General features: G+C 45.7%; 2 protein-coding genes and 1 long non-coding RNA gene across 5 annotated transcripts; 1 reads left to right on the forward strand and 2 right to left on the reverse strand.

Annotated features, from left to right (window-relative positions):
• Window positions 1-14,257: 14,257 nt before the first annotated feature.
• LOC120986127 lies at window positions 14,258-27,871 on the reverse strand. Its single transcript, XR_005775643.1, has 3 exons — window positions 27,861-27,871; window positions 23,618-23,627; window positions 14,258-15,933 (listed from the first exon to the last, which is right to left on the reverse strand). It is a non-coding gene; the product is annotated as an uncharacterized LOC120986127 (long non-coding RNA).
• Window positions 16,721-23,774, reverse strand: TMEM127 (transmembrane protein 127). Its single transcript, XM_040414492.1, has 4 exons — window positions 23,696-23,774; window positions 20,132-20,394; window positions 19,442-19,606; window positions 16,721-19,090 (listed from the first exon to the last, which is right to left on the reverse strand). The coding sequence occupies exons 2-4, from the start codon at window positions 20,373-20,375 to the stop codon at window positions 18,786-18,788; spliced, it is 714 nt and encodes a 237-aa protein (XP_040270426.1). The 5' UTR covers window positions 20,376-20,394; window positions 23,696-23,774; the 3' UTR covers window positions 16,721-18,785.
• On the forward strand, window positions 23,976-36,148 carry CIAO1 (cytosolic iron-sulfur assembly component 1). Of its 3 annotated transcripts, none has more exons than XM_040414485.1 (8): window positions 23,976-24,054; window positions 25,366-25,516; window positions 31,055-31,203; window positions 31,309-31,420; window positions 33,058-33,146; window positions 33,726-33,927; window positions 35,072-35,147; window positions 35,666-36,148. In XM_040414485.1, exons 2-8 carry the CDS (start codon window positions 25,378-25,380, stop codon window positions 35,898-35,900), a joined length of 1,002 nt encoding a protein of 333 aa, XP_040270419.1. In that variant the 5' UTR covers window positions 23,976-24,054; window positions 25,366-25,377; the 3' UTR covers window positions 35,901-36,148. The 3 variants fall into 3 exon arrangements, with proteins under 3 accessions (XP_040270419.1, XP_040270420.1, XP_040270421.1); XM_040414486.1 differs by lacking the exon at window positions 23,976-24,054 and adding an exon at window positions 24,079-24,219; XM_040414487.1 differs by lacking the exon at window positions 23,976-24,054 and adding an exon at window positions 24,113-24,255.
• Window positions 36,149-71,708: the final 35,560 nt, after the last annotated feature.

Consider the following 71,708-nt stretch of genomic DNA (forward strand, 5'->3'; position numbering starts at 1 on the left):
TATGGCCGTGTCCTTAAGGGGTTAAAGAGGTGCTACATCCTATTACTCTCTCAAGTTGCTTTGTTATCGAGAGAGCGCACAGGGTCCCTACCAAGCCTTTATCTCCGGGAGCCCCTGCCAGACCGTTTATTATGAAGATATTGAATTATAGAGACATGCTATATTGTTAGCTGCCAGACAGAAGGGCAACATCACCTGTGAAAATGTCCGATTGTCAGTTTATCCAGACTTCACAGCGGAGGTCCAAAAGAAAAGGAAGCAGTTTAATGAGGTCCGGGCAAAAGATGGTGACACTGTCCATTTCTTTGAAACCCCGGAAGCAGAGGCAGATTGGATTGACAGGAGTCTAGATGCGAGACCTCATGGCCGATAAGTTACGGATTGTGGAGTCCGTAAATACAGTTCCTGGTTTCTGTTCTTGATTATTAGCAAAGTAAGCAGTTTAATGAAGGGCGGGCATCGCTAAAGGAGCGGACTATCCAATAGGCAAGGTTCTATCCCGCTCGGCTACAGATGCAAGATGGTGATGTTGTCCATTTCTGTATAGCCCTGGAAGCAGCAGCAGAGTAGATCGTCAGTCGCTTGAATATGAGACCACATTGCTGACAGGGAGAATTGTGGAGTAAATATGAAGAACTTTATTGCAATAATGTCTTTCATACTACAGTCCCTAGTTTTTGTTCCTGTTTATTAATGGAGTTGGAACTTACATATGGTTTCTGGGTGGAAGTGCCCTAATAGGCACGCACTGTTTGTTGGGGAACTGTTTACTTAAATTTTCTAACCGTTGTACCTGTATTGTGTGAATGTTCACCTGATTGGCTAGGGTAGTGTTCTTGTACCCGAGTGTTTTTATGGTTAAGGGTTGAGGCTCAACCATGTTGGGATGGATTGGGCGGGGAAGGATGGGATAAGTGTTTATTCTAGGGCTGTCTATGTCGGTGTGTGTGGGTGTGAATGATTGCTCCTTCATGGGACCTAGGGACTTGATATATTTATTTTGGTGGATATATGGCGTTAGTTAAGTTAATATCCTGGAACGTTAGGGGTCTTAATGATAAGATTAAAAGATCTTTGGTCTTCAATTACCTGAAAAATAATAATCCTGATATAGTTATATTACAAGAAACGCACCTACGGTACCAGAAAGTGCTGGCTCTTAAACGCCCCTGGGTGGGATCCACATACCATGCAGTATACTCGAATCATGTTAGAGGGGTTTCTATTCTAGTTACTAAAAACCTTCCTTTTCAGGTTATCTCAGTTCAAATACACTCACCTAAAGAATTATTAGGAACACCTGTTCTATTTCTCATTAATGCAATTATCTAGTCAACCAATCACATTGCAGTTGCTTCAATGCATTTAGGGGTGTGGTCCTGGTCAAGACAATCTCCTGAACTCCAAACTGAATGTCAGAATGGGAAAGAAAGGTGATTTAAGCAATTTTGAGCATGGCATGGTTGTTGGTGCCAGACGGGCCGGTCTGAGTATTTCACAATCTGCTCAGTTACTGGGATTTTCACGCACAACCATTTCTAGGGTTTACAAAGAATGGTGTGAAAAGAGAAAAACATCCAGTATGCGGCAGTCCTGTGGGCAAAAATGCCTTGTGGATGCTAGAGGTCAGAGGAGAATGGGCCGACTGATTTAAGCTGATAGAAGAGCAACGTTGACTGAAATAACCACTTGTTACAACCGAGGTATGCAGCAAAGCATTTGTGAAGCCAAAACACGCACAACCTTGAGGTGGATGGGCTACAACAGCAGAAGACCCCACTCATCTCCACTACAAATAGGAAAAAGAGGCTACAATTTGCACGAGCTCACCAAAATTGGACTGTTGAAGACTGGAAAAATGTTGCCTGGTCTGATGAGTCTCGATTTCTGTTGAGACTTTCAAATGGTAGAGTCCGAATTTGGCGTAAACAGAATGAGAACATGTATCCATCCTCTGATGGCTACTTCCAGCAGGATAATGCACCATGTCACAAAGCTTGAATCATTTCAAATTGGTTTCTTGAACATGACAATGAGTTCACTGTACTAAAATGGCCCCCACAGTCACCAGATCTCAACCCAATAGAGCATCTTTGGGATGTGGTGGAACGGGAGCTTCGTGCCCTGGATGTGCATCTCTCAAATCTCCATCAACTGCCAGATGCTATCCTATCAATATGGGCCAACATTTCTAAAGAATGCTATCAGCACCTTGTTGAATCAATGCCACGTTGAATTAAGGCAGTTCTGAAGGCAAAAGGAGGTCCAACACCGTATTAGTATGGTGTTCCTAATAATTCTTTAGGTGAGTGTAGATGTCTCGGGAAGATATGTGATCTTGCACACCAGTATTAGAGGGTTGCAATATTTGGTTATAGGTCTATATATACCACCTCCATTTTGCAGGGAAATTCTTGACTCCATAATGAGCAAAGTTGCAATGTTTCCAGCATTGTAATGCCACCTTAGACCCACTGAAGGACAGATTGGTTCCCCAGGCCTAACATAATAAATCGCTTTTACATTGGGTGGAATCCCATGGTCTACAGATACGCAATTCTCATGCTACTCGGCCTCCACAGGTTCTTTATCCCGTATAGATCTAGCCTTTGTCTGCAGAGACTTATTACCTTACATCAGAACTAGTGATTATCTACTTTGGGGCATTTCAGATCATGCCCCCCTCCTCCTGATTTTGTCCCAACCATTGGCTGCACTCGATAGGCGGTGGTGGTTAAATCCGATGTGGCTTGATGTCTTACCAGTGGTGAGTAGCAGTCATGAAGCTATGGAACACTACTGGGATGAGGATGAGGGTTCCATGAACCCCCTGATAGAATGGGATACCTTCAAGTCAGTGATGAGGGGGGTATTAATCCGCGCGATAGCAACACATAGGAAGGAATTAGGCATAAAACGGACTAAACTGAAATACTAGATAGAGAGCGTGCATTTTCAATGGACCCGAGCAGTGAGAAGTAAAGTAAGTGGCTAGAAGCACAACGCCTATTTAACTTACACTTAAATAAATATACTCAAAAGAAACTCCTGGCCCAGAAGCAAGCTGTTTTTTCAGACGGAGATAAGAACGGTAGGGCTTTAGCATACTTGACTCGCTCCGAGACCCCCCAAACGGTGGTTGCTGGAGTCATGAATGACCAGGGTGTACTATTGAGAGAGCCTCGAAATGTGTGCCGCCAATTTGCCTCTTATTAGTCTAATATCCTCCAAAACTACATGTACCCAAGGGGATATAGCCCGTTTTTTGGTGGGAATTAAACTCCCTACACTTGCATGTGAAGATAGGGAGGCCTTGGCGGCGAACATAACAGAATCTGAAATAGAACTCGCTATTAGTTTCTTAGCAGCAAGAAAGTCCCCGGGACCAGATGGTTTTCTGGCTAAATGGTACAAGCGATTCTCTAAGGAGCATACAACCAGAATTGGGAAGCTGTTTGGGTATGCGTTGGAGCAGGGTTCCTTACCTCCCTCCTTTTCAGAGGCAACAATTGTGGTGATCCACAAACCAGGGAAACTTCCAGACCAATGTAGCTCCTACCGACCTATCGCACTTCTAAATCTGATCCCTGACCCGCTCTTACTTTTCTTCCCGCTCCGAACTCTGACAGGAATAAGCCGGTTGTAGAGACAGAGTTGGAGCAGGGAGTGCGCTAGTGGCAGGGGCAGACTGGGCATGCGCTGCTCTTAGTAGGAAAAGTAGCGCATGTGCTGTTAGAACAAAGCCATGGACGTGCTTTCTCTAAAGCTCCTCCATGTCGCGTGCAGCCATGGACGAACTGGCTGCACACAGAGCGGGGCTCATTATAAAAACATTACAATTTGCATTTTTTTAATAAAGTACCGGTATATTAGGAAACTCCTTTTTACCCTACCTCCCACTATATAGTGGAAAGTACTTATATAGTGGCCAACCCCTTTAATTGATGAATTTGAATCAATTCACATTTCATTACAATCCAAGCTTCAAGTAGAAGAGCAGTTTAAATATTTAGGGATTACTATCCACAGAGAAGTTGCAAAATTTTATCACCTAAATGTTGTTTCTACTATGCAATATATCACTAGAAACATAGAATGTGTCGGCAGATAAGAACCATTTGGCCCATCTAGTCTGCTTAATATACTGAATCCTATAAATAGCCCCTGGCCCTATCTTATATGAAGGATAGCCTTATGCCTATTCCATGCATGCTTAAACTCCTTCACTGTATTTGCAGCTACCACTTCTGCAGGAAGGCTATTCCATGCATCCACTACTCTCTCAGTAAAGTAATACTTCCTTATATTACTTTTAAACCTTTGCCCCTCTAATTTAAAACTGTGTCCTCTTGTGGTAGTTTTTCTTCTTTTAAATATGCTCTCCTCCTTTACCGAGTTGATTCCCTTTATGTATTTAAAAGTTTCTATCATATCCCCTCTGTCTCTTCTTTCTTCCAAGCTATACATATTAAGGTCCTTTAACCTTTCCTGGTAAGTTTTATCCTGCAATCCATGTACTAGTTTAGTAGCTCTTCTCTGAACTCTCTCTAGAGTATCTATATCCTTCTGGAGATATGGCCTCCAGTACTGCGCACAATACTCCAAGTGAGGTCTCACCAGTGTTCTGTACAGCGGCATAAGCACTTCACTCTTTCTACTGCTTATACCTCTCCCTATACATCCAAGCATTCTGCTGGCATTTCGTGCTGTTCTATTACATTGTCTTCCCACCTTTAAGTCTTCTGAAATAATTACTCCTAAATCCCTTTCCTCAGATACTGAGGTCAGGACTGTGTCAAATATTCTATATTCTGCCCTTGGGTTTTTACGCCCCAGGTGCATTATCTTGCACTTATCCACATTAAATTTCAGTTGCCAGAGTTCTGACCATTCTTCTAGTTTTCCTAAATCCTTTTCCATTTGGCGTTTCCCTCCAGGAACATCAACCCTGTTACATATCTTTGTGTCATCAGCAAAAAGACAAACCTTACCATCGAGGCCTTTTGCAATATCACTTATGAAGATATTAAACAAAATTGGTCCCAGTACAGATCCCTGTGGAACCCCACTGGTAACATGACCTTGTTTTGAATGTTCTCCATTGACTACAACCCTCTGTTGTCTGTCACTCAGCCACTGCCTAATCCACTCAACAATATGGGAGTCCATGCTCAATGACTGCAGTTTATTGATAAGTCTTCTATGTGGGACAGTGTCAAAAGCCTTACTAAAATCTAGATATGCGATGTCTACTGCACCTCCACCGTCTATTATTTTAGTCACCCAGTCAAAAAAATCTATAAGATTTGTTTGACATGATCTCCCTGAAGTAAACCCATGTTGTTTTTCATCTTGCATCCATGGGATTGCGCCTCCATGCTCTGGACACTACGCTGACAGACACAGCAAACCTTCTTGCCACAGCTCGCATTGATGTGCCATCCTGGATAAGCTGCACTACCTAATGCACCTGGGGCACTAGGAAAATAGAAGCGTGGAGAACTTGCCATTAAACCTGATAGGTTGTATCAATGTTATAAAAATGATTCTCTTGCCTAAATTACTTTGTCTTTATAGAGAAGCTCCTATAACGCTACCTAAGAAACACTTTGTTAATATGGATAGGGTGCTCACTCCCTTTTTGTGGAATAAATCATGTCCCAGAATAGCGAGAAGAACCCTTCAGGCATCCTACTCGCGGGGAGGTCTGGCTCTGCCTAACCTTTATACACTGCTCAAAAAAATAAAGGGAACACTTAAACAACACAATGTAACTCCAAGTCAATCACACTTCTGTGAAATCAAACTGTCCACTTAGGAAGCAACACTGAGTGACAATCAATTTCACATGCTGTTGTGCAAATGGGATAGACAACAGGTGGAAATTATAGGCAATTAGCAAAACACCCCCAATAAAGGAGTGGTTCTGCAAGTGGTGACCACAGATCACTTCTCAGTTCCTATGCTTCCTGGCTGATGTTTTGGTCACTTTTGAATGCTGGCGGTGCTTTCACTCTAGTAGTAGCATGAGACGGAGTCTACAACCCACACAAGTTGCTCAGGTAGTGCAGCTTATCCAGGATGGCACATCAATGCGAGCTGTGGCAAGAAGGTTTGCTGTGTCTGTCAGCGTAGTGTCCAGAGCATGGAGGCGCTACCAGGAGACAGGCCAGTACATCAGGAGACGTGGAGGAGGCCGTAGGAGGGCAACAACCCAGCAGCAGGACCGCTACCTCCGCCTTTGTGCAAGGAGGAACAGGAGGAGCACTGCCAGAGCCCTGCAAAATGACCTCCAGCAGGCCACAAATGTGCATGTGTCTGCTCAAACGGTCAGAAACAGACTCCATGAGGGTGATATGAGGGCCCGACGTCCACAGGCGCGGGTTGTGCTTACAGCCCAACACCGTGCAGGACGTTTGGCATTTTCCAGAGAACACCAATATTGGCAAATTCGCCACTGGCGCCCTGTGCTCTTCACAGATGAAAGCAGGTTCCCACTGAGCACATGTGACAGACGTGACAGAGTCTTGAGATGCCGTGGAGAACGTTCTGCTGCCTGCAACATCCTCCAGCATGACCGGTTTGGCATTGGGTCAGTAATGGTGTGGGGTGGCATTTCTTTGGAGGGCCGCACAGCCCTCCATGTGCTCGCCAGAGGTAGCCTGACTGCCATTAGGTACCAAGATGAGATCCTCAGACCCCTTGTGAGACCATATGCTGGTGCGGTTGGCCCTGGGTTCCTCCTAATGCAAGACAATGCTAGACCTCATGTGGCTGGAGTGTCTCAGCAGTTCCTGCAAGACGAAGGCATTGATGCTATGGACAGGCCCGCCCGTTCCCCAGACCTGAATCCAATTGAGCACATCTGGGACATCATGTCTCGCTCTATCCACCAACGTCACGTTGCACCACAGACTGTCCAGGAGTTGGCAGATGCTTTAGTCCAGGTCTGGGAAGAGATCCCTCAGGAGACTGCCTGCCACCTCATCAGGAGCATGCACAGGCGTTGTAGGGAGGTCATACAGGCACGTGGAGGCCACACACTACTGAGCCTCATTTTGACTTGTTTTAAGGACATTACATCAAAGTTGGATCAGCCTGTAGTGTGTTTTTCCACTTTAATTTTGAGGGCGACTCCAAATCCAGACCTCCATGGGTTGAAAAATTTGATTTCCATTTTTTAATTGTTGTGTGATTTTGTTGTCAGCACATTCAACTATGTAAAGAACAAAGTATTTCAGAAGAATATTTAATTAATTCAGATCTAGGATGTGTTATTTTTGTGTTCCCTTTATTTTTTTGAGCAGTGTATGTACTATGCGGCTGTACAGATAAATTATGTGGCGTGGTGGATTAGAGCGGATGCGAGTAATCCAACAGTGGTGTTGGAGGCGGCTTTAGTAGGGTCCTATGAGGCCCTTACAAACCTAGTGTATAGGAGAGGGGCTGTTTCCACAAAACACTATACCCAGGCGATGGCTGACACAGTGGCAATTTGGGTTAAATGGGTGCAGGTACACACATCCAAAGAGAATGGGGAAAGCTGGTCGCCATATGTACCGTTATGGAAAAATAGAGGCTTGCCGGAATTGTTTTCATTAACAGACTTTGAATTTTGGCCCCAGAGAGGTATGCGACATCTCACACAACTGTATGACAAAGGTCTATTTAAGTCTAAAAAGCCTAAAACAGGAATTTAAATTACCTCAACAATGCTTATATAGGTATTTTCAGTTAAAGGGATTCTGTCACCTCGTATAACACAAATTCAGATTTTAAACCAGTCATGCTCCACAGCTTACCTTGAATCGGCTGTGCTGTTCTATATTGTAATCCGTCCAGTAGTTTTGCAGAAAAACGACTTTTATAAAACCCTGAAGGTGCCCAGAGGGGCGTTATGTTCCCCTTTGTGTGCCCAGTAACGCCCTTCTTACAGTGCCCAAAACGCCTTCCTCCAGAATCCCTAACCGCCCACAGCGTCTCATCCCTCTCCTCCCCCTCCCTGATGGCCGAGCGAAGTCTCGCGCGAGCATCGGACGTCACTGGGCTCGGCGCATGCCCAGTGACGACGATGAAGCTCCTGCCCTCAGTCTCCAGCAAATCGCACTGGCGCAGCCCTCAGTGGGTACTGCGTCTGCAATGAAGACCAGATCCCTGTATAGGAGTTAAAGGGTGAAAACCAAGGCACTGCCAGGATAACATCCTTAGGAATAGCCCAAAGTTAAACCATTTGGCTGGCACAGTGGGTCCACATCTGTAACAAGCGTTGCTCATATTGAATTGCATGAGAGCAGTGCTGCAGTAACCAGCTTCTGCTACACACGAACAGCTGATTGGTGAGGTTGTGGGGTGTCGGACCCACGCCGATCTGATATTGATGACCTATCTTAGGGATAGGTCATCAATTGTAAATCCTGGAAAACCCCTTTAAAATATGTCTCCCTATAGACTTTCCAACATCGTGGACAAACCCTTCAATAGAATGTCTGTGAACAGAGGAGAGGGGCCTTACAAAGGGAGAGCATCTCTTAATCTTCATGGTGGCAACAAATTACAGGCATTGTACACACACTACAATCTCTTAAAGGGATTGGTCATTTGTACCAGGGTGCAGGCCTGTCCACATTCATTGTAGACATAGGCACACAAGGTCCAAACTTCTAGACTGGAGCAGATAAACTGGTGAAGGGGCAGACAAATATCATTAAATGAAGTTGCAATTTAATAACATCCTTTAAACCAGTGGTTGTCAAACGGCAGCAGGTGTAGTCCAAGGGGTATATTCCACAACCTCGAAGGTTATATCCCACGGTGGGAGACTAAGGGCTCTTTCACACTTGCGTTGTTCTGTTCCAGCATAGAGTTCCGTCGTCGGGGCTCTATGCCGGAAGAATCCTGATCAGGATTATCCCCATGCATTCTGAATAGAGAGAAATCCGTTCAGGATGCATCAGGATGTCTTCAGTTCCGGACCGGAACGTTTTTTTGGCCGGAGAAAATACCGCAGCATGCTGCGCTTTTTGCTCTGGCCAAAAATCCTGAACACTTGCCGCAAGGCCGGATCCGGAATTAATGCCCATTGAAAGGCATTAATCCGGATCCGGCTTTAAGCTAAACGTCGTTTCGGCGCATTGCCGGATCCGACGTTTAGCTTTTTCTGAATGGTTACCATGGCTGCCGGGACGCTAAAGTCTTGTTTGCCATGGTAAAGTGTAGTGGGGAGCGGTATACTTACCGTCCGTGCGGCTCCCGGGGCGCTTCAGAGTGACGTCAGGGCCCCCTACGCGCATGGATGACGTGATCGCATGGATCACGTCATCCATGCGCATGGGGCGCCCTGACGTCATTCTGGAGCGCCCCGGGAGCCGCACGGACTGTAAGTATACTGCTCCCCCGCTCCCCACTACTACTACGGCAACCAGGACTTTAATAGCGTCCTGGCTGCCATAGTAACACTGAACGCATTTTGAAGACGGATCCGTCTTCAAATGCTTTCAGTTCACTTGCGGTGTTACGGATCCGGCGGGCACCTCCGGCAAATGGAGTACACGCCGGATCTGGACAACGCAAGTGTGAAAGAGGCCTTAGAGGTTGCATTAACATATGCACTGAAAAGGAGCGTAATGAGTATGGAGATTTCTGATGTTCAGCAGAGATTAGACAGTTTGAGTGGGCTGCTGAAGTACAGCACAGCCTGGGCAGTAGTGTGGGCTTTGAGCAGCATACCAGGGGGTAGAGGCTCTGCCAGTGACAGCAGTAGGAAGTTGAGAAACACTGTGCCCTAAACAAGGAGCCCATCAAGTACTGGGAGCTGGAAGTACTAGGATAAGCAGGGACAGATTTGGCATTTCTGAGGCCCCAAGCAAAGTCATGTTTGGAAGACCCCTGTCACACTGCTAAGGCTTCATCTTATTTTTAGCTTAGCAGTGCAACCTAGGCACTTCTGCTATTGCTCTACAGCTGAGAAGGACCCCCCTTTCCCCCTAAGCCCTTGTGCTGCTGAACTGGCATCATAGGAAGTACAAACCGGATTCCAAAAAAGTTGGGACACTATACAAATCGTGAATAAAAACTGAATGCATTGATGTGGAGGTGCCAACTTCTAATATTTTATTCAGAATAGAACATAAATCACGGAACAAAAGTTTAAACTGAGAAAATGTACCATTTTAAGGGAAAAATATGTTGAATCAGAATTTCATGGTGTCAACAAATCCCCAAAAAGTTGGGACAAGGCCATTTTCACCACTGTGTGGCATCTCCCCTTCTTCTTACAACACTCAACAGACGTCTGGGGATCGAGGAGACCAGTTTCTCAAGTTTAGAAATAGGAATGCTCTCCCATTCTTGTCTAATACAGGCCTCTAACTGTTCAATCGTCTTGGGCCTTCTTTGTTGCACCTTCCTCTTTATGATGCGCCAAATGTTCTCTATAGGTGAAAGATCTGGACTGCAGACTGGCCATTTCAGTACCCAGATCCTTCTCCTACGCAGCCATGATGTTGTGATTGATGCAGAATGTGGTCTGGCATTATCTTGTTGAAAAATGCAGGGTCTTCCCTGAAAGAGATGACGTCTGGATGGGAGCATATGTTGTTCTAGAACCTGAATATATTTTTCTGCATTGATGGTGCCTTTCCAGACATGCAAGCTGTCCATGCCACACGCACTCATGCAACCTCATACCATCAGAGATGCAGGCTTCTGAACTGAGCGTTGATAACAACTTGGGTTGTCCTTGTCCTCTTTGGTCCGGATGACATGGCGTCCCAGATTTCCAAAAAGAACTTCGATTCGTGACTCGTCTGACCACAGAACAGTCTTCCATTTTGCCACACTCCATTTTAAATGATCCCTGGCCCAGTGAAAATGCCTGAGCTTGTGGATCTTGCTTAGAAATGGCTTCTTCTTTGCACTGTAGAGTTTCAGCTGGCAACGGTGGATGGCACGGTGGATTGTGTTCACTGACAATGGTTTCTGGAAGTATTCCTGAGCCCATTCTGTGATTTCCTTTACAGTAGCATTCCTGTTTGTGGTGCAGTGTCGTTTAAGGGCCCGGAGATCACGGGCATCCAGTATGGTTTTACGGCCTTGACCCTTACGCACAGAGATTGTTCCAGAATCTCTGAATCTTCGGATGATGTTATGCACAGTTGATGATGATAGATGCAAAGTCTTTGCAATTTTTCGCTGGGTAACACCTTTCTGATATTGCTCCACTATCTTTCTGCGCAACATTGTGGGAATTGGTGATCCTCTACTCATCTTGGCTTCTGAGAGACACTGCCACTCTGAGAAGCTCTTTTTATACCCAATCATGTTGCCAATTGACCTAATTAGTGTTAATTGGTCTTCCAGCTCTTCGTTATGCTCAAATTTACTTTTTCCATCCTCTTATTGCTACTTGTCCCAACTTTTTGGGGATTTGTTGACACCGTGAAAATTGGAATCAACGTATTTTTCCTTTAAAATGATACATTTACTCGGATTAAACGTTTGATCTGTCATCTACGTTCTTTTAGAAATAAAATATTGACATTTGCCATCTCCACATCATTGCATTCAGTTTTTATTCACAATTTGTTTAGTGTCCCAACTTTTTTGGAATCCGGTTTGTATGTCGGGCCCTTTTATCATTTTTTGTGTTTATGTGCATGGTTCCCCAGGGGCTCACATGTTCTCACGACCCAATGGAGCCTTCTGTACAGCAGTGTGTATGTACTTGGATGACCATATGGAGTTTAATACAACTAGTGGTGCACCATTATGTGACCTTTATGTGGTATGAGATGTACCATATTATTGTTCTCTTTTAGAGTTGTGAGTGACTTCTATGGAGTGTGTTAATAGATAATAAAGCTAGCCAATATACCCTTAAGTTGCTGCCAGACATCTCTTATCTCAAGTTAGATATAAAAAGGAGCGGCATGCAGAAATCCAACAAGCCTGACCTCGGGGCAGAGTTGGGACATTCCTATAGCTCAGTGTTCCTCAACTCCAGTCCTCAGGGCCCACCTGCCGGTCATGTTTTTGGGATTTCCTTAGTATTTATCAGATGATAGAATTAGTGTCAGTGCATCACGACTTTTCACAGGTATTCATTCTGTGGGATATTCTTAAATCATGACCGGCAGGTGGGCCCTGAAGACTGGAGTTGGGGACCACTGTCATAGATGGAAATTGAAGACCTCAGACAATCTGAGCTGTCGTATATCCACTGCTATCTGCCTGGTACTGAGCACTGGACACTTCCTTCAGTGTGGCCTCTTCATACACCTGACCTCTGATTCTTCTGACACAGACATCCAAATTCCAAAAGTAGTATCAGATTTTTTTATTGATTTTCCTATAAAATAAAAAACACACAGAGCAGTCTGAACGAAGTGAATATAAAAAAAATCAATAGCATTTGTATCATTCAACAGATTAGTATGGGACATTTCCTCAAACCGGAGCCTAAAATGAAAACATCCAGATATATTCACGGCTGATTGTGTGGCATTGGTTCTGCCTTACAAACGTCACAAGTATAAGCGAAATCTAAAACAGAAGCCAATTTTACTATAGACATCCTGTAACATACACAAAAATGCCTACAAGGTCGTCATACCAAAAACATATGGTAATCAAAGTGAGAGATTACGGAATCGTCTGTGTGCACCCTGTATGACACGGTGTACCCCCAATTCAAGTATGCAGAAAGATGCTCAGCTCGATGGATGTGAACTGGGTGACTATTTAAAAAGGGTCTGAATGATAGAACCACTGCCTGAAAAAAAGGAAAAAATACTAGTAAATGTAAGTACCAATGTCAAAAAACTGCATTCAACTATTGCCAGGAAGCTGGGTGCCAGCCAACAGAGCCTGCAGTCCCAAATTTTGGCAGATGTCATTTTTGTGCAAAAATTTGAGACTTGCCAGTTTTGAAAAATACATATGAAAGCAGGCGTAGTTTGCCAGAAGAAGCATGGTCAATTGATTTCTGACACATTTATTCACTGTAATGCTAGAAAATCTACAACTACTCCTAACAGGCGTACATTTTATTTTCTGACTTTGCTTTGAGGAAGCAATGGTCTCCAGCAAAGAGGTAACGGTATCTCCAAGAAAAAGAGAACCTTCTCGCTAGCTCCACCGATTGGAAGAGGCTTCCTATGAGTTTGACTTTTAAAACCCAAAGGAAAATTGTCATGTTCCAAGGCTTGGTAAAGGGATCGTCTTGTTGTCTGGTTTCTGTGGGGGTAAGTACTTACCTGACAGATCCCGCATCACTGCTCCAGTTCTCACGGCTGGGCTCTATTTACCAGGCTGCAGCGGTTATGTCAGGTCGACAACACATGACTGCTGAAGCCTATGGAGGCCAGTGACTGGCTGCAGTGGTCACGTTTTGTCCACGTGACATCGCCACTTTAGCCAGGTAAAGCCTGTCAGGCAAGTACCTACCACTTCTTTATTGCAGGTCAATCCCAAGGGTTGTCTAGTTTCCGTTTAGGAAGTCAAACATTGACTCATAGGGAGGTCCTTCCAACAGTCAGCACCAGCTAACTCATTCTCTAGGGGATACCTCTTTGTTTAGTTTCTAACTTTAGAACAGACTGAAATGCGCCGGTTGTACAAACTTTGCTCAAGAATGCACATATAAAAAGCCAGTCTTGGGCTTCGTTCACATCACCGTTCAGCCTTTTCGTTCTCGGAGCAGGAGAACGGGAAGGACGGAGAAGGCACATAACTGAGCCAAACAAAGCCCTTAGGACCCCATAGACTATAATGGGATCTGTTATGTTTCCGCTCAGAATATGATTTTGAAGCGGAGACAAAAGTCCTGCATGCACAACTTTTGTCTCCGCTCCAAAATCATCTTCTGAGTGGAAACATAACGGACTCTATTATAGTCTATGGGGTCCGTAGGCTCCGTTCGGCTCAGTTATGTACCTTCTCCGTCCTTTCCTAAACGGAGCAGGAGAACGGAAAGGCTGAACGGTGATGTGAACGAAGTATTAAAGTAGCACTCTTTATTCTTTGACCTGTTAGAAAGGTACATGATGTAAACTTTAGTGAAGGTAATCTTTATCAGTGACTAAGTTATAACCTCCCTTCTGATACTCAACTGTGTAAAGTGACCAATATTCTCCAACTGACACAGGACAGGAAGTCAGTTACTTCTCTATTCATTCCTATGAGACTGACATTGAGACTTCCATAGGAATACATGGAGAAACTGACTTCCTGTCCACACATAAGATGCTGTGTTATTTGGAGAGTCAGAGTGTTGGTCACATGACACAGCTGAGGATCAGAAGGGAGGGGATAACTCACAAATACAGTCGCTGGTTAGAAAATGACCTTTACTACAGGTCAGAGAATGGATTTGTAAAGTGGGCCAATGTCTCTATATGCCAACCAGAGCAGCTTCCTTAGGGGTTTTGAGCCCAGTTTTTCAACACCCTTCCACAGAAAAGCTGAGTGTCAAACTATATAGCTACATTTAACGTTTCCACAGGGACTGACACCTAACTTTCAGAAGGACTGTCACACAGCCTTCCCAGTTTCACGTTTTGTTATACATCTACTTGCTGCTGCATAACTTGTCGTTCAGGACTCTGGGTGTCTTCTGAGAACGCAGATATAAGAAGCTTAAAGGGGTTGTCCAGCCATTAATATTGATGACCTGTCGTCAGGATAGGTCATCAATATCCGATCATTGGCGGTCTGACACATGGCACCCCCGCTGATCAGCTGTTTGACAATGCGGCGGCGCTCATCACACTAGGCCTCATCTCCTGTGAAGGGTGGTGTAGTGTGATTACAAGCACTGGTACTTGTATTACACTGCACTTCCAAGACGAAGTGCGGGATAATGAACAGGAAGGGGTGCTCGCATGGAGCTGATCGGCAGGGGAGGTCATCAATATTAACGACTGGACAACCCCTTTAACTCAGACTTACATTTACTAGTGAATACACATATGCATATACTGGATAGGGATTACAGGGGGAGATGATCCTAGGGAGAAAGGCGATGATGTGTCGGAATAAATAAGAATATTCAGGTATACCGAAGGCCCTAGGTCAACATTAGAAATGAGCTGAAGATTATTCATGTGCACAGCTATACAAGGCAGAACCCTGCCTTATTGATCAGAGACAGATATGAAATTAAACCAGCTACGTCAAAGCTTCATCTAGAAACCAGTGTGGACCCATATCACAATTACAAACACCAACAGTCCATAGAAGAACCTACATAATACAATAAACCAAGGTTACAGTCAAGCAGTAAAAAAGATCACCTGTCACTATAGGTCACTTGATCCCTCTCGACCAATCGGCCTAGAGCGATGCACTCTTTTTAACACCCCTCTAATCCAGTTTTGGGGGTTGTTCACCCCTCCCCCCCCCCATACAGAGTACTGTTATTAGGGTCTAATACATGGTGACAGATTATCTTTGCATTCTCCAGGTGCCAGGTTTATTTATTCAAGCCTTGATATCTATACCAGGGGAACATAGTTAAAAACATTATTGCTCCAGTGACTTGTTTAAAGGGAACCCGTCACCATGAAATTGCAGGGTAATCGGCAGGCAGCATGTTATAAAGCAGGAGGAGCTGAGCAGATTGATATATAGATTTATGGAAAAAGATTTGGCAAAACGTGTTTTATTGATTTACATCTCTACTCATTCTGGGCTTAGGAGTCGTGTGGGCGGTCCCATCAGTGATTGACAGCTGTCTGTATGTACACCTATATGGGGAAGGCTGTCAATCACCGAGCAGGACCGCCCACATGACTCCTAAGCCCAGAATGAGTAGAGATTTAAAGTAATGAATTCTTTCCCACAAAACTATATATCAATCTGCTCAGCTCCTCCTGCTCTATAACATGCTGCCTGTCGATTACCCTGCAATTTCATGGTGAAAGGTTCCCGTTAAGTCTGACTGAAAGAGAAATTCCCTCCTAAAATCTTAAAAAGCCCCAGTAAATATATAAGTCCTTGAGTCATTCCCTTTTATTTATTTCTTAGTTAAAACTATGCAAAATTGTGAGCTGATTGAGTTCTACTTTTCATACAGATCTCCAAATCCCGAGCCCAGACACAGAGATGCAAACTGTTAAAATTCTGTCTGCCAGCAGGCACCACTAGGGGGAGCTTAGGAGTGTACAGCATACATTTAGCCCTATTCAACTAAACAATAATAAAGTAAGCAGCAAGCTGTAAAGCTCCCCCTAGTGTCGGCTGCAGTTAGAACTTTATCACTTAAAAGGAGTTTTCTGGAAATTAAAGGGGTTGTCCTAGATTTTCCTACTGATGGATAGGTCATCAATATCTGATCTGTGGAGGTCCAACTGCTGATACCTCTGGCGATCAGCTGCTTGAAGAGGCCACGGCGCTCCAGTCACACCACGTTCACTAAATCACATGGCCTAGGCACAACTCGAGTGAATGGGCCTGGGCTGCAATACCAAGCACAGCCACTATACTATGTATGGTGTTGTACTTACTAAGCAGTGAAAAGGCTGCTGCACTCCCTAAAGAGCCACGGCCTCTTCAAAAAGCTGATCAGCGGGGTGCCAGTAGTGGTACCCCCACTGATCATCAACTGATGACCTAGGCCATCAATATCAAAATTGTGGACAACCCCTTTAAATATTGATTTTAAAACCCTTTTAACTTTATGTCTATGGAGATTTGGAGAGAAGAAGAAAAAACAAAGAGATTATTACATCTCCAGGACTTCCATTTATTGGCGATTTTCTGACTTTAGGTGGAAATGTTCTTTAACTCCAAGGACACCAGATATGTGTAAAATGACACAGGCAATAAGAAAAAGCAATGGTAGATTTTTTTTAAATGCCCACTTTTTCATAAAACATGTATTTGCCAACATATCGGCTGTAGGGAAGCAATGGAAAGGATTTCCATTTTGTACTGTTTAAATATTAAATTCTCTAGAACGCCGGGGGTACGTGATTAAATAATATTTTTTCATAATTTTTTTTTTTTTTGCCAAGTGCCTGCCTGGTAAATGCCTAGTGTGCCCCTGAAAAAACAGAAGAACATATATATATATATATAATTAGACTCCATTAAAAGACTATATACACCAAAGGTATATAAATATCACCCATGAATTACATTGTGCATGCCACTCACATAGGAAGCAGCCATTTTGTGGGTGGAGTCCTATGATTACAGCCAATCCTCACAAAGTTGTAAATCATAGAGAAGTGTACTTAACAGAGACCACAAAATGGCTGCCTGCACGTGTATTGCAGGGCCAGGCGCACATTATGTCATGGCGGAGGACCCAAAATAATAAAACAAAGGGACAGATTTATCATGGCTGCCTATAAGAAAAACTTCCTTTCTTGCCCATAGCAACCAATCACGACACAGCTTTCATTTTACCACAGCAGTTTAAGGATTGAAAGTTGAGCTGTGATTGGTTGCCAAGGGCAACGAGGGGCATTTTCCTTTTACACACTCCTGATAAAGGAGGCCCACAGTTCCTTATAAACACACTCCAAAGTCGGCCGAACAGTTTGGTCGCGTCCTAGAACCATTCGTCCTCTTCTTACCCCAGAACTGTAATGGAATATCAGACCCCATTTAGGCTGCTGCTTCCTCAACCGCTAACAAGTCCCAAAGCGCTAGCTTCATGCATGATAAAGGCAAAGTCAATCCAAAACCTGAAAATTCAGGGGTGATTGCGGTAAGATGGGATACCTGGAGCTGTTGGGTGAGGTACCCTAGGGGTACACTGCAGTACCATGCACAGCCACACTCATGCATGGGGCTGATAGGATGGAGATCAGACCATAACTGGTCATCCAGTGATGGTTTTTCTCAAGCAGACACTCTTAGGGCCGTCCATACTTAGTTTCTTGGCGCCGAGTTTGACGTTTTTTCTGCCTAAAAACTAAAAAAAATGGGTCTTGCTTAATCTTTGGGCAGAATCAGCATTGTACATCCTATTCAATCAAAGGGAAGAAGAAATAAACAGTCATCGGCGTCAAAATCAGCTCAGAAAATGGCTTGTAATACGAAAATCTGCCTCCAAAATCAGCTTAGAAAACAAGATAATTCTGAGTTTTTTTTTTTTTTTTAACATTCCTGCCTCAAAATCAGCTCCAAAAAAACCGCCTCCCATTTATTTCAATGGGAAGCAGCACTTTTTTAACCCGACATGCCCTATCTGGGTTCAGATTCCGTTCTGAATCTCCCACTGAAATAAATGGGAAGTATATAAAACAGCTGCATACAAGTCCATGCGGTTTTGTAAAAACCTTTCAAACAGCTCCACATATCTCAGCTTCCCAGACCATTTCGAGAGCGGCACGAGGTGAATACTAGGATTACCTCTAGTCTAAGCTTGCCCGGATTTGAACTGAGTTAGCCTTTATTATCCTCAAACGTTTATGGGAAATCTATAGCTCAGGACTGTAAGCACTGCAGCATACCCATGTGTGTGCCAGTGGCACCGTGCAGCCGCCATATCTGTCAAAGTCAACCTGGGAGAGTCTGTATCAGGGCAGACATGGGGGTGAAGCGGTTATAGACAGGGAAAGCAATCTGGAGGTTGTGAACAATCACAAAAATATAACAAACAGCAGATGTGAAGTCTGTGTGGAAGACCAAGCTGCAGGAGGGTGCGGAAGAGCCCGTATCCATACCCATATACCAGTTTGGCCAACATGTCCTTCTCTTGATGCAAGGAGCAGGTTCTCCGTCTGTTGTAGGGAGACAGTCTTAGGGTTGATGCTGCCCTCTCCCTAGGGGCCTGGCTATGGTGTGTAAGCGGGCGGGGGTTGGAAAGGATTCATGACGTCATACTCGGAAGGGTAAGAGTCAGCTTCCATCTCTGACAGCAACTCCAGGGCCTGCTCCTCTTCTTCAGAAGGATAATGGCGTAGGAGGTTGGCAGCGGTGGCGAGGATGGATGCTCCCCCTGCCCCGGCCACCAAGTAGAAACTAACAGCGAAGGTGACGTAGACTTGGGAGCCGTGATACTGTTTGTGCTGCTGCTGGAGTGCGAGTATGAGCTCCGAGGCCCAGTAGCAGAAACCAATAACCGTAGCACATTGCAGAACTGGAAAACCAAGAAGGAAGAGAGAGAGATTATTATTTAGAAGCCACCGATCTCTAGAATGTGGAGCGAGAAGCGCGCACATATCACCCCCTCCTCGCTGCAGGAGAAGACTACGGGCCTGCCTCGATTCCCTCCCACAGCTCAACATGTCAGCTCCTCTCTCTCCTCATTGGAGGGATTGGTTGGGGTCTCAGCGCTTAGACCCCCACTGATCAAAACTTTTGATAGGTCTCTATGACGTATCAAAAGTTTTACCAAAATTCTGTGATCCTTTAAGCAAAACATATCAATGTCCTGATGTCTTAAAATCTTTTTCTATACTGCGCAGCGCCTCTTCTCTCAGTCAGTTACCTGTGAGTATGTGGGCAAAGGCGTAGCGCCTTGTGATTTTGAGAGCAGGATGTTTGGGGCCGAAGACATCGAGCAGGAAGGCGGTCATACTGCAGGCGATACCCAGGAAGCAGAAGCCCGCGATGACTCGGAGGAGGAGGATCGTCTGGTGGTTCATACAGAACTCTGCAGAAACATACAACAGGTCATTAAGTCTAACGAGCTCCGTTCCCATCTCCCCTCTGGATATACTAAAAATTACACCCCCTTCCCCCCAAAAAAAAGACAATATCCGCAGGTCCTTTCCTTTGCCAGTGTCGTGTGCCTCGTAACTAGTCTCTCGTTCAAAAAAGTGGGCACATGCAGAGAAGCAGGAATATTTATAGGCCCCACGTGAGAAAGTCCCACGTGAGAAAGTCAGCCTCCCATTGTTCCTGCGGTGGGGGTCCGATGTGGATGGGGGCTAATCCATGACATACAAATCTGTTGCAGAAATCTGAGGGCCAGTCATGGATTTCTGCTGCGGATAATACGAGTTGGTTTTTCCTGCCATGTGGACATGTCCTTGGAGGACTACAGGGGTGTTTGCAAGAGCATACCCGCCGATGCTGGACTATGGCAGGGGCTAGAATTAATAATATATAGAAAGACCTGGGGAAGACTACCCAGCTATCTTACATCAAGAACCCGTGATACGGTCATGAAACTTACTTGTCAGCAGCTCCGGATCCTCCGTTCCCAGGACATCTGCCACCCCCAGCTCCTGGCGTTTGCACGTTCCCCCATGGATATGTAGCCAGGCAGGTTCTGCTAGAGCAGTGCACAGGGCTGTGATGGACAACGCACCGGGCAGGGCTGATGCCAGGCTTCTTTCTGGTTGCTTGGGCAAAGAGTGAGCCCCGTGACCTCGTCTCCTCGGCATAGAAGAACCACCGGACCCGCCGGGAGCAAACATGTCAGGTGCTGGTTTTAGTCTAGAACGATGAAAGAGAGATAATACAGGACGATATTCCACACCTGCTAGGAGACACATCAGAACGACGGGCGAGGAGGGCCAGGAGATCTAGAAGTAAGGTTTTTGAGGGGTTTATTCATTATTAATAATGACAAATTAACATTTGCCATACTAACCTCCTCAATTCCAGCACTGCTGCAGCTGTGACAAGGTTTTAGTTGCAGCGATGACATGCTGTATACCACACATGACTGCTGCAGCCAGTCACTGGCCTCAGCAGTGTACAGCATTGTGATTTATTTTATTTTTTTATTATCTTCGCCGATCTTGGGCAACCCCTTTAAATGTAAAATGTGCTCCTGCTAATTTAATGTATTTTTGCAGTGACATACACTATATGATTTTCCAGTTTCGATACCCTCTGGTGGTTTCCACCTATGCGGAATATACTCATTTAGAACATGCACACATGCAGTATAATGTAAGGAGACCCTAAGAGATGTTAAGTACGTCATCAGTGTCACTTAAATCCAGAATAGTATCTTGTAAGAAGGCAACCAAGTCTCCTGTGAGAACAGGACCACCTTGTCCTCAAGATTGGTGGCATCTGGTCTTCACAGTTTTACTGTATGACAAAAGTCTTGTGGTGGAAAGCTCCTTTAGGCCTCACGCACACAACTGTGTCCATATTTTGGTCCACAAATCATGGATCCACAATATATGGATGTCTTTGAAGTGCTCTCCACCGTTGTCTCTCTCCCATCAATAGAAAGGACTATTTACGGTACATCTACATATTTTGCTCTAATTGCGGCGGGGCATGGGAGCCAATAATTCCTTGCCCCGCCACCGATCACATAACGCTACAGGCTACACACCTCATTGGCCATAGAAGGGGCACTGGGGGGACATTACTGGCCTTAAGGGGGGCACTGGGGGGACATTACTGGCCATAAGGGGGGCACTGGGGGGACATTACTGGCCATAAGGGGGGCACTGGGGGGACATTACTGGCCTTAAGGGGGGCACTGGGGGGACATTACTGGCCATAAGGGGGGCACTGGGGGGATATTACTGGCCATAAGGGGGGCACTGGGGGGATATTACTGGCCATAAGGGGGGCACTGGGGGGACATTACTGGCCATAAGGGGGGCACTGGGGGGACATTACTGGCCATAAGGGGGACACTGGGGGGACATTACTGGCCATAAGGGGGGCACTGGGGGGACATTACTGGCCATAAGCGGGGCACTGAGGGGGACATTACTGGCCTTAAGGGGGGTACTGAGGGGGACATTACTGGCCATAAGCGGGGCACTGGGGGGACATTACTGGCCATAAGCGGGGCACTGGGGGGACATTACTGGCCATAAGCGGGGCACTGGGGGGACATTACTGGCCATAAGCGGGGCACTGAGGGGGACATTACTGGCCTTAAGGGGGGTACTGAGGGGGACATTACTGGCCTTAAGGGGGGCACTGGGGGACATTACTGGCCTTAAGCGGGGCACTGGGGGGACATTACTGGCCATAAGCGGGGCACTGGGGGGACATTACTGGCCATAAGCGGGGCACTGGGGGGGACATTACTGGCCATAAGGGGGGCACTGGGGGGGACATTTCTGGCCTTAAGGGGGGCACATTACTGGCCTTAAGGGGGGCACTGGGGGGACATTACTGGCCTTAAGGGGGGCACTGGGGGGACATTACTGGCCTTAAGGGGGGCACTGGGGGGACATTACTGGCCTTAAGGGGGGCACTGGGGGGACATTACTGGCCTTAAGGGGAGCACTGGGGGGACATTACTGGCCTTAAGGGGGGCACTGGGGGGACATTACTGGCCTTAAGGGGGGGACATTACTGGCCTTAAGGGGGGGACATTACTGGCCTTAAGGGGGGCACTGGGGGGACATTACTGGCCTTAAGGGGGGGACACTGCTGGCCTTAAGGGGGGCACTGGGGGGACATTACTGGCCTTAAAGGGGGCACTGGGGGGACATTACTGGCCTTAAAGGGGGGGACATTACTGGCCTTAAGGGGGGCACTGGGGGGGGGGGGACATTACTGGCCATAAGGGGGGCACTGGAGGGGGGGACATTACTGGCCATAAGGGGGGCACTGGAGGGGGGGACATTACTGGCCATAAGGGGGGCACTGGAGGGGGGGGGGACATTACTGGCCATAAGGGGGGCGGGACATTACTGGCCATAAGGGGGGCGGGACATTACTGGCCATAAGGGGGCATGGGGGGGGGACATTACTGGCCATAAGGGGGGCACTGGGGGGGGACATTACTTGCTGGAAGGGGGGCACTAGGAAAACTAGCCATAAGGGCGGCACTAGAGCACAGTATGGGGGGGAAATTACTACTGTGGAGCATATTTCTACTGTGGGGGAGTACGGTAATTACTATGTGTGGCAGAAAAATACTACATGAGGGCAGTGGCGGAATTAATCTAAGGTTTTATTATTATTACTAGGGGCACTCTAGGTGGCATTTATAATTGCTGTAGACACTATAAGCGACATTATTTCTCCCGGGGTCACTCTTTTTTCAGCAGTATAGTACCCGGGGAGCAGGATTACAGGAATACATAAAAAAATACACTCGTGCGTGAGGCCAGATTCACACAAGTGTAACATAGCGTTTCGGTGCCCGTATGGCGGGAGGTCAAAGGACCGGCGTCACAGGGATCCAGCGCGCTGTTAGCTTGGCTCATTCCACCCGCCATGTTTTCCCAGCAGTAATACAGATGAAAAATAATAAAAACGATCGTCATGTGGAAGACGCCGCCATGGGGTTGTCGCCCAGCTCTTCCAGGCAGGCGGATAGAGATCCCCGCTGGCCTTTATGGATGTCACCCGGCGTTTCCAGGACCAGATATAACTAAGGGACATAATTTTACTTTATTACTAAACGTCATCTGCGATAATGGATACGGGGAACAATTCACTGTCTGAGAACAGCAGTTTTGTCGCCGCTGATCACCGGCATGGACGCTGTACGGTGACATTAAGCCACGTTCACACTTGTCTGAAGCCAATGATATCAGCAGACATGGCTACACCTATGTACAGGAGCCTGTCTGAGAGCAGGGAGCTTCTATAGGACGATCAGATGTTCCATACGCTATAAAAACCCAATGTGTGATGTCATCATCAAGTGATCGGCGTATAATAAGCCAAGGGACACCATACAGGGTGTCCCCGAGTGCCCCCAATCCATCCCAGCCCCCCAAACACATTCACACCTATCCCTGACACACTCATAAGCGCTATCCACAGGCCCCTTCCCCCCAATCAGCCCGACTTTACTAACCGCAGCTCCCGGTCCTCTTCTGCCCTGTAGCTCGGCTATAACCACAGCTGACTTCCGCCTCCTCCCTGCGTCATCAGCGCCCCCCTACCATGTATGAAACAAGAGGTTAAACCCTGACGTCTTCAAAGAGGGAAGCCATGTTTCCGGAGTCTCTCGAGCTATACGCGAATGCTAAAATAGCCAATCAAAAATGGCGTCTCAGGAGAGACAATGATGGAACGTTCGATTTTACCTCTAGTGAATAAAATGTTGAGTAATTTTGAAAGTGTAGTTCTGCGAGTGACCGGGAGAGGGAGCAGTGGATGTACCGGCATACACTGCGACTGAGTGAGGAAGTGAAGTGGGAAAACCGGGAGAGGGTGAGTGTCATGTAAGAGGGGGGACTGGGAAGGTAACGGGGAAACGGGAGGCCGATAGAGCGGCTGGGTGACGTGTGAGGAGCACCGTGTACATGGCTGTGTATAGAGTTTACAAAGAACCATGCATACTGACCCTCTTTCCGGGTGTTCTGAGATAAGGGACATGTGCGGAATAGGTGTACAACGCCCTCCATGTATATTGTGAGCGCCCCCTTGTGGTAGCTGCGGGCAGACAGAATTGTATTATTTAAAGGGACACAGCTGTGCCACATCTATGGCATATCCCTGACTGTGCCATTAATATGTATGATGAGACCATCCCTTTAAGGCTAGGTCTACACGACGACATTTGTTATAATGGCAGGCTATGGTGTCGCACTGCGACATGCTGCGACGCGGCAGTCGCAGAAAAATCCACCTCCATGTCTGTGGTACTTCCACTCTTCCTGGTATAGAGAGCCCCTTTATTGTGCTTCCTAATGGAGGATCGGACCCTCACCACAGATATTGATGGCTTATTCTAAGGATATCAGTCCTGGAGAATCCCTTCCGGAAGTAGATTATTGATGATCTGCCCTCAGGATAGGTTACCAGTAGTGTTGAGCGAACTTGTGTTTTAAGTTCGGCATCTAAAGTTTGGGTTATCGAAGAATCGCGTTATGAATTCCACTACCACGGACCATAACGGATTTTAGAATCCATGATGCGATTCTTCGATAACCCGAACTTTAGACGCCAAACTTAAAACACAAGTTCGCTCAACACTAGTTATCAGTATGAGATCAGTGGGGGTCCGCCTCCCAGCACAGATCACAGCTGTTTGAAGAGGCCATGGTGGTCTGGTGAGCACTGCGGCCTCCTCACAACATACGCAGCACAGCGCCATACATTGTATAGTAGTTGCCCATTCGTTCAAATGGGACAGAGCTGCGCCCAGGTCACGTGACTGATGAACGTGACGTCACTGGCCTAGGAGAAGGCCTCTCCAAACTGCAGATCAGCTGGGGTGCCAGGAGTCGGACACGCACCGATCAGATACTGATGACCTGTCCTGAGGATAGGCCTTCAATATTATACTCCCCTAAAACCCCTTTAACCCGTCCTGCACCATGGCAAACATTTACAGCTCTAGTGGGATTTAGTTCCCCCAAAGAGTTGTGAGCGGCCATTAACCAGTTGGATGCCATGGTCAGTGGCCACCCTGGAACCTCATTGGTTTTACAAAGGGTTGAGGCCCCGTCTGTAAGCACATCTTTTGTTCCTACCTGTATTCTGAAGTCGCTGATGCTCATGTTTTACTTTCCTCCACAGAATAGATGAAGTATGAAGGACTCACTGACCCTGCTGAGCAGAGTGAGCGCTCACCCTGACTCCCGCTGCTGGTTCCTGGCATGGAACCCCACCGGAACTCTCTTGGCATCTTGTGGGGGAGATAAAACCATCCGAATTTGGGGCAAAGAGGGTGTGTACTGTTGAGGCTGCACGCTATACCACATAAATCAGTCAGACCTCATTCACATTGCTTTCCACATCAGCCCATACTTCAAAGGACCTGAACATGGATGATCCTTGTATGAGGTCAGAAAAAAAGGGTCTATCCGCCTCCCTAATAAGAGCGCCACTCTTGTCCAAAGGCTGTGTCTGGTATTGCAGCTCAGATTTAGACAAATGAATGGGCCTGAGCTGCACCCACCACTGAAAATATCTGTTTTCCTAGACAAAACCTCTGTGTGTCACATCCACCCCCCCCCCCCCCCCCCCAGACAGTGTACCCGGGAGAGGGCATCCCCGTTTCCCTGTAACCGGCCTGCCCTGTGTTCCACCGAAAATGTTAAGTTTTGTAGGGAGAGAAACCATCGGGTGTCTCGGGCATTTCTGTCCTTGGCCTGGCTCATCCACTTGAGAGGGGAGTGGTCAGTCACCAGGCGGAATTTTCTCCCCAATAAATAATAGCGGAGAGATTCTAGTGCCCACTTGATAGCCAGGCACTCTCTCTCCACTATACTGTACCGGGTCTCGGCTGGGGTGAGCTTACGGCTGAGGAAGACAACGGGATGCTCCTCCTTGTTGACTTCCTGAGACAGTACAGCACTGAGACCTATTTCGGAGGCATCGGTCTGTACTATAAACTCCCTTTTGAAGTCGGGATTCACCAAAACCGGGGACCCGCACATGGCCGGCTTCAAAGCAGAGAAAGCCTCTTCCGCCCGATCATCCCAGCGAACCATCATTGACTTGTGTCCCTTCAAGAGTCATGTCAAGGGCGCGGCTAGAGTAGCAAAGTGGGGAACAAACCTTATGTAATAGCCCACCATTCCCAGGAATGATTTTATTTGCCTAGTGGTGACAGGTCGGGGCCAATTCCGTATTGCCTCTATTTTGTTCACTTGGGGTTTGATTACTCTGCGCCCAATGACATACCCCAGGTACTTAGTCTCTTCTAACCCTATCGCACATTTTTTGGGGGTTAGCGGTTAGGCCAGCTTTCCGAAGGGAGTCCACTACAGCCTGCACTTTGGGTAGGTGACTTTCCCAGTCGGTACTGTGGATGACAATATCGTCCAGGTAAGCCGAAGCGTACCGAAGATGTAGACAAAGCACAATGTCCATTAGTCGCTGAAAAGTGGCTGGGGCGCCATGCAGACCAAAGAGTAAGACCTTATATTGATACAGCCCCTCAGGCATGATGAAGGCAGTTTTCTTTTTGGCAACCTCTTGCCAGTACCCTTTCGTGAGGTCCAAAACAGAAAAATACTGGGCTTGTCTTAACCTCTTGATGAGCTCATCCACCCGGGGCATGGGATACGCATCGGATTTGGTAACCTCGTTAAGTTTTCGAAAAGTTGTTAGAAAACCGCAACGTCCCGTCCGGCTTGGGTATCAATACTATAGGACTGGCCCACTCACCTTTTGACTTCTCGATGACACCTAGCTGCAACATTAGCTGCACCTCCTCCGATATGGCTTGTCGCCGAGCCTCGGGTACCCGGTATGGTTTTAATCAGACTTTTGCCTGAGGCTCATTGACAATGTCATGCTGGATTGTGGAAGTGCGTCCAGGGAGGTCCAAGAACACATTCGTGTTCCAACTAACGAACTCCCTGGCCTCCTGAGTCTGTTTAGAGGAGAGGCTGTCAGCAATCTTTACTGTGGCAGCCGCCTCTCTTGCATTAGACAGAGGGTCCGGTACCTCTTCTCCTAGAAAACCAGGCCGTGGGCTGTCTTCTGTACAGGTTTCCCTATCTTTCCATGGTTTGAGTAAATTCACATGGTAGACCTGCTCTGGCTTTGGCCGCCCTGGCTGGTGTACCTTGTAGTTTACATCTCCAATTTTCTAGAGTACCTCGTAGGGCCCCTGCCACCTAGCCAGGAACTGACTGTCCACGGTCGGCACCAGAACCAAAACCCCATCACCCGGGTTAAAGATCCAGACCTGAGCCTGCCGATTATAGACCCGACTCTGGGCTCGCTGAGCTGCCTCCATATACTCCCTAACAAGAGGCAACACTGTCTCTATCCGATCTTGCATCTGGGTAACGTAGTCAATGACACTTTTATGTGGAGTGGGTTGTTGCTCCCATGCCTCTTTCGCCACGTCCAAGAGACTGCTAGGGTGTCTGCCATATAGCAGTTCGAAGTGCGAGAACCCAGTAGAGGCCTGGGGTACCTCTCGCACTACGAACATGAGATAGGGCAGAAGGAGGTCCCAGTCCTTCCCATCTTTAGCCACCACCCATTTCAACATATTTTTTAATGTTTGGTTAAACCGTTCTACCAGACCATCCGTTTGCGGATGGTAAACGGACGTCCGTAGTTTTATGTGCAGCAACTTACAGAGTTCCCTCATCACCTTGGACATAAAAGAGGTCCCTTGGTCGGTCAGAACCTCTTTAGGTAGTCCTACTCGGGAAAACATCTCCATTAATTCCTTAGCTATGAGTTTGGCCGAGGTATGTCGCAGTGTCACTGTCTCCGGGTACCGAGTGGCGTAGTCTAGAATGACTAAGATGTGTTGATGCCCTCTGGCGGACTTCAGTACTGGGCCTATGAGGTCCATAGCTATTCGGTCAAACGGTACTTCAATAATCAGGAGAGGTAAACTACGGAAATGTGGCTGGGGGCTAGTTATCTGGCAGTTCGGGCAAGACTTACAAAACTCTTCCACTTCTTTTAATATGCTGGGCCAGTAAAACCCCTGTAGAATACGATCCTGAGTTTTCTGCAGCCCCAGGTGACCCCCGAGAATGTGTTGGTGGGCTACATCTAACACATTTTATTTTATTTTATTTTGGGACCAACCTGGGTAAGGTTATTTAACTACACTATTTACAAATGCCTAACTAGGCAATAGAACCTGTCTTGACCCAGGTGTAAATTAATACTTCACTTTTAATATAATTCTCTAAAATTTGAAATGTACTAGACGTATGTGCAATTGCACTCTTTAAGTGAACTTAAACAAGACCAAGAAATGATAAATTAAAAACACAGTGCACCTCTGCACTGTTAGTGGCATACAATGTGCACAAGTGTGAGAGATGTGCACTATCTCCCACCTTATGTAGTTATGAGCAGCGTGCTACTAATATCTCCGCAGAGAAGCGTGACACTACCACAGCACCATGTGTGGCTCACTTGCAACTGAGAATAGTTGTAATGACAACCTAATGGACTAGTAGGGGAATAGTGATTCAACCCTCTACATGCATGGGGCTTTACTGATAGGAGAAAGTAGTAACGTTAGAGGCCGTTACAACCTACTCAGTGACCAGCAGTGATCGCCCTATTGATTTAGCAGTGAGACCAACACAACACCGTCGGTGTCTGACCGCTAGGTGCTAATACAGTGGAGAGGTACAGAGCAGTTAAAATCTAAAGCTGTCCCCCGACATGTTTCGCCAGTATTCTGGCTTCTTCAGGGGCAAATGGACAGCGATGAATGGCCGCAGCCACCTGGAGGTATAAATAGTATGTGTGTAGATATTGCCAATAAAATTGCACGCTGCTCATAACTACATAAGGTGGGAGATAGTGCACATCTCTCACACTTTCACTGTGCACATTGTATGCCACTAACAGTGAAGAGGTGCACTGTGTTTTTAATTTATCATTTCTTGGTCTTGTTTAAGTTCACTTAAAGAGTGCAATTGCACATACGTCTAGTACATTTCAAATTTTAGAGAATCATATTAAAAGTGAAGTATTAATTTACACCTGGGTCAAGACAGGTTCTATTGCCTAGTTAGGCATTTGTAAATAGTGTAGTCTACATCTAACACAAGCTTGCGATAAGCCTTGGGGACCACCAACTGTTCAATAGGCTCACCCCGTAGTTGGGTTACCCGATACAACATATCCTGATGAACCACAAAACGGGGAAACACTGACTCTGCCCCAGGTTGTTGTGGTTCACCATCTACTATTAACACATTTTCCCAGGCACGGGATAGGGTTGGGTCCCGACGTTGGACGGTACCAAAATTATGCCCGGAGACATTGAGGTCTGCCAATTCAGGACCCGGCGGCAAGTCCTCCACGTCTCCCACCATCACACTTAGCAAGGTTGTCTCCCCCTCTTCCACCGAAGTGGTGGTAACCCCTACCGGTATTTGACCTCACCTGGCTGTAAATCAGCCCAGCAGCACATGCTGGGAGGAAAATACCTTTTTTCCCAGACCAAACCTCTCACTGTGTCACAGTATGTATGTTCCGCGATCACTCAAAAACGCAACCATCGATTTCAACAAAACTTGGTATACACATCCCTTGCTACCTGTAAAGAAATCTTGTGGGGGTCATACGCCCCTACACAGCAGCTGCATGGAGTTAGTATGCTCCAACTGTTTTTGCTACACACATATTGCTCTGTAACTCAAAAACTCATCGATCAATTTCTACTAAACCTGGTACGCATATCACTTACTATCTGGGAAAGAATACTGTGGAGGTTTTAGACTGGGTCACAGCTCTCTAGGGCGTACCGTTCCTGAGATATTCCCAAAAAATGACCTGCGTTAGCCAATACAAGCCTGCAAGTCTTTCTCTTCATATCCCAACGGCCATACACACGGTCACATGTCCCTTATCAGCCAATAGAAGCTCGCAGGCCTTTAGTCTCCACATACACACAGTTTTTCTCCAGGTTTCCATAACAACCCAGCAATTTTTCTTCACTGCTGTAGGTCAGCTTTAGGCTAGGGCTACACGACGACATTTGTCGCGTGATATTTTTTATAATGATGGTCTATGGTGTTGCACTGCGACATATGACATGCTGCGACTGCAACGCGACAGTCGCAGAAAAATCCATCTCGGATGGATTTTTTGCGACTGTCTCAGTCGCAGCATGTCACATGTCATAGGCTATGGTGTCACACTATCATTATAGAAATTGTTGAGACAAAAAGTCGCGTGACACATGTCATCGTGTAGCCCTAGCATTTAAGGGGCAGGGCGCTGTGGAGATCACTGTTAAGGGGGCAAGGGCCACTATTAAAGGGGCAACTGCTGTGGAGGCCACTATTAATGCAGCAGGGTACTGTGGAGGTCACTGTTAAGGGAGCAGGGTACTGTGGAGGTCACTGTCAAGGGAGTGGGGTGCTGTGGAGGTCACTGTCAAGGGAGTGGGGTGCTGTGAAACTCACTGTTAAAGGGGTGGGCTGCTGTGGTGGGGCACTGTGGGGGGGTCAGTGTTAAGGGGTGAGGGACTGTGGAGTTCACTGTTAAAGGGGCGGGGTGCTGTAGAGGTCACTGTTATGGGGGATACTGTCGATATCTTTTAACGACACACACAGACATTAGATGAAATATACCCGTACAAAGCCGGGTCCTTCTGCTAGTAAATGATAATTATTGAGACACACACAACCACACATCTCAGCCCCTTGATGTAAGTATGGCTAACAACAAAATGGAGGCCAGGCCATTGATAACAGTGGAGCAGGGTAGATTACAGATGGACCATAGCCTCCCTCACTGTAATAGTTTCTCGCTTCTGTAGGGGATAACTGGATATGCAAGTCAGTCCTTGGAGAAGGTCACCAGCGCACCATTCGGAAAGTAGCATGGTCACCCTGTGGCAATTACTTGGCCTCTGCCAGTTTTGATGCCACCACTTGCATCTGGATGAAGAAGACCAATGACTTTGAGGTAAAAGGAGACATTTAGGATAAGCGTTACAAACCAGAATAAGCGCAACTACATATAAGATTATGGGAGTGCCTGGTTTTCTTAAAAAAATGTGTTTTTCTTTAGTGTGTCACCACCCTTGAAGGCCACGAGAACGAGGTGAAGTCTGTGGCCTGGGCACCTTCTGGGAATCTCCTGGCAACATGTAGCCGTGACAAGAGTGTGTGGGTTTGGGAAGGTGAGCTTATTTTAGTAGCTATGTAATTAATGACAGACTTTAAAGGGGGTCGTTCACCCCTTCGGACCTTTTCTGTAGGCTGGACCCACAGTGGGAATTAGATGGGCTGCAGAAAGTCCCCAAGAGTGAAGAACCCCTTTAAGACAAGATACACCTTATTGCTATTATGTAACCAAAAATAAAGCAACTTAGCAATTAGACTTGATTTAAAAATTGTCTAACGTTTTGTGTCTACAGACCTATGTGTCTTTATTGAATGAGACTGCAAAAAAGCCCTGTGCAGTCATAGTGTCCCTTCCATCTGTATGTTTGGTAGGTTAGAAAGAAGTTGATGGAACCGTGTCTCCCCCCTACCACTTGAGTAGTGAAAATTGTGTTCTATACTTACCCCATAACTACTTCAGTGGGTTTAGCGCCCTCTTCCTCAGTAAATATTAACTGGGCCTCCACCAGTTCTTCCCGTCTGCCTTCCCAGTTGTCACAGCAAGCTTTACCCAGCCCATCTTCCTCTCCAGTACTGTAGCAGAAAGATCTCCCAAGCTGATCCCCCGTGTACTCACCTGCCATGTGCTCCGGTGAAGTGCCGTTTACAGGCAAAAGCTATATACAAGCAGCTTATTGGGTGCCGCCATATGTAGCGTACTGTCCAGTCTTAACGCTGCTCTGCAGGAGTGGTCTGTGAGAGGTGAGATGGAGGTGAGTGATGTCAGTGAGAACATTGGACATCAAGTGAAAACACACATCCACCGAACCCATGATGGGCAGCATCTTATCTTCACGCCACATGAACCTTTGCTTTGTTAAAGGCTTTGGATACTTTTGGGGCTTTATTTAAAAAAAATTGCAGTTTTTGTGATACATGTGGTTAAAAATCAGTCTATGGACTCATGTGAAGCCTTATCTCTGATCTCCTGACATCATAAACACTCATTTACGCAATATTCTTAGCAGTTTGATAAGAGTTTAGCTAGAAGGAGGCGCAGTCTGCAAACAGACTGATGTATTACAAAAACTGCTGAAAACTTTTAATAAATACCAATTGAAAAAAAAATTATTAGCCAAAAATTAGGCTTGAGCGAATCGAGCTTCGGCTCATAGATTTGAAGACAATTTGTTCAAAAACTTCATTTTTAATGCTGTTTTCGTACAGTGTTAAAATGTATTTGCACTGTGTAGGTAAAATTCATCTCCCCCTAAGTTGCATGAGACTTAGGAAAATTACTTTGGTATTCCTATCTGCGTATTTAAAAACATTTTAAAATTGAATTTGAAGTGGGCTTTGGTATCGAGGTACCTGCCAGTGCAAAGCCCACTTCTGATTCCTATTTTAAAATGTTTTTAAATACGCGGATAGGAATACAGTATAAATTCACTGAAGTATTGCGTAACTTCGAGCGAGACGAACTTTGCCTACACAGAGCCATTGCATTTTATTGCTGTACAGAGACTGTATTAAAAAAACACCATTTTTGCATGAATAGACTTCGGATCTATGACCAAAAATGAGTAAAATACAGTCACAAATAAATTGTGTCACAGTACCAATTACATCAGCAAATGGCTGACGCCTCGGGCAATGCCATTATTCCTATTTTCACTACATAACCTTTACATCTTGTATTTGCCGTTTACCGCAGTTGACGAAGAGGAGGAATATGAGTGCGTCAGCGTACTAAACTCGCACACGCAGGATGTGAAGCATGTAGTGTGGCACCCCAACCAAGAGGTGAGTAGTGGGAAGTCAGCAATGCACCAAAAGAAAAACAGGATTACACTGTGCGTTAAAGGAGTCATTTTATCCTAGCACTGTGTCCACAGCAGGGGCTACAAAATGCAGATGGTGGGTGACTACACTGGACTTCATGCTCTTGTGGATTTCTGATGGTGGTACACAGCTGCCAAGGATAGGAGCATGGTGGCGAGGATCATGAGTTACTTGGATAGTATAAATCTCTCATGTACAGTATATATCTGAGGGGGTCAGAGTGTGGAAGTGGCAGGTGACCTTGTTTTCAACCTTCCAGAGTTAATTTCTCAGTTCTTCCTGGTGAGGAGCTTTATTTGGGAGAGATGAAAGGAGTGCTATCAAGTGTTATGGAAGTCTATGGCCTGTCTTCTCCTCTCCTGAAGTGACCCGGTCCTCTGCAGTCTCTTACACTTGAATCTCTTATAGCAGGAGACCCGCTGTAAATAATCTCAGAGAAAAGCAGAGCGTCCAGTGTAGACAGTAGTTTGATAGATTGAGCTGTCTACTGCCATGTTACCCTCACTAGCCAGGCATTAGTAACTTTGCCTCTCTGTGTAGTTATTGGCCTCGGCCAGCTACGATGACACAGTGAAGTTGTACCGTGAAGAAGAGGATGACTGGGTGTGCTGTGCCACTCTGGAGGGCCACACGTCCACTGTGTGGAGTTTATCTTTTGACCAGAGCGGGGAGCAGCTGGCCACCTGCAGTGATGATAAGACTCTGCGGATCTGGAGACATATAAAGTCTGGAGAAGAGGAAGGTAATGAAATGCAATGGGGAATGACTATGGAGACAGAAGTGGTGAGGTCATGCATGTGCCCTGCTACAACTATGTGTGAACGCCGTCCTTATAAGAAATAATGGCATCACGTGATGCGACAAACATTGTTTAAAATGTATTATACAATAAGGACTCATGTCCCAATGTTCAATGCACAAAAAAAACTTATCCTTGAAAATAGCTTCTATTTCAGTGAGATCCTCAGATTGAGCCCATGGATCCTAGAAAAAAATAAAACAAATATGTGCGAATACAGCACACTGAAATAAAATACAGCCATGTGCTTGAGGCTGGTAAAGTGCCTCAGGGCTTCCTCAACAAGGCATATTTCAGGACCTGGTAAGGAGTTGTCTGTCTAAGTTTCCACTGCAGCAAAGATGAAGGAGAAATTTGCGGTCAGATTCAGCTTTCCCAAATGTAAGAGGTTAGAGAAGCTGGACATGCAACGCTCAGCTAATTACCGCACCAGCTTCAGTTTAAGGTCTCTTGCACACGGCTGTGTCAACCGGTTCAGTCAGAAGGCACGTTGGATTTCAGCACACCCCGATCTTTTATAGCTGCAGGAGACTGATCCCGTTTCTCCATAGAACTAAACTCACACAAACTAAGTGTCCTGCCAGAGGGTGTGTAAGGTGTATGACCAGCTTTAGGCAAAACCATCACCAGCCCTAGTATCACAAGGCTTCTTTTTAGAGCTGTATACAGTGTTTGGGTAATAAGCACTGCAGACTAGACAGCCTCTTTTTCAGGTGCCCATACACAGTTTATGAGCGTCGACCAAACCTGTTTATTTTGGAAGGACCGTCTGACCATCTATTGGAGTGATGGCTAACCTCCGGCACTCCAGCTGTGGTGAAACTACGACTCCCAGCATGCTCCATTCATTTCTATGGAGTTCTGAGAACAGCCAAGCAAGTGTACACCTTGGGAGTCGTAGTTTTACCACAGCTGAAGTGCCGGAGGTTAGCCATCACTGATCTATTGTGTACAGTGGTGTCCCGATTCTCCCCTGAACTCAGATGTAGGGGCAAATATCTGACATTTTGAATTTCACATCATGTTTTCTTGGGGTGGAAATGTTTTAATCTCTCTAGTTTCCTTAACCATTCACATTTTTATTTAGGTAAAAAAGATCCCACCTGGAAGTGTGTATGTACTCTGACTGGATACCACAACAGGACCATCTATGATGTCCAATGGTAGGTGTCATGTGTCTGTTCTGCTCCTTTGTCAGTGGATTGGCAGAAAACAAGGGGACATAGAAAGGGGTAACACATAGGGTTTGTTTATAGTATTTAACCATGGAGACACATAGATGGGCATAGGAGCTGTAGGCACAAAAGGTAGGATACTTTTAATCAAGATTATTTGCAACTTTGCTTCAGTTTTTATTCAGTTTGCATTGGAACAGTACATAACCTTTTAGACGTGCACATGGCCTTTAAAGAGGTTGTCACCTTTTTAGTTTTTAGTTTTTTTTTAAATCCAGTGGCGGGGAGCAGGTAAGTATGACACTTTATTTGCAGGTATGACCAGGTGGGTTTGCCAACCCCTTTAAACCTAGGGGTAAGGAAATAACAGTGAGGGGAAGAGCTGTAAGTAGGGTGAATATAAACAGGATCATTCACAATCCTAGGTTTTGTAAGAGATGCAGGTACTTCATCAGTTTTATATGGTGTGTAGCCCTGACCTACTTTTTGTCACCTTTTACCAACAGGAGCCATCTGACAGGTGCCATTGCCACGGCCTGTGGAGATGACGCCATCAGGATTTTTGAAGAGGATGCTGGCTCTGATACTATGCAGCCGACATTTTCTCTGACCGCCCACATGCCCCGAGCACACTCCCAAGATGTCAACTGCGTGGCATGGCACCCTAAGGAACCTGGTCTCCTGGCTTCTTGCAGTGATGATGGAGATTTCGCTTTTTGGCAGTACCAGCGTCCTGAGTAGTTTATATATGCATTGCTCTAAAATCCATCGTTTGACTTTTGAATTACTCATAACCTGAAGGAGAACTATAAAATCCAGGTCCTTTCATTTACACATCCCCCAGGATAATGAATTGTAGGTTACTTCAGAAGTGACTGCTGATAATAATCACCACGTCTTACTGCTATGTGTGTATTATGCTGGTGTCATGTCTATTAGTTTATTTTATGAATGTGCATTTCTAAAATAAAGATTGCTGACACCTGGGAGTCCAGAAACATTTTTAGAAATCTGGTGACTGAGGATTAACCCTTTTACTACCAAGGACATACAGTGCTTTTAGAAATGTGTGCAAATTAAAATGGAAAAACTAAAATTTTGCAAGAGCATAAGTATTCAGACCCTTTGCTATGACATTTCTTGTTTGGAGTCCACCTGTGGTAAATTCAGTTGATTGGACATATTTTGGAAAACAACTTCCCTGTCTATAGAAGGTCTCACAGCTGACTATATCAGAGCCATAACCAAGCCACGAGGGGGTGGAGGCACAGATCTGGAGAAGCGTACAAAAAATGTCTGCTGCACTGTACCCAAAAGGACAGTTACATCCATAATTCTTAAATGGAAGACATTTGAAACAACAAGGATTCTTCTTAGAGCTGGCCTCCAAACTAGGGTAGGAGAAGGGCCTTGGTAAGAGAAGTGACCAAGAACCTAGTGGTCACTGTGGCTGAGCTCCAAAGATCTTACATGCAGATTGGTGAAACTTCCAAAAAGTCAAACATTACTGCAGAACTCCACCAATTTTGGCTTTATGGCAGAGTGGCCAGAAAGAAGCCTCTACTCAGTATACTCAGTAAAAGACACATAAAAGCCTAGTTGGAGTTTGCAGAAAAAAGCACCTAAAGAACTCTGAGAAACAAAGTTATCTGGTCTGTAGAAACCAAGATTGAACTTTTTGGCATCAAATCTAAGCAGCATGTCTGGAGGAAACCAGGCACTGCCCAATATTGTCCCTACAGTGAGGCATGGTGGTGGCGGCATCATGCTGTGGAGATGTTTTTCAGCGACTGGGACAAGGAGACTGGTCAGTTGAGAGAAAGCTGGAGCAAAGTACAGAGATATTCTTAATGAAAATCCTGATCTGGGCCGAAGGTTCACCTTCTAACAAGTCAATGACCCCAAGCACACAGCCAAGACAACACAGGAGTGGATTAGGGACAGCTCTGTGTATGTCCTTCAGTGGCCTAGCCAAACCTAATCGAACATCTCTGGAGAGACCTGAAAATGGCTGTCCAATGATGGTCCTCATCCAACCTGACAGAGCTTGACAGGCTCTGCAGAAAATCCCCAAATCCAGCTGTGGCATCATACTCAAGAAGACTGAAGGGTGTAATCACTGCCAAAGGTGCTTCTAGTAAGGGTCTGAATACTTATCTCAATGCAATATTTTGTTTTTTCCTTTATGATAAATTAGTAAAGATTTCTAACATTCATTTTTTATATTCTCATTATGGGTTATTGAGAGCAGAATGACGGGGCACAAGGCCATAACTTGAGAAAAAAAAAAAAGTGAAAGGGTCTGAAGACTTTCCAAATGCATTGTAAAAAGGGGTTGTCCAGGTTCAGAGCTGAACCCGGACACAACCCTATCTGCACTCACTCACCATGAATGAGTGGAGCATTGGTGCTTTTTATGCTCTGATGCTCCCCCTTGCCCTGCACTGAATGGCACAAGGCAAGGGCTGTTTGTTTACATTTGGACACTGCTAGGCGGAGGCTTCCACCTACAGTATTCCTGGGGACATCACTGGCTCTAATGGGTGGTTTTTAGCGCTGCCCAGTCTGTAAAAACAGGCCAGGGCAATGCTAAAGACAGCCCATTAGTGCCGGTGACGTCACGGGGCTCACTGTTAGGCGGGAGCCTCCATCTAGCTTACCCATGGAGAGCCCGGTACGTCACCGGACCTCAAGAAAATTCCCTTGTTCTGCGCGATTCAGCTCTGAACCCAGACAACCCCTTTACTGTCTTCACCATATAAACCAATTTTTTTTTTTTTTTTTTTTTTTTTTTTTTTACAAAGCCTGGACTTTATTTTTCATTGGAGGGCTTGCTTTTTGCAGGACAATGCCTTCTGATTTGGAAAGGAGATTGTGAGGGACTAGAAGAATTTTTGTGTTAAATCAATACGAACGAATGGAATTTGCGGTTTACAGGAAATGTGAGCCACAAGTGTGTTGATTTTTTTTATTTATTTTTGTACCTTACCATTTTTGTTGATGAAGGGAGATTACAAACAAAAACATATTTTAAACCTACAGACACAAATGCATATATTTCCACGACCAGTTGTCCTTACAAACTCTGGATTAAGAATATCCCTAAGGGACAGTTTAAGAGAGTATAAAGAAACTACACTAATTTGCATGACTATGAGGAGCAGAGTAGCATGATAAAGAAACTGATTCCCTTACGTCCTACCAGCAGCACAGATGGGGTTAACTGCCCCCTGTGGACTGGTAGGACCGGCGGAATTTTTAATGAGCCCAAAGAATAACCAATAGAAGAACTCTAGCTCCCTTAAAGGGAGGGGTTCGCCCCCCAGCCCACCGTGTTTTTTTTCTGTCCTTTGGACAGGTGGACTGGCGAAGCTCTCCCTTTTTGGGATTTGGAGACCATTATCAACTATGTATGTTTGGTCTCTTTTCTTTTGTCACTTTTCATCTAGCGCTTATGTCTCTGCGCTTATTTTTTTCTATTTTTCCCCCAGTCAGCTACCATAAGCGATACCTGGGGGCGATGTGTTCCTGTTGGTGCACTGGCTCCCCTCCTGAATGCATCGGTTCGCCGATCCGGCGTGGTATGGGCGCCGCCATGACCGGAAGTGACGCGCGGTTACTGACGGCGTCACTTCCGGTTTTTCGGCTGATCTCGATTTTGTTGCTTCATTTTTCTTGAAGCAAATCAGTCTGGCAGCCGGAGGGTTTGTTCCCACAGGGAGTGGGGGCCTTATAAGGGCAAATTAAATGCCTTTCTTTACCACTCTAAGGTTTTAAAGCAAGTAGCTTTACAGGGACTCCTGGGGGAGGGCTGATAACAGGGCCCCCTCCCCTAGGTGGGGCTGTTCACCTACATAAGCTCCATGATAGCTTCATTCTGTCTCTGGTTGCGCTGCTTTAACAAGCTAGCTCCAGAGTCTCCTGCGTTCAGTGAGAGATATTGCTATAATCCGATTGCTATTCTATTTTCAGCTTTATCATTGTGCTTGACTTCTCCTCTGGTTCGTGTCACTAATTAATGTATGTTTCTCCCTTACTTTTAGGGATGCTTTTAATTTTTCTTCTTTCGTTTCAGCTATGGCTTCTCCTAGAGAGTCAGACCAGCAACGGAAGTCGGCAGCCAAGAGGAAACACCTGGCCTGTTACAATTGCAACACGCCTCTTGACAATAGTTGCCCCTTTTCCAGGTGCGACAGCTGCCGTTCCGCCACTGCTACAGAACCAACTATGCAGGACATGTACCAATAGAGGTGGTTTCCCCCACTGATAGACCGATGCCCCTTTCTGTGGGGTCGTCTTCCTCTGAGGAGGAAGAGTCAACTTCATGTTTCTTTCCACCCGAAAAGACACAGAAGCTACTAAAGTCCATCAGGTCGGGGGACCATGATGTTGACGTAGGGGAGTCTTCCGATCCCGCCTGCCGGACCCAGCGGGTCTTTAAGGCAGATGAGACCCTTCTCTCTGTGATGTGCACAGAGTGGAAAAAGCCGGAGAAAGGTCCAGTCCTTACCCGGAAATTTAAGTTAATGTTTCCGATGGCTAAACCCTTAGTGGAATCATGGGGTTCCATTCCTAAGGTGGACATGGCGATAGCCAAGTTGTCCAGGCGCACTCTGGTTCCTGCAGACGATGGGTCTAGTCTGCAGGACCCTCTAGATAGGAGGGCAGACTGTACCCTAAGAAGGGGTTACTCGGCGGCCGCAGCCTCGGCCTCGGCCTCCATTGCAGCCACAGAGGTCTCTTCTTTTCTTAGGTCTAGATTAAATCTGATCCAGACGGATGTCGACCAAAGTGTCTCTCGGGACGATATCCTCGCCGCCTTCAAATCCGTCAATCTGGCCATGGATTTCCTGTGTGACACATCCCAGCTACAGTTGAAATTGGCGGCCAAAACAATGGCTCTAGTGTCTGCTGCTAGGATACCTCTGGCTAAAGCCCTGGAATGCAGACAATGCATCCAAGTACAACCTCTGTGGGCTTCCCTTTGAACCGAACCGTCTATTCGGTTCAGAATTAGACACCATCATGGAGGGTCTCTCAGATAAAAAGGGAAAGAGTCTCCCCCAACAGCCCTTTCGGGGCAGGGGTAGACAAGCTCGCGGGGGCCGACCAGGATAGCAGGCTGGACGTAGAGACTGGGGGGGGGGGGGGGAGTCTAGAAAGTTCTCTAGACGCTCCCGTAAACCCACCAGGGAGGCAAAGCCTTCCTGACTATGGGCCTCCCAGAGGCTCTTGGATAAACCCTGCTACCCCTGTCGTTACGCCTCTAGCTTTTCCCGTACCCCTCCCTCACCTCCCTGTAGGGGGGCGTCTTTCCTTTTTCAAACACGTATGGGCCCAGGAAGTCTCAGATCCCTGGGTCCAAAGTATAGTAGCCACGGGCTATCTAATAGACCTCGTCTCTCTCCCCCCAGGAAGATTCATTGCTACGCGCAGTTTTTCGCCGGCCAGACAAAGGATCATAGAGTCCTATATCCAGGACTACCTTTCCAAGGGAGCCCTGGAGGAGGTACCGGCAGGGGAGAAGGGTCTAGGGATTTATTCTCCAGTATTTCTGGTACCCAAAAAGACAGGAGATCTTCGGATGATCATAGATTTGAGATTCCTCAATCGTTTCGTAAGGAGAGCCAGGTTCCACATGGAAACCATAAGGTCAGTCAGCCACCTCCTCAACCCTGGGGATGTGATGGCTACTCTGGACCTCAAGGATCCTTCCTCCCGGAAATTTCTCAGGATCGCGGTCCAGATTTCAGGAGTGTGCAGGCATTTTCAATTTGCCGCCCTTCCCTTCGGAATCTCATCTGCCCCCCTTATCTTCACCAAAGTGGTAGTATCGGTGGTGGCAGCTCTGAGACTCCAGGGTCTGACCATTTTCCCTTACCTAGACGATTGGCTTCTTCTAGCCTCTTCAGTTCCTCTACTTTCCCATCATCTTCATGTCACAATTTCCTTTCTGCTCCACCTAGGCTGGATTATCAACTGGCAGAAGTCGAACGTGAGCCCTTCAACTTCTATTCATTATCTAGGATTCATAATCGACTCTCTGGAGATGTCCCTCCAGTTGACGCCAGAAAGAAGAACGCGGATTCAGGACCTGGCAAGGTTCCTTTACGTACCACAACGAGTCTCTATACGGACCCTCATGAAGATGTTGGGGCTCAAGTCAGCGGCTGCGGATGCAGTCCCTTGGGCTTTATGGCACCTCCGACCTCTTCAGTCGGAGGTCTTAAACAAATGGAACGGCAGCCCTACCGGGCTAGATTCCCGGTGCTCCCTATCCAACCAAACCCGAAATTCCCTCAGGTGGTGGTTCCATCTACCAGAAAAGAAGTCTATGACCCAACCAGCTTGGCTCATATTGACTACGGACGTGTCCTTTGTAGGCTGGGGCGCCCATTTAGACGGATCCCCAGTTCGGGGATCTTGGTCCCCTCAGGAGTGGCATCTTTCTTCGAATCTCCGCGAGATGCGTGTTATCCGGCTCGCCCTCCTTCACTTCGCCCCTCAGATTCGGGGCAAAGCAGTAAAAGTCCAGTCAGACAACATGACTGCCGTGCTTTACATAAACAAGCAGGTAGGCACAAGATCCTTACCCCTTCTTTCAGAGATTGGGGTAATTATGCGGTGGGCAGAGCTGAACCTATCCCATCTATCCGCCACTCACATCCGAGGCTCCCTCAATATCATTGCGGACCGCCTAAGTCGCGGCTTACCGACCATGGAATGGTCACTGCATCCGGAGATCTTCAAACAGCTAGTCCTCAGATGGGGTATGCCAGAGGTGGATCTCATGGCAACCAGGTTCAACGCCAAGGTACAGAGATTCTGTTCCCTATACAGGGAGGACAACCCCCTGGCGATAGATGCTCTGACAATACCGTGGAGGTTCAGGCTGGCGTACATCTTCCCTCCTTTTTCCATGATTCCGAGGGTATTGATGAAAATCCGTCAGGATCAGGCCTCGGTAATAGCCATCATACCATTTTGGCCCAGGAGATCCTGGTTTACCCAGCTCATTCAGATGAGTCGGGGACAATATTGGAGACTGCCCCCGGAGCAGACCCTGGTGTCGTGGGACACTCATCTCTGCCCAGATCTGCACAGATTCAACCTGACAGCAAGGAGGTTGATCAGTCCCTTCCCAGAGTGGATGGGCTCTCTGAGTCGGTCCTGAGAACTTTGTCGCATTCCAGAGCAGAGTCTACCAAGAAGGCCTACTCCCGGATCATGAGGATCTTCACCTCTTGGTGTAGCTCCAACCAGGTGGCGTCTGCAGATCCGCCCCTCTCAGCGATCTTACAATTCCTTCAGGATGGGATAGACAGAGGTCTCTCCCCATCTACCCTGAAGGTCCAAGTTTTTGCCATCTCGGCCTGTCTCAACAGGCCATATTCTCGGGACCCGCTCATCAAACGCTTCCTTAAGGGAGCGGAAAGATTGAAGCCTACAATACTGAAACCCGTTCCTCAATGGGATTTGTCAGTTGTTCTCAGGGGGTTAGCATCTCCCCCCTTTGAACCCTTGGAGGAGGCAAACTTTAAATTTCTAACACTCAAGGTGGTCTTTCTTCTGGCCATAACCTCGGCCAAAAGAATTTCGGAGCTGCAAGCTTTCTCCGCTTTACACCCATACACCATGTTCTTACAGGATAGGGTCCTTCTAAAATTTCTACCTTATTTTAGACCTAAAGTTCCAACCTTTCAAAATATCAATCAGGTAATCTCTCTACCTGTATTATTCTCTGCCTCCTCCTCTGATGTTCCAGTCCGATATCCACTGGATATATCGAGATGCCTCTATATCTATGTGGATAGATCCAAAGAATTCAGGATAGATGATAATCTCTTTATCCTGTTTGCCGGTAAGTCTAAAGGCCGTAAGGCGTCTAAAACTACTATTAGTCGCTGGGTCAAGGAAGCCATTAGGGAAGCTTTCACCTCCCAATCCTTAGATCCTCCGGAGTTTGTGAGGGCCCATTCTACAAGGGCCGTAGCTACCTCTGTCGCGGAGAGAAGTCTTCTCCCCCTAGAGTTGATCTGTAAGGTAGCTTCCTGGAGCTCTGAATCAACCTTCATCTCCCATTATAGGATAGATGCTAAGGTAGCAGAGTTTTCGGCCTTTGGGCAGACAGTCCTTACTTCTGCCGAGCATGAGGACCCTCCCTAGGGGATTCTTCTTCCTATCTCCCCATCTGTGCTGCTGGTAGGACGTAAGGGAATCGTTAATTTCTAACGATAATTTGTTTTCCCTTAGTCCTAACAGCAGCACACAAATTTCCCACCCTAAAAGTACTTTCTTGTTATAGACACGGTGGGCTGGGGGGCGAACCCCTCCCTTTAAGGGAGCTGGAGTTCTTCTATTGGTTATTCTTTGGGCTCATTAAAAATTCCGCCGGTCCTACCAGTCCACGGGGGGCAGTTAACCCCATCTGTGCTGCTGTTAGGACTAAGGGAAGACAAATTATCGTTAGAAATTAACGATTTTTAGAAAAAGGCTATAAGAAGGAAGAACTAGAGAGAGTTTCACAGAAGGTGGTTGAGGAAAGTGTTAATTTGGAACAGGTTAAGATGCAGCAAATGAATAGAAGGAAGAAAAAGACTTACGTTTGAGTTTTATTACACAATTTAACAATAATGCATGGCAAATAAAGGAAGCTATGAGAAAGAATTGGTCTGTCCTTAAAAATGACCCCATATTAGGAGATATTATCCCCAAAAATCCTACAGTTATTTAAAAAAAATCACCTAATCTAAAGAATAAACTTGTACATAGTTTATATTCACACAATGTGGTAAAACTAATAAACATTGTTTCATATCATGCGCTTTTTGCTTTGTGAATCGTTTGAAAGAAAATAAGTGCAAAAAAGAGACAGTAGTTTCTATGAGCAACGGTACCACATAAAATAACGGGAGAACTTTTGTGTGAACATATTGGTGTTGTCTACATGCTGGAATGTCCATGTGGCCTCCAGTATGTAGGACGGACTACTAGGAAACAAAGTCAGAATTCAAGAACATATACGAAATATAAAAAAAAGATTCGATACACACAGTGTTTCTGCACATTAAAAAAAAAAATACATAACAAAAACCCAGAAGGTTTGAGGTTTATTGGACTTGAACAGGTCCATAATAACTGGAGAGGGGTGATCCATTGAATAGAATAAATAAAAAAGAAGTAGAATGGATCTACGGTATATATTGGGGATTTTGTAGCCTGATGGTTTGAATGTTGAGTTTGATATAAAGGCCTGTTTAATAGATAAATAAAATATGGGTTTGCCATTGATATGCAGCACATTCAAGAATTGGAATCTGTGACTGTAAATATAAACCTTTGGCAACAATATGGGGAAGTTGGTGTGAAATTTTCTCACTTGCAAGATAGATATCATAATGTGGGTTATTTTATGCAATGAAAAAAGAAAATGGGGTTATGTATATTTTATGTATATTTGGATATCTATTAGAAGGGGATAAGTGTAGCAAAATGTAAAAACTAAAGTCCATATTGACGCTAGTGTGAACTATAAGTGGAGCTGAGATGAAGGTGGGGGAGAGTAGGTAAAATCTTTGTGGTACATAGATCCGATACAAATAAAAAACCAATAACGATTAAATATGTCTGACACTGAATCAACCAACACCAAAAGCAACACACACATATGATATAACAACAATTTTATTAAAAAAATTTCACAATATACATTAAATAAATATTAACATTAGCAGCAATGTAAGAGGTATTGTGACAATGAATGTTCCCCTGACTCCACCAGGGAATGTGGAGGTAGGTGTCCTGGTTATCAATGGAGGACAGAAATTTCCCCAGTTCCATGCATATCTCGAACCACAGACTCCATATGAAAATGTTTTGCCCAGATATATTAAGTATCTGCAGATCTAGTAACTGGTGAACTGTACCCTCCCTTCTTGGGGGACTAGAAACAGATTACAATGGAAGCCGTGGAACCTTTCACGATGGGGTACTGGCTCAATCTGGGAGAGAAAAATGCAGACGTTTGAAACAGGGTCGAGGCCTTTGATGCGGCAGAAGGAGGGGTCGTCGGAAAAAATGTGAGGGAGGTGTGGAAGAGAATTCTATTAAACTTGTCCAATAAAACCTCTCATACCCAAGCATCTGAAACATGGTTAAACCAGAGCCCCCGGAAGGGATGCAGCCAGATGATTACCATGATTTATGCAGAGGCTATTTTTGAGGAAGAGGGTTTGGATGTGTGGGGACGAGCTTGGCATGAAGGCCAGGGTTTAAAAGACTGCTTTTGTGCTCCTGAATTTACTTGGCCCCCACAATCCAGGCCTTGGAAATAAAAAAAAAATAGGGTCTGGTCCTTTTGGAGGACCTTCTAACCTGTTTTGTAGCAGGTGAGTACTCTTCACTTAGTGGCAGCAGAAATGTCATCCAGTTGCCACCAGAAAAGACCAGAGCCAGAAAAGAAGGCCATGAACACTTTTTTTTGGAAGCATTATCAGTCGACCAACAGGAAAGACACAAGGTTCTGCAGATTGCCACTAGGAGTTCTGAGGATCAAGACATTAACCTGGCTGCATCCAGGGAGTCTTAACATATAGAAATTATCCTCAAAGTACCGTGCATCTCATGGATGGAGAGGAAAAACCTCTTAAAAAACTTTATAATGCCCAAATTGCTATATGTCCTACAAATGCTGCCTATTTTCTTGCCTAGAACCTTCTTTTCCCTTACGTCCTAACCAGCAGCACAAGTGGGGAGTTCTCCCCTGTGAAACTGATAGGACAGGTGGAATTTTTATTGATTAAAACTGCTACCAAGACAATTAAACAATTAACCCACCCCCTATAAAGGGACGCCCTGCCCTTAAACCAGTGCTTTTTTAACTGTGGACTGAGGACAGGTTCAGGCGCTGCCGGTTACCTTTTTTGATTCGGTTGCTGCCAAGTTCTTGGTCCTTGTGGCCGTTTTTTTCCTAGGTTCTGCCAGGTTGCGGCCTCTGCCACAGTTAGATGGTAGGGGGGCCTGTTGGCACCTCTATATCCCGGCGATTTCCCCCTGGGCTCGGCCTGTATCCGACCACGGTCCCGGCTTCCACGCTCGGCGTTTCGCGCGCATGCACGCCATACCCGGAAGTGCGTCAGATGACGACTTCCGGGTCAGTGGCTCGCGTATATTCGGCGGCAGTTTTAGCTGCGCTTCGGCCCCTGGTGTGCCTAAATTTGTATTTTTGCCCTAAATTTACACATATAATCGAGGGGGGCCCTTCTGGTTTATCTTTATAAGTAAAAAAATGTAGTGACAGTGGGTCACTTCCGGGTGGGGGGGGGGGGGGGGGGGTCGGAGCTACGCTAGGGGGAGGGTCTGTTAGCTATAAAAGCTCAGCAGATACCAGACTCTCCCTCTCTGCCTGCAGTGAGTCTATTCTAAACTAGTTTCCAAGTTGTTTTTTCAGATGGCATCTCCCAATGGTGACCAGCATGGGAAATCCTCCCATAAACAGAAGCACCTAACTTGTGCCAACTGCGAGATGCCGATGCCGGACTCCTATGAATTCAATAGGTGTCCTTTATGCCGTCCTCCTCCGACGCAACCCACGATGGGTGACATGTTCGGCTGGATGAAGGAATTCATGGGTAATTCCATTATGAAGACCAAGAGTGCCCTTTCTTCTAAGAGGCCCAGAGCTTCATCGCCAGGTCCTGTACCTATGGCTGAAGACATCATTTCAGTTGAAGACCGTCCCTCCTCCTCTTCTGATGAAGATGATGCCACTTATCTTTTTCCTGCTGAGAAGACGCAAAGACTTCTACGCTCCATCCGATCAAGGGATCATGATGTTGAGCAAGGGGAAGCTTCACCGTCCACCTCTAGGGGGCCAAGGGCCTTTAAAGTGGATGAAGATTTAAAAAAGCTTATGTTAACTGAATGGAAGCATCCTGAAAAAGGCCTGATGTTTCCTCTCCAGGAGTCAGAATCAGAACTATGGGTACCGCCTCCGAAGGTCGATATGGCGATTTCCAAGTTGATTAACAGGACCTTAGTTCCTTCTGATGACAGAAGCAACCTTCAAGATCCATTAGATCGGAGGGCCGAGTGCACTCTGAGGCGCAGCTATTCCGCAGCTGCAGCCTCTGCTTCAGTTGCAGTTGCTTCCTCAGAAGTCGCAGAGTTTGTTCGGTCCTGCGTTCTCAGAATTCAGTCGGACCTGGAATCTGGAGTCTCCAGAACTGAAGTGCTAGACCAGTTCAAGACCTTACTCCTTGGAACTGACTTTTTGTGTGACGCTTCCACACAGCACCTGAAATTAGCTGCCAAAGGCATGGCTCTCTCGTCCGCCAGTCGGCGGCTCCTATGGTTGCGTCCCTGGGTTGCCGATAACGCCTCCAAATTCAATCTGTGTGGCTTACCATATGAACCAGAAAGACTCTTTGGTTCAGAATTAGATAAGATAATGGAGAGCCTGGCGGATAAAAAGGGGAAGTCCCTCCCCCAACAATCCTTTCGGGGGCCGGAGTAGGCCCAGAAGTTTTAAAACCCAGGGCCCCTCAAGGTCTCAGAGGCGTCAGGAGTCGTCCAGACACGGACGGGGTCGCGGTCGTGGAAAGGACCGTAAAGCGGATCTATGACTCTCCTGCTTACCTTCCCCCTTCCCCTCCAAATCGTCTGTGCGATGCTCAGAATTTCAGTTCCCCTCCTGTTGTAGGTCGTCTAAGTTTATTTCAGCAGGCCTGGCTGCAAAATATTCCGGACCAGTGGGTCCTAGAAATAATTATGTTGGGGTACAAAATAGATTTTCTATCCCCTCCCCAAGAGAAATTTGTTTTAACCAGAACCCTAAACCAGACCAAACAGTCTATCTTAGAGGATTCTGTCCTCCTTTATGTTCAAAAAAGGGCCCTAGAGGAAGTTCATCCTCACGAACAAGGGCTGGGAGTATACTCCCCCGTTTTTCTAGTCCCGAAGCCGTCGGGCGATTGGCGCATGATCATAGACTGCGTTACCTAAATCGGTTCATAAGACCAAAGCGCTTCAAAATGGAGACCATTCGATCACTCATCAGCATCCGAAACCCCGGCAATCTAATGATCACCTTAGATCTGAAGGATACTTACCTTCATATCCCCATTCACCCAGCTCACAGGAGATTTTTAAGAATTGCTGTCTCCATAAGAGGAGTAGTAAAACATTACCGGTTTGCTGTGCTGCCTTTTGGCATTTCTACCGCTCCCCGGTTGTCGCCCAACTCAGGCTTCAAGGGCTAGAAATCGTGCCATACCTAGATGACTGGCTTCTAAAAGCCGCCACTCTAGATGTTCTTTTATCTCATCTTCAGCTGGCTTTTCAGTCTCTCCAGCGCTTGAGCTGGCTCATAAATTGGGAAATATCGGAGATCATTCCATCTACTTCCAGGATGTTTCTGGGTTTTCTTGTAGTCTCCGAATGGATGACCCTTTCCCTCTCTCCAGAGAGAAAGGATCGAGTGATAAGAGCCGCGCAGTTCCTCATGGCACCTCGGCGGGTGTCCATCAGAACACTCATGAAGATGTTAGGCCACATGTCAGCATCTGCGGAAGCAGTTCCTTGGGCCCTATGGCACCTACGTCCACTTCCAGATGCCCTCACATATTACAGAGCAATACACCTGAAACGTTGACTCCAAATTCAGATTCCCCAATACAGGGCCCTGGGCAATGAAATAGAGTTAATATCCCTAACCCCAGAACAAAGAGCAGGACTTTGGGACCTTACTGCTGCCTCACTAGACAATTACCCACTCCTGAGAGGAACCGTATCAGTGATTAGAAACCTGAACTAAGAATATAACCTTCTTAACAAACCATCACTGGCCAGTTCAGCTGATCTTACCCCTTTTGCTGTCCGGACAGGTATTTCTGACTTAGCGCCAATATGGGATAGCTTTAGGACACTCACAGTAGAAGCCTTTCTGTCAGACTCCCTGAACACAAAGGAAGGCACACATCCTAATTCACTCACCCTCAGGCGAAGCAACTTTATGGACCTTTCAGAACTTGATACTACCAGGAAGTTACTACGTAAAAGACTAGGGGGAAAAAGAGAAAAAACTGGGTTTGAGAAGCTTATGCATAATGGGACCATACCAAAAAAGTTAATATCACAACTCTACCTCTTCCTGCTGTATCCTAAAGACAAAGCAATACCCTAATACATTAATGAATTGGCTAAATAATTGGGTAGAGATTTTACAGAAACCGATATGCTTCGCATCCATTCCCATTCTCACGGGTTCTCACGATGCACTCGGATACAGGAACACTCTTACAAGGTAATGACACATTGGTTACAAAACCCCCAAACAGCTGTATATGAGAGGTCTCCAAAACTCGGATAGTTGCTGGAGATGTGGAACCAGTGTAGGTACTCTTAGTCACATCTTTTGGTTCTGTCCCAAAATACAACCATATTGGCATGAGATCTCAAGAGTCATCAACAGGATAACAGCCCGCACCACAGTCATACCCCCAGAGAGCGCCCTCCTTTGGTTACCTACGCCAGATTGGTAACCATCAAAAAGAGATTTGACCACTCAATTCAAGCAGCGAGACTCTTGGTTCCGCTGAAATGGCTAATCCAGTAGGCTCCCACAATAGAACAATGGAAAGACAAAGTTGATCAGATTTGCCGCCTGCAGGAACTAGCAAGCTTGGAAAACAGGGATCATAGCAAATTCCTAAAATAATGGAAACACTATAGATCCAATGAAGAGGCGAACAACACAAAGACAACGATATTTAGTTTTCTTAAACTGTAGATAGCGTTTCCACGTTGAGAGAAATAGTCACGTGACAGATATAGATCGTCCAAAGATGAACGCCATGTCAGCCCACATTTTTCTATTCTTTGCTCAGACTACTCAGATAATTGGGAAGCAGTGTCCGAGGAAGATTCGGGTAGCTCTCTCCTTCCCCACACCCTCTCAAATATTCCCCCCACCCTATCCAACTATCCTTCCTCCCATACCCTTTTTCCTAAATACGGTTAAGTCTTCTGTTATCACCAGCAATACTTGCATATTTTATCATTATGCTTAGTAGAGCTGTCAAAATATGTCATAACTGAGACAAACTATGCTATCAGTGTTTCGTCTATATCAATTATTCGAAAGTTATGTCAACTAATATACAAGATTGTGAGAATGTACTTTAATGTTACTTGCTGAACTGGGGCACTGCGTGTCTCATACAGCTACCCTGTACTCACTTAACCCTGTTTAATAGAAATAAATTTAAAAGAAAAGGAAGTTGCATCCGCCATAGGCAGAGTGGTATGTTTAGCCTAGCAGAATATCACTGCACCCACAATGGGATGGGGGGCGGGATGTTGAGGACCACTTTTTGATGAATTCCACAGAAATGGGGTATAGAAGGTCAAAGCATCAGGCCAAGGCAAAATGACAGTCTGGAAAACCCTAGTACATGGAAATAGAGGAATTAAACCCATGTGATTTAGGAAAAACTTTGGGGAGTACTGTGAGACACGGAAAAAAAAAAATCTTCTTGGGTGGAATTGGATTCATTTCCTTGACTTGTAGGGTCTTGACAACAGCCAAATGAGACTGTCAATCATGGAAGAGACTTTAGATGATTGTTCATTGTATAAAGCTTGCTCCATATCAGGTAGCTCCTTCTCATCACAAGAAGACACATCAGAACAAGTGGTTGTGGAAAAGATTCCAAAGACATCAATGTTGGGACCTTCTACTAAGGCCCTCGGAATTAGAAGGCACCCCAGCAGTCTGGAAGGGCATGCAGCACAGCATCTCCATGGCTTTGTCAGTAAGTTAAACGTACTAAACTATTTTGGTAAGGGTACACTTCCAGTCGGGGTCAATCAAAATTTGTAGAATAGCGGCCTCTGAGGTGACAGACAAGTAGCACAGAGGGGCTGACTGGCAGCACTGGAATTTTGTGACAAGAGGTGCATGCAAAAATAAGTGACCGCAGTCACTGCCTGTTTGTGGGACTCTTTTCTAGATTTTGACATGGCACTTGTGGAGTTAATACACTCTCTGTAGAAAGGGTGGAAGCCAGCGAGGGCAGATCTTATAAAGTCTGCAGGTAATGTCTTCCAAGAATGTAGAAGAAACAAAGCTGAAGTTGTCGACCCTCTGTAGAGAAGATCAGAAGATTGCCAAAGCCAGAGCATAGATTAGTGCTGAAGGCCTGGCCCAATCGCGGCAGCGCTGATGTGGCTTTGCCGCTGGCAGAATTAACTTCAGTAGTGCTTGGAATGTGAAGACAGGGTGGAAAACTTCAAACTGTGGAACTTCTGCCAGTCACCATGGAAGAGAATGAGTTGTGACCAAAGCTGCAGACAGCTGACCAGAGCTGTGCTGCATGGAAGAGACCGTGGAAAAAATTGTGTTCTCAGGTGAATCTTAAGAAAGCCATCATGGAAGCCATGCGAAGAAGGATGTATCCGGGGGGCGGGTTGTTCGGGGACAGGAAGTTGAAAGAATTCCTGCGGATACTTGGCCATCTGCCATGAAGATGATCCTCAATCCTAGTGAAATTACTTCCTACAGCATACTGCCCCTGGGGAGAGCAGTTATGCTGGCAAAAGGGGTAATCACAACTTTCAGGTAACCATACGCTGGCAAGAGATGGCTGATTTGGGGCTCTGCTGTCCCTCTGTTTTGAGAGGTGTGGAAAGAGTCGCGAGTTTGGTGACCCACTGATCTCCCTACGTATTTGGGAAAAACAAGGAGCCATGCCATGTGAAAGTCGCTCAAAATGTGAAAAATGGCCTTTCTATAGACAGTATGCTAAAACTGATTTAGCTTAGTCTCTGTGGGAAGTGTATAGCTGGTGGAGTGAACACTTTTTATGCTTAGTGTCAGTCACCAAGTGGCAGTAGCTATACCCATGGTCTATTCTGTGTTTCCCAATAATACAAAGTAGACGAATAGTGTTGTGGGAAAAGAGTCAGTATAACGTGTACTTGTCACGGTCTCTCCCGTGACAGGGGTCAGAAGATCTAATAGACTGGCTGCACGTGATGCGATCTGACAGCCTCTTTGGTTTCTCTTGTTTCTGTGGTGTTGCTGGTTATGACCACACCTCTTGTCTCAGGTGTAGCTTAAGTGGTCATTCCAACTCCTCTATTTAGTCTGGTCTCACCCATCATGCTATGCGGTTGATAGCTCCTTTCTGGTTTTGGAAGTGCTGGTTGGTTCTCCACTGAGTTCCTGCTCGTCCGCATACTTCGGAGTTAAGTGTATTTTCCCATTTTCTAGTTTGTTGTATTCCCCTATCTTTTGGTATTAGGCATGAGGAAGTCTCCTGTTCCTTCAGCTGGGAACAGGTCATCTTTTGTCCTGACACTATTTCCAGGGCCCTCCTATCATCGAGGTCTTTTCATACTGATAGTAGTCAGGGCTCGGTCTAGGGATTCACTAGGTGGTGACCTTTTCCTAGTTTCCAGGCCTTTCCCCTTTTCCCTTCCCTCCTGTGTTCGGTGTGGAGTTTACTACCCACACCGCACCATGACATTATCAACCACCACAAACTGTCATTTTTAATTTGTGTCAGTGAGGCTATGGATCCAATTGCTGCACTGGCTAGACAATTGCAGGGTCTGTCTATTGAGGTAGCTGACCTCCGCACGCAGATCCAGGGATCACAGGCTGCTGGTGCCAGTAGTAGTTACCAGGCCTGTCCTGAACCTAAGGTTGCACTTCCGGACAGATTTTCGGGGGGAAATGATAATTTCATTCGGTTTAGAGAGTCGTCTGCTCTCATCTGAGGATGAGAGTCAAAGAGTGGGTATTATCATGTCGTTGCTTAAAGGGGACGCTCAGTCTTGGGCTTTTTCTCTACCTGGACTGTGTTTCGGTCGGTAGATGAATTTTCAGAGCTCTAGGTCTGCTCTACGATGACCCGGATCGGATCTCCCTGGCAGAGACCAAGGTACGTGGTTTACAGCAGGGAGAGCGTTCTGCGGAGATCTATTGCTCTGAATTTAGGAGATGGGCTACGGATACGGGGTGGAATAATCCAGCTCTCAGTAGCCAATTCTGTCTAAGGGACGCGTTGGCCTTTCACTAAAGTCCTGAGTCATTGGAAGTGGCTATGTCCCTTGCTGTACGTATGGATAGACGCCTGAGAGAGAGATCTAAGGTCCCTCCCTCTCAGGACGAACTATCATATAACGTGGCAGCTTCCTCTGACACCTTGGGTGGAGAGACTCCTGAGTTTATGCCCGGTGACGAACCTATGCAGTTATGGGGAGCTACCCCCAGGCCTCCTTGCAAGGGTTTTAGTCATAAGAAGGGAGTATGTTTTTTCTGTGGAAAAAGAGGACATTTTGTTAGTTTGTCCTTCCGTTCAGCGTCAAGGTGAAAACTAAAAGAAAAAAACGTTTAATTCCCATCTTACTCTAGGTGGTGTGGGGAGTCTGAAAACTTACTTTTGTCATTTACTGGTAGTACCTATCTGCCGAGGTGGCACTAGAGTCCAAAACTGTGGGGCAGGGGTTAACCTAGTTGATAGAGTTGGGCACGAATATTCTAATAGCGAATATTTAGAATATAGTGATATATATTCGCAATTTCAAATATTCTAGATTTTGTTTTCATCAGTAACCTCTCTTCTTGTTGTGGGCCAATGAGAAGGCTGCAATGTCTTTGTCTGAGCTTAGGAAAAATTTGTACCTGGGATTTTACTTTCCTTGAGTCCGAAGGCAGCACATCATGGGTTAATCTAACTACTATAACCAAGTCCCCGAACATACCGGAGGACATAACGGGAGAACGGAGCGGCGCCCAGGGATAATAGTAAGTGCAGTGAGATCCCTGGGCGCCGCTGTATATGTCATGATACTTAGTTCACAATGTCAGGATCGGTGAAAGGTCCTCTTTAAGCTTGTCTTCATGCCACTTCTAGGACCTCCCACCTATACAAAATAGATAATTAATTAGGTGGATACTATATAGGGACATCCCCCAAACTGCATCTCCGTGTTTTTTTAAAAGATAGACTCATACAATTAGATGCAAATAACAAAAAGTTTTATTTAGGGAGGGTATCCATGTGCTGCCTTCGGACTCAAGGAAAGTAAAATCCCAGGTACGAATTTTTCCTTTCCCCTATCGTCCTACAGCAGCACATCATGGGATCTGTATAGATCACAAAGGTGGGTGTCTACGTCAAGCACTGCGCTCAATACCCCGGCACCAAAGGCTGAGCTCTTAGCATTGATGTCCAGCCGATAATGTTTCATGAAGTTTAGAGATGAGGACCAGGAAGCTGCATTGCAGATGTCTTCTATAGATACTTGCGCTTGCTCAGCCCAGGAGGTTGCAGTAGCCCTTGTAGAATGGGCCTTGATAGGAAAAGGAGAAGGCACTCCTTCTGAGTAATAGGCTTCCGTAATAGTAGCTTTAATCCATCTTGCAAGAGTATCCTTGGATAGTTGTAGCCCTTTCCTTGGTCCGGCAAATAGTACAAATAGACTTTCTGCGATTCTGAACTCTTCGGTTCTCTGAAGGTAGATCTCGATTGCTCTCTTGACATCCAGTGTATGTAAGAGTTTTTCTTGATCGTCACTGGGTTCCGGAAAAAATATCGGAAGGAAAGATTCTCTGTTTACGTTAGCCGATGACGGAACTTTAGGCAGGAAAGACGGCATGGTTCGTAGCAATACTCCATCTGGAAGGAATCTTAAGTATGGGTGGTTAGAAGATAGGGCTTGAAGTTCTCCTAGCCTTTTTGCTGAAGTGATAGCGATCAGGAATAACACTTTATAAGAAAGCCAATTTAACTCCGCCCGTTGGAGGGGCTCGAAAGGGGAAACTGTCAATCTTCTAAGAATCAGGGATAGATCCCAGACAGGCATAGGTTCTCTAACCGTAGGTTTTAATCTCTTCACTGCTTTAAAAAATCTAATAATAAGCGGGTGATGCAGAAATTTATTCTCAGTCATGGCGTTGATTACAGTCATGTGTGTTCTCAAGGTATTAGGCTTGAGCCCCTTCTGAAATCCTTCTTGAAGGAATTGTAAAACTGATGAAATATTAATGTCCACATAGTTTGATACGGACATCCAGTCTACGAATTTCTTCCAGACCTTGGTATACTTCTTTGTAGTCGAGTCTTTGCGGGAACAGAGTAACGTGTTGACGACTGACTCCGAGAGACCTTTCTCTTCTAATCTAGATCTCTCAGTCTCCAGGCTGTAAGGTGCAATTTGTTCAGGCTCTGGTGATAGAGACCGTTCTGTAGTAAAAGGTCTGGAACTAGGGGAAGCCTCAAAAATTCCCCCTTGGATAGCTGGAGTAAGAGAGGGAACCAGGATCTTCTTGGCCAGAATGGAGCTATTATTATTGCCTGGGGCTTCTCCACCAGTATCTTCCGGAGAACTCTCAAGATGAGGGGTACAGGAGGGGAAATGTATACAAACAGGTGTTTCCAGCTGATAGAGAACGCATCCACAATTGTGGGGTTGTCGAATCTGTTCAGGGAACAGAAGTTGGTTAGTTTCTTGTTCTTCCTGGATGCCATTAAGTCCCAGGTGGGACATCCCCATTTGTCTATAATCCGCTGGAAGATGACAGGATTTAGCTCCCAATCTGCTGGCTTGATCCTCTTCCGACTCAGCCGATCCGCTTGAATATTGTAGCAGCCTCTGATATGCATCACTTTTCAAGTCTAAGAGATGCAATTCTGCCCACGCGAAGATTTGTTTGCATAATTTCAGAAGGGCACTGCTCTTTGTTCCACCCTGCTTGTTCAGATAAAAAACTGTTGAAAGATTGTCTGCGCAGATCAATATCGGTCGACCTCTTACATGCGTTGCAAGCTGGTAAAGTGCTAGTAGGACAGCTTTCAGTTCCTTGAAATTCGAGGATTGTCTTTTGTCCTGGCCGGACCACTGACCCTGTACCCACTTGTCCTGAAGATGCGCTCCCCAGCCGTGGCCAGATGCGTCTGTGGTAATTATCACAGGGGAAAGAAATTGAAACATCTTCCCTTTGGTAAGATTCTTGATCTGCAACCACCACCTGAGACTCTGAATTGTGGAGGGTCTTAGTCTCAACCTGGCTCCTAAATTGTGATGGTAATGACGCCAGCCTTGTAACATGTTCTGTTGTAGATCTCTGGTGTGAATCATTGCCCATGGGACTGCATCTGAAAATCTGAAACTGCTGTCAGGTGGCCCAGCATCTTCATTATTCTGCGGACTGTGGGCAGGCGTAATGATATTAGAGTTCTTATTTCTTTCATCAGGGCTTTGATTTTCAGATCAGGAAGAAATAGAGTCGAAGAGCACGTGTCTATTAGGAGACCTAAAAAAACCTTTGAGGTGGTAGGGATAACGTCAGATTTTTTCCAGTTTATCAGAAAGCCTAATGACTGAAGAAGTTCCACAGTCGTCTTGAGGTGCAACTTCAGCAGATCTTCGGATTGGGCTGCTAATAGCCAGTCGTCCAGGTAAGGAAAAACCTGGATATTCTGAAGGCGGAGTTTCACTGCTACTATGACCGCGACTTTCGTAAATATTCGTGGAGCAGAGCAAAGGCCAAAGGGGAGTGCCTTGAACTGATAGTGTAAGGTCTTCCCTTATGATCATGGCAATCCTTAAAAATCTTCTTGACGCCTCTTTTATGGGAATGTGAAGATAAGCATCCTTCAAATCCAAAGATACCATGAACTGGTCTTTCCTGAGAACCACTGTGATGGACCTTATTGTTTCCATCTTGAAATGGGTTTTCTTTATATATTGATTGAGGTATCGCAGATCTATAAGGAGTCGACTTTTCCTGTCTGTTTTGGGAACATGGAAAATTCTGGAATATACTCCGTATTTTTCTTGATGTTTGGGTACAGGCTCCAGGGCACATTTTTCTATAAATTCTTCTAAAAGCTGGATTACTTGTGGATCTTTCTTGCTGTTTAAGAGGAATCTGTCTCTTGGAAAATGGTCGAACTCTAGTGTATAAACCTTCTTTTATGATCTCTAGAGCCCATCTGTCTGTAGTGATCTGTTGCCATTCTGAGTAGAAATGTACGAGACGACCTCCTACTTTGACTTCTGGCGTCAAAACTCTTTGATGGTTTTGTATCGTCAAGCTTCTTCCTTGATCTCTCTGATGCTGTTGCGAATCTATGATCAGATCTTCCCCTGTTAGGGCGTCATCTAAAGCAAGATCTTTTATAATCTTGTCCTCTATAGGGACGAAAAAAATTAGTTTTTTCTTTGCGTTTAAACTGAGGGAAGTTTAATACTTTTTCTTCGGTGTTAGACTCAAGCAGTTTGTCTAACTGCGTTCCAAAAAATCTTCCAGGTTCAAATGGCAGTGAGCACAGGTTACTTTTTGAGGCTGGCTCCCCCGACCATAACTTCAACCAGATAGATCTTCTGATGGAATTGGTAAGAGCCATATTTTTTGCAGTTAATCTAATAGAAGCCACCGGAAAATCACACAGGAATTCCGCTGCCAGTTTTAGGGTAGGTAGCTGTTCGAGTATTTCTTCTTTGGAAACGCCATCTTCTATATCTCTTCTGAAATGACTTAGCCAAACCCTTAGTGCACGGGCTACTGGAAATGTCACCATGGCGGCCTTATTCAGCGAGGCCAGGTATGTATGTAGCCTTTTCAGGAGACTGACAGCCTTCTTTTCCATCGGAGTTATCACTGGGGAAAAGGGATTTTTTAGCCAGTCTGGCGACGGCGGGATCTACCCTGGCAGGAGCTTCCCAGCTAGTGGATTCAGACGGGTCCGTCTTGTATGTCGCTCAAAATCTGGATCCTAAATTTATTTTCCCCACTGGCTGTTCCCATTCGTGGCGCATGATGGTGTTTAACCACCTCAGGACCGCCGAACGCAGGATTGCGTCCTGGCGGCGGCCCTGTTATTGCTCCTGGACGCGCCAATGCGTCCTCTCGCGAGATGCGAGATTTCCTGTGAACGCGCGCACACAGGAGCGCGCATTCACAGGAACGGGAGGTAAGCGAGTGGATCTACAGCCTGCCAGCGGCGAACATTCGCTGGCAGGCTGTACCTGCTACCTGGTCCTCTGGTGGTCCCTTTTGCTTTGATCGACCACCAGAGGACACAGGCAGCTCTGTAAGTAGCACCAAACACCACTACACTACACCCCCCCTGTCACTTATTAACCCCTGATCACCCCATATAGACTCCCTGATCACCCCCCTGTCATTGATCACCCCCCTGTAAGGCTCCACGGATCCGCAAAACACATACGGACGTTTGAATGGAGCCTTACAGGGGGGTGATTAATGACAGGGGGGTGATCACCCCATATAGACTCCCTGATCACCCCCCTGTAAGGCTCCATTCAGACGTCCGCATGTGTTTTGCGGATCCTCAAAACACATACTGACGTCTGAATGGAGGCTTACAGGGGGGTGATCACCCCATATAGACTCCCTGATCACCCCCCTGTCGATGATCACCCCCCTGTAAGGCTCCATTCAGACGTCCATATGTGTTTTGCGGATGCGCGGACCCACGGATCCGCAAAACAAGGACACCGGCAATGTGCTTTCCACATTTTGCGGATCCGCACATTGCCAGAACTATATAGAAAATGCCTTTTCTTGTCCGCAATTGCGGACAAGAATAGGACATGTTCTATAGGCTCTACAAAAAATGCAGTGTTCGCCCGATCAGGCCTGATCTTGTGCGCACACTTGTGTTCAGTCCGCCCCACCGCAGTGACAGAATTATTTTTTCTAATCACTGCAAAAACACCGTAAAATCGCTGCGGCGCTATAAAAAGATCACTTTGGAGGGGCATGGCGAGTTCATAGAAGATTTTTAATTTTTTGTTTTTTCTTACAAAGTCTCATATTCCACTAACTTGTGACAAAAAATAAAATCTCACATGAACTCACCATACCCCTCATGGAATCCAAATGCGTAACATTTTTTAGACATTTATATTCCAGACTTCTTCTCACGCTTTAGGGCCCCTAAAATGCCAGGGCAGTATAAATACCCCACATGTGACCCCATTTTGGAAAGAAGACACCCCAAAGTATTTCTTGAGGGGCATGGCGAGTTCATGTAAAATTTTATTTTTTGTCACAAGTTAGTGGAATATGAGACTTTGTAAGAGAAAAAAAAAATTTAAAAAATAATAATAATTTTCCGCTAACTTGTGCCAAAAAAAAATATTCTAGGAACTCGCCATGCCCCTCACGGAATACCTTGGGGTCACTTATAGGGTCAAATAGGGTCACTTGTGGGGTATTTATACTGCCCTGGCATTTTAGGGGCCCTAAAGCGTGAGAAGAAGTTTGGAATCCAAATGCGTAAAAAATGCCCTGTGAAATCGTAAAGATTCTCATTGGAATTTGGGCCCCTTTGCACACCTAGGCTGCAGAAAAGTGTCACACATGTGGTATCGCCGTACTCAGGAGAAGTAGGGCAATGTGTTTTGGGGTGTATTTTTACATGCCAGAACAGTAAATACCCCCCACAAATGACCCCATTTCGGAAAGTAGACACACCAAGGTATTCGCTGAGGGGCATATTGAATCCATGAAAGATTGAACTTTTTGTCACAAGTTAGCGGAAAGGGAGACTCTGTGAGAAAAAAATAAAAATAAAATCTATTTCCGCTAACTTGTGCCAAAAAAAAAAAACTTCTATGAACTCGCCATGCCCCTCACGGAATACCTTGGGGTGTCTTCTTTCCAAAATGGGGTCACATGGGGGGTATTTATACTGCCCTGGCATTTTAGGGACCCTAAAGCGTGAAAAGAAGTCTGGAATCCAAATGCCCTCCTAAAAGATTCTGATTGGAATTTGGGCTCCTTTGCGCACCTAGGCTGCAAAAAAGTGTCACACATGTGGTATCGCCGTACTCAGGAGAAGTAGGGCAATGTGTTTTGGGGTGTCTTTTTACATATACCCATGCTGGGTGAGAGAAATAGCTCTGTGAAATGACAACTTTGTATAAAAAAATGGGAAAAGTTGTCTTTTACAGAGATATTTCTCTCACCCAGCATGGGTATATGTAAAAAGACACCCCAAAACACATTGCCCTACTTCTCCTGAGTACAGTGATACCACGTGTGACACTTTTTTGCAGCCTAGGTGCGCAAAGGGGCCCAAATTCCAAAGAGTATCTTTCCGATTTCACAGGGCATTTTTTACGCATTTGGATTCCAGACTTCTTCTCACGCTTTAGATCCCCTAAAATGCCAGGGCAGTATAAATACCCCACAAGTGACCCCATTTTGGAAAGAAGACACCCCAAGGTATTTCGTGATGGGCATAGTAAGTTCATGGAAGTTTTAATTTTTTGTCACAAGTTAGTGGAATATGAGACTTTGTAATAAAAAAAAAAAAAATATAAAAAATCATCATATTCCGCTAACTTGTGACAAAAAATAAAAACTTCTATGAACTCACTATGCCCATCAGCGAATACCTTAGGGTGTCTACTTTCCGAAATGGGGTCATTTGTGGGGTGTTTCTTCTGTCTGGGCATTGTAGAACCTCAGGAAACATGATAGGTGCTCAGAAAGTCAGCTGCTTCAAAATGCGGAAATTCACATTTTTGTACCATAGTTTGTAAACGCTATAACTTTTGCGCAAACCAATAAATATACACTTATTGCATTATTTAATCAGACATGTAGAACAATCAATTTAGAGAAAAATTTATATATAAATGTAGTTTTATTTGAAAAATTTTACAAATAAAACTGAAAGTGAAAAATGTCATTTATTTGCAAAAATTCAGTCAATTTCGATTAATAATCACCTCCAGCCCATTGTGTTATAGCAAGAAAAAACTAGTCTTACTAGGGTGGGAAATTTGTGTGCTGCTGTTAGGACTAAGGATATAACAAAATAGCAAAGACAGGTGCACTCTGCGGTCTTACTAAACCCTCAAACTGATTTTAAAATTGAGAGATTAGTCAACATGTCCTACGGTGTAGGACATGTCTAAGCCCGGTCACCACGCCAAGGTTTCTCAAGTAGCCCAGGACCTAACACTCTCCTAACTGAGCTGTATGGGCAATACCAGGAGCCAGTGGGCAAATTACAGGAGCATGAGGCCGACTCACAAACAACTCACCAGTTACCTCCAGCATGTAACCATGCTTGCAGTGGGAGGAGGGAGGAGTCTGCGAGTCCCACTCAAGACTGGCTGATATGGCCCAGGCCTCACAGGTGCACCTAAATGTGACCTGTAGATGGAAAACAGGCACATTTAAATTGGAGTTTATACACCTCCAGGAATCTCTATATATACAAACTGGAAAGACTAGCGTGGTATTAGCAGGAGGTGCTCAAACCCACATGCAGTCGTGCATATATATAGGGGAGCAAATCCCGGGCTACTTGAGAAACCTTGGCGTGGTGCCCGGGCTTAGACATGTCCTAGGACACCGTAGGACATGTTGACTAATCTCTCAATTTTAAAATCAGTTTGAGGGTTTAGTAAGACCGCAGAGTGCACCTGTCTTTGCTATTTTGTTATATTGTTATATTGATTATGACATCCACACAATTGCTACCTTGTGTAGGATGTCTATTGTGGTACTTGTGGTTCGCTGCGGGCATCCTCCACCGTATGCATTTTTGCTGGGGATCGCCATTAGCAACGGACCACAAGTGCAGGATTTGCTCCCCTATATATATGCACGACTGCATGTGGGTTTGAGCACCTCCTGCGAATACCACGCTAGTCTTTCCAGTTTGTATGTTAGGACTAAGGGAAAACAAATTATCGTCAGAAATTAACGATTCCCTTACGTCCTACCAGCAGCACAGATGGGGAGATAGCAAGAAGAACCCCTAGGGAGGGCCATCATGCCTGGCAGAACTAAGAATAGTCTGCCCAAAGGCCGAGTACTGGGAGATGAATGTTGATTCAGAGCTCCAGGAGGCAGATTTACAAATCATGTCGAGCGGAAGAAGACTCCTCTTGGCAAAATAAGTAGCTGCAGTCCTCGTAGAATGGGCTTTTACAAACCCCGGAGGGTCTAGAGATTGGGAAACAAAGGATTCCCCATTAGCATCCTTAATCCATCGACTGATGGATGGTTTAGACGCCTTACAGCCTTTAAACTTACCGGCAAACAGGATTAGAAGATTTTCATCTTTCCTGAACTCCTTGATCTATCCACATAGATCCGGAGGCATCTCGAGACATCCAAAGGATGTATAGCAGGTTCCTCGGAGGAGGTAGAAGGTCTAGAAAGAACCGGGAGGGATATCACCTGGTTGATATTCTGGAAAGAAGGAACCTTAGGCCTAAAGTACGGGAGAAATCTTAAAAGGACCTGGTCTTGCAAAAAAAATGGTATAGGGCTCGTGCGCTGATAGAGCTTGAAGCTCAGAGACCCTCTTGGCCAAAGTCACAGCAAGAAGAAAAAACAAGTTTTCATGTGACAAACTTGAAATCTACCTCCTCCAAAGGCTTAAAGTGGGGAGATGCTAACCCCCTGAGAACTACTGATAAATCCCTTTGAGGGATGGGTTTCAGTACTGTAGGCTTTAATCTTTCAGCTCCTTCAAGGAACAGTTTAATGAGCGGGTCCTGCGAAAAAGACTTGTTGAAACAAACTCAAAAGATGGTGGCTCACCTCAGGCGGGGTTCTGGATAAGGTGCGTCTAGCCCAATGTAGAGGATCACCCCTCCTCTAGTAATAAATATGGTTTGAATCAAAAGTCAGGGCGAGCACTCAACACCTGGACCAAAGAAGTGATGAAATTTAAAAGTTTATTAAATCACAATGTAACACGTGTAAATTTCAGCCCTAAAATCTAAAATACATAGTATCAAAAACACACAGAAGGGATAAATAAATAATGACGATTACTGGTGGTCTGAGCAATTTTACAGTGAACTTATATAAATATAATCAATTTGTATGGATACATTCAGCCAGGATAGTTGTTGGTAACCTAGCGTTTCTCTGTCCCATAAGCACTGAAATCAATCAGTGGGTATAATTGATAAATGGGCACTGTTCCGGTGCTAATGTGGCAGTTAGGCAAGTGAATGAAACAGTTCCTGTTGTTTGTGTAGGCACGTAACTAAAGTGTCCTTAGATGCCAATAATGTCCATTAGGTTGCCATACACTTTGGATGGTATGCCTCAGCGCATACAATGTGCAAAAATAATGTTCCTACCTTCCTCTTGGTGGATCCCGAGGACGTCTCTGTGGACGTATGCGGTAGGTAAGCAGCAAGCCGTAAAGGATAGTTCCGGCGTCTGGATGGTGGCTCCTGTGATGCGCTATTCCCGGATCTCGCGGGATTTCGGACGAAGTATGTATCCTGGACGGCACAAAGTGCTGCTTTACAGGTTATGCGCTCGGCGTCCTAGGAATCCAAATTCTTCTGCTTATATTGATCTTTGCATGGCCATGCATATGATGCGGAGTTGTTTCTGTCACAGGTGTGCGGCCCAGACGCGTTTCGGGAACTCTTTCCCTTCGTCAGTGGTACGGCAACACCTGTCTTACTCCGCCTTTTATATCCTCCCCCTGCCCCGAAGTCATAGATCACTAGGAATAGCTTTCAGCTGAGGAAAGTCGCATGCGTTTTTCCATGCGTTTTCAGTGCGGTTATTTTTGATATATGCGTTTTTCCATGTTGTACATTCTTATTGACACTAGGTGGGTCCTACAGAGGTCACATTTATAATTGCATGTTGCAGATGCAAATTAAACTCATTTTGCTGGATGAATAGCACAGTGTTATTTGCTGTAACTATAACATATATTAATACAGATAAACTGAGTTCCACCAGATTTTGACACTAAATATACCATTCTAATATGATACTATAATTAAAATAAAATGCAGATAAAATAATAAATATATATAGACATGAATGCCACTAGAATAATACTTGTATTCCATTACTGCCTACATGGCATAATATCTAATAGACAGTTTTCATTAATTTAAAATATTAAAAATACGCTATAAAAGTATAAAATCTTGTTATTGAGAGAGAGTATACAAAATGTTTTTGAAAAATGCTCATTCAGGTAGAGTTCCAGACATGCAGACATTAGGTTTGGACTGTGTTTAGTTGACTGATAGTGTATGAGACTGGAGGCCCACAACCGAGTCCACGACTCAGTGTCGATAAACGGCCTGACTGAGTCGCAAGAGTCGGAATGGGGGCATCCAGTCTAGAGAAATCCAAAAATCTCCAATTCAGCATTTAGACCCACTGGCAGCAACGATCCAAACTGGTAAATATGTTTGGATTCTGTTCTAGACATCTGTTTAATATAATTGCCCCCTCGCCAGTGTCTGTCTACCTTCTCCAGTGCCGTGAAAACCAGGCCGGAGGGATCTTTGTTGTGTATATCTTTATAGTGTTTGGATAGGCAATGCTTATCATAGCCCTTCCTTATATTAGCCACATGTTCGGCTAGCCTGGTTTTCAAGGGACGTTTAGTTCTTCCTATATACTGTCTTCTACAAGGGCACTGGATAAGGTAGATGACCCCTGACGTATTGCAAGTGCCTACACAAACAACAGGAACTGTTTCATTCACTTGCCTAACTGCCACATTAGCACCGGAACAGTGCCCATTTATCAATTATACCCACTGATTGATTTCAGTGCTTATGGGACAGAGAAACGCTAGGTTACCAACAACTATCCTGGCTGAATGTATCCATACAAATTGATTATATTTATATAAGTTCACTGTAAAATTGCTCAGACCACCAGTAATCGTCATTATTTATTTATCCCTTCTGTGTGTTTTTGATACTATGTATTTTAGATTTTAGGGCTGAAATTTACACGTGTTACATTGTGATTTAATAAACTTTTAAATTTCATCACTTCTTTGGTCCAGGTGTTGAGTGCTCGCCCTGACTTTTGATTCAAACTTGTTGAAACAAGCTGAAATGGCTGAAACTTGAACCCTCAAGGTAGATGGAGCAAGGCCTTTGTCACGACCATCTTGCAGAAACTGAAGGATGATGGGGAGGGGCGGATCTGCAGACGCCACCTCCTTTGAGGAACACCAAGAAGAGAATATCCTCATAATCTGTGAGTAGGCTCTCTTAGTAGAGTCTGCTCTTGAATGAGACTGCGTTCTCAGGACCGACTGAAAGTCAACATCATGGTCCCCCGACCTGATGGACTTAAGTAACTTTTGCTTCTTATCAGGAGGAAAGAAGCATGAAGTAAGCTCCTCCTCATCCGAGGAGGAGGAACTCAAGAAGACTACGGACGGTCTCTCTACTGGAGCCGAAGACTCCATAGGAGTCTGAGTAGGAAGCCTCTCATCCAGCAGACTTGAAACCCCTTTGATGGATCCATCAACATAGGTCTTTACCCATTGATACATATCCTGCATCGTAGGTTCGGTGGAAGGTTGAACCCTCGGACGGCAGCCGTCACACCTGGAGTAGGGACAGCTATCCTCCAAAAGCGCGCTATAATCATAGCACGAAAAATGTTTCCGCTTGGAAACCGCCTTTCTGTCATTCTAATCCCGGAACAAGGGATTCCCAACCAGTCTCCCAAGCTGGTTCCTACCAAGCCCCAAGCTGCTTATCTTCTGCGATCTGATCAGTGCAGGTAAATTCAGCTTAGAATAACCGTTGACCGACCTCACTGCGGGAAAAAAGAAAAAAAGGATAAGCAAAACATTTGTAAACAACCAATAAATGTTTCAGGAGAAAGGTAAAAGAAAAGGCAGACTGGCGGATAGCTGAAAATGAGGACCAGAAATAAGGCACCAATAAGTGGAGGAACACCAGCTTATGGGACTCTGGGAGCTAGCTTAAAAAGCATGTGCAGCCAGAGAACGACCTGGTTCACAATGTTTCTTTAAATAGGGGAGGGCGTGGGCTCAGAGCCGAGTCCCCGCCCCCAGAGGAGAAAACACATAACAGTAAAAAAAAAAAGGTTTCCCCCCATGAAGGAATACAATAAAACCTCCAACCGGAGGGAAAATCGCAAATTATATCTAAAAAAAAAAAAAAAAATCGCAATGACGCGAAATCGCGTCGCAAGGAAAAAATTCCGGAAGTGACGTCAGATTCGGAAGATGGCGGCGCCCAGCGGCCGCAAGGAAAAGGACCGAGGACGCCGAAAAACGCACCGCAGCGAAGCACCGCTGCACAGCGCCGGCAAGCTGCCGGACAAGCCATAGTAGTAAAAGCGGAGGCAAAACCCGCAGATAACATAAAAAAAAGATTCCCCCCTAAGAGAGGGGGAATCACTGCCTAGTCCACCTGTCCGGAGGACAGAAAAAAACACAATGGGCTGGAGGTGATTCCCTCCTTTATAGGGGAGGTTTAAGTGTTTAATTATTACTTGGGCTCATTAAAATTCCGTCGGTCCTACCAGTCCATGGGGGTAAGGACGTAAGGGAATACCACCAAATGAAAGCTCTATTAGTGAGAAGAAAAGGAGGTAAAATTCATTTGGGTGGTAAGTTGTATGACCGAGCAATAAGCCGTGAAAGTAGTGTAGTGCAGAATTGTAAAAAGTGGTCTGGTCATTAAGGGGGTTTAAGCTAGGGGAGCTGAGGTGGTTAACACCGGATGACTGGGAAAAACTGAAGCTTTCTTGGGAAAATAAAAAAAAGATTCTCTTCATCGCGATCACATGTTTTTTCCTTCTTAGACTCCATAATATTTTTAACTTCCTTAATTAAATGATTAGCATCATTTTTATTGAACAGAAAATTATCTTCTAAAATGGGAACTTCGGATTCTGAATCTGAAGACACCTCTCCCTCCGAACTCACGGATTGTTCAGAGGACGACGGAAATGAAAAATGCCTCTTTTTTGCGCTCTTTCTTTTTGGACTGGGACAAAAAGGATTTGAAGAGAGCCATCAATCTTCTTGTTTCTGAATCCGAAATTTCCTCAGGATGACCGCAGTTTTAACATATATTAGAGGAGCAAATTTTCTGATAAGGGCTGAATACATGAGATACAAAGAGACTGCTTAGCTTTCAATTTTTTGGCAGACTTAGATTTAGACCTAGTAGGAGAGGACCTATGGGAATCCTCCTTGCAGTGTACACACAATTCCTCCAATAAATCATCCGGAAGGGGTTGTTCACAGGAGAGACAAAACCTGTGTCTTCTCTTACGGGCTCTTTTCCCTCCTTTGCTGGATGAACTGGACATCTGCAGGTGAAACAAACACAGATAAGACTCAGTCAGACAAAGGAATCCATAAGTCTAACTGCAGGAGAGGTTAGCCTGAAAGAAGACAGGCTAAAATACCTTAATTCTGCTAGAGCTCGGCTGCCAGGCGCAATGGGCACCGAGCTCTGCAGTTATCCGCTCTTTATACTTAACTTAATTAGGCTGAACTGAAGCAGGATGCGATCCTGGATGTGTCGTCAGGCGCCCTGCGCCTGCGATCCAACGCACGGCAAACCGGAAGTTCAGCTTTTCTACTTCCGGCCGCCAGTAAGGGAGCGCACGCCAGCCTGAAGGCCTCCTGAAGGCGCTGAGAGCGGATAGGAGTGGAGCCAGGAAACCATACATGGCTATACCACTCCTGGGCATGTCCCTATATAGTATCCACCTAATTAATTAATTATCTATTTTGTCTAGGTTGGCGGTCCTAGAAGTGGCATGAAGACAAGCTTAACCCATGATGTGCTGCCGTAGGACGATAGGGGAAAGCAACATTCCTAGCAACAAATAGGAAAGTTGCCTACCCCTTACTATATAAGAACCTCCCCAGCAGCCCTTGTATGCAGTATTTTGCAGATCTGAGAGACAGCAGTGTTATTGCTCTTTCATTTCAGATTTTTCTGATGTATTTTCTGGGAGTGGTTGCCAGGCTTTACCCCCCCACACCGGAAATATGATTTTCCTATCAATTTTATTCCCAGGGCGAAGTTGCCCAAATCTAGGTTATATAACCTTTCTGAACCCGAAAGAGCGGCCATGCGGGAGTATATTGCCGAGAGTTTAGCTAAGGGAAAATTAGACCTTCCAAGTCCCCAGCGGACTTTTTTTTGTAAAGAAGAAAGACGGAACTCTTAGGCCATGTCTGGACTTCCGTGAGCTCAATCGCATAATGGTCCATTAACCCTTCCTTTGATTTCTGACTTGTTTAACCAGATTGTTGGTGCCAAGGTGTTCTCCAAGTTAGACCTAAAGGGGGCATAAAATCTAGTCAGGATCAAGGAAGGAGATTAAAGGGGTTGTCTGGGTTCAGAGCTGAACCCGGACATTCCTCCATTTTCACCCCGGCAGCTTCCCTGACATGAGCATCGGAGCAGTTCATGCTCCGATGCTCTCCTTTGCCCTGCGCTAAATCGCACAGGGCAAAGGCATTTTTTTGGAGATCTGGTGACGTACCGGAGCTCTCTATGGGGCTGCTCCGATGCTAGCCTCAGGGGGGCTGCCTGGGTGAAAATAAGGGTATGTCCGGGTTCAGCTCTGAACCCGGACAACCCCTTTAATGGAAGACCGCGTTTAATACCCCAGAGGGTCATTTTGAGAGTCTGGTCATGCCATGCCGTTTGCATTTTGTTAAATTATATCTTTCATCATCTAGTGGGGAGGTTTGTTGTTGTGTATCTGGATGACATATAAATTTATTCTCCAGATATGGAGACTGATCAGGATCACCTGAGACAGGTGTTACAGATCCTAAGAGAGAATACATTGTATGCTAAGATGAAGTGTGAATTTGCAGTTCAGGAAGTGCAATTTCTGGGTTACCTACTCTCATCTTCAGGTTTTCGTATGGATTCATAGAAGGTCCATGCTGTGTTGGACTGGGATCAACCCGAAAATCTTAAAGCGCTTATGCGGTTTTTGGGGTTCACCAACTACTACCGTAAATTTATTTTGAACTACTTGACTGTGGTTAAACCTTTAACGGATATGACTAGGAAAGGTTTGGGTGTCTCAGTCTGGTCTGATGCAGCATTACAAGCTTTTTCTGTGGTGAAGGAATGTTTTGCTTCTGCTCCTATACTGGTGCAACTGGATGTGTCACATCAATTCATTGATGACGCATCTGAGGTAGGAGCAGTCTTGTTGCAAGGTCCTTCACCTAGTAAATGTCGCCGATGTGCATTCTTTGCTAAGAAACTCTCGGCTGCAGAAAAGAATTATGACGTGGGTAATAGAGTGTTGCTGGCCATTAAGTTGGCTTTTGAGGAGTGGCATCATTGGTTGGAAGATGCAATTCATCCTTTTACTGTGCTTACTGATCACAAAAATCTGGCTTACCTGGAGTCAGCTAAACGACCAAGGCAGGCCAGATTGTCATATTTTTTTTAAGATTTAAATTTCATCACCTATCGCCATCGGGTAAAGAACACCACGGCTGATTCCTGGGGGGGGAGGGGGGATTCAGAAGATACTGGTCTGATATTGTCTGAAAGGGTAGTTATATCCAGACCTTGAGGCAGATGTGTTGGAGGCCCAGGGAGATGCACCGGAGTCTTGTCCTCCAGGGAAGTTGTTTGTTCCTTCCGAATTACGTCACAAGGTGTTCAAGGAACATCACTGTACGGTTCTCACAGGACACCCCAGGAGCAGATCCACTGTCTAGCTCATCTCTCGTAGATTCTGGTGGCCGGGGTTACATGATCATGTTGAGGACTGTGTCTGCTTGTAGTACTCGTGCATATGCTAAGGTGACACATACTGGCCTTCCAGATCTTTACTTCCATTGCCCGTCCCAACCTTAGACTTATTTATCCATGGATTTTTTCACAGATTTGCCTAATTCTTCAGGTAAAACTGATTTTGGTGGTTGTTGATCGCTTTAGCAAGATGGCGCACTAATCAGAATCTGGAGACTCATTTGAGATGTTTTGTCTCGGAGAACCAGGAGGAGTGGTCTTCATTTTTGTCTTTAGCCGAGTTTGCCATAAATAACCGTAGACAGGAGTCCACTGATAAGTCGCCGTTTTTTGGGGCATATGGGTTCCACCTGCAATTTGGCACATTTTCTGGTACGGAGACTTCTGGTATACCTGAAGAGGATTGAAGAGGGTGATTCTGTGTGGCTGTCCACAAGAAACATTAAGTTGAAAGTTGGGTCCAAGGTTTATTGGTCCATATAAGGATCAGAAACAGATATTAACAAAAACACCAGTAGTTTAACATGTGTGTTAACATACAAAAACATGCACACATGTATTATAACATCAATCTTTATTATTATTACAATGATTATAAAAACATAAGTGGAAGCGCAATATTAATAAATATATGCTCAATGGCAATGATACTATTGCACTATCCCCAATATCCTGAAAAAAACATGTGGTACAGTGTCTGAAGTCATCAAAGCACCATTCCAAATGTTCTATCACACAGGAGGTCAATGCATAATAGCAATATGACCTCTACACTGTAATAACTCCTAGCATGCATAAATCAAAATAGAATCATCCGTGCACGCTTAAATCAGCAGCAAGGAACACAGGAGCTATGATTAACCCCTTAAGGACGCAGGGCGTATCGGTACGCCCTATTTCCAGAGTCCTTAAGGACTCAGGGCGTACCGGTACGTCCTAACTTGAAATCAGTATTCCGGCGCCCCAGGGGTTAATCAGAACGTGATTTCGGCTGAAATCCTTCAGCCGGCATCCTGTGACAACGCCAGGGGGGGTCATGTGACCCCTCCGTGTCGGCGATTGCAGCAAACCGCAGGTCAATTCAGACCTGCGGTTTGCTGCGCTTTTTGCAGTTTCTGATCCCCGCGGTCCCTGACCACGGAGATCAGAAACTTTTGAGTGCCTATAATCAATATTTTTCCCCCCCCCCCCCCCCTGCACGATTTGATGCCGGCGGGGGGGGGGTGTCGCATGCGGTGGGGGCGTTGCGGCAGGCGGGATCGCGATCCCCCACCCGCCTCCCCATGAATGATCGTTGGCTTCTAGTGGGTATACCAGGGTGCCAGCACATTGCTGGCACCCTGGTATAAACGGCTGACATCTGTGCAGATGTCAGCCGTTTAACCCTTTCCATACCGCGGTCCGTACGGACCGCTGTATGGAAAAAGTTAACTGTCATCGGTCAGGGAGCTCCCTCCCTCTCCATCGGGGGGGCTGCTGTGCCTTTGCAGCCCCCCGATGGAGAGGGAGAGAGCCCCCCTCAGCCCTGTGCTTACCCTTCCCCGTCTGCAAAGTTGTGGCAGACGGGGAAGGTTCCCATGGCAACAGGACGCCTGCTCAGGCGTCCTGCTGTCCATGGTGCTGAACAGATCTGTGCTAAAAGCATAGATCTGTTCAGTGTAAGTAAAATACAGTACAGAATATATATTGTACTGTACTGTATTATACAGACATCAGACCCACTGGATCTTCCAGAACCAAGTGGGTCTGGGTAAAAAAAAAAGTAAAAAAAAGTGAAAAAAGTTAAGATAAAAAAAAAAACATTCATCACTGAATAAAAATTTTAAAAATAAAATACACTACACATATTAGGTATCGCCGCGTCCGTAACGACCTGATCTATAAAACGGTCATGTTACTTTCCCCGCACGGTGAACACCATAAAAATAAAAAAATAAAAACTATGAGAAAATTGAAATTTTGCCCACC

The sequence above is a fragment of the Bufo bufo genome, chromosome 1 (genome assembly GCF_905171765.1).
Source record: "Bufo bufo chromosome 1, aBufBuf1.1, whole genome shotgun sequence".
Taxonomy (NCBI): domain Eukaryota; kingdom Metazoa; phylum Chordata; class Amphibia; order Anura; family Bufonidae; genus Bufo; species Bufo bufo.

What these genes read in the sequence shown, in the direction of transcription:
- TMEM127 (XM_040414492.1), bottom strand. Translation starts at nt 20,375, where the DNA reads ATGTTTGCTCCCGGCGGGTCCGGTGGTTCTTCTATGCCGAGGAGACGA. An exon ending in GGATCCGGAGCTGCTGACAA is followed by an intron (nt 19,607 to 20,131) that starts GTAAGTTTCATG and finishes ATGTTTCTGCAG; the next exon opens with AGTTCTGTATGAACCACCAG. An exon ending in CTTTGCCCACATACTCACAG is followed by an intron (nt 19,091 to 19,441) that starts GTAACTGACTGA and finishes TTGGTTTTCCAG; the next exon opens with TTCTGCAATGTGCTACGGTT.
- CIAO1 (XM_040414485.1), top strand. Translation starts at nt 25,378, where the DNA reads ATGAAGGACTCACTGACCCTGCTGAGCAGAGTGAGCGCTCACCCTGAC. An exon ending in CCGAATTTGGGGCAAAGAGG is followed by an intron (nt 25,517 to 31,054) that starts GTGTGTACTGTT and finishes TCGCTTCTGTAG; the next exon opens with GGGATAACTGGATATGCAAG. An exon ending in TGTGGCACCCCAACCAAGAG is followed by an intron (nt 33,147 to 33,725) that starts GTGAGTAGTGGG and finishes CTCTCTGTGTAG; the next exon opens with TTATTGGCCTCGGCCAGCTA.